The sequence below is a fragment of the Anser anser genome (genome assembly GCF_964211835.1).
Source record: "Anser anser genome assembly, chromosome: 1".
Taxonomy (NCBI): Eukaryota; Metazoa; Chordata; class Aves; order Anseriformes; family Anatidae; genus Anser; species Anser anser.
This window is the reverse complement of record NC_139720.1, coordinates 123,489,995-123,562,083: the sequence shown is the minus strand read 5'-3', so window position 1 is coordinate 123,562,083 and position 72,089 is coordinate 123,489,995. Positions and strand designations below refer to the sequence as shown.

Below are 72,089 nucleotides of genomic sequence, written 5' to 3'. Positions count from 1 at the left end.
CCTTTGCCAGCACAGCTGTGCTACCCACGGGTATAAGGATGCTTTGCTTGGTTGATATCTTAGCACCCACGCACATCAGACATAGTGGCAATGTTGTGCTTTTACTGGCAACACTAGTATTTTAGGTGGGGACTGATCTAAAATCTCTGTATTACCACAGCAAAATTGCTTTACTGTTATCTCATTTCTGCACATTAAGAAATCCTGCATTTGCAGTAATAGCTTTGGCATCTTGGGCTTGGACTAAACCAGACTCTTATCAGAACAGTTTTAATAGCTCAGTGCTCAGGCCAAGTCACAGAGTGCTTCTAATTTAAACACGGTAGAATAAATATAGTCTATTCAAAGTAATGTTTCTTCAGTGAAGACAAACTTTTAAAAAATATGAGAAAGAAGCTAATGTCAAGGGTTAAAAAAAATAGTAATCAAATTATAGTATCACTTTATTTGGATATGTGCATCAATTGGTTCCTTCAGTCCCCTTTGTGCCTTAGATTGACCTTTGCTCCTATCACATATGATTGAAGTTTTCCAAAACACAAAAAATAAATTTGTCACCACTGTCATTTTCCTACCAGAGCAGATGATAAGGAAATGTGGTCCTAATTTTAAAACTAAAGCTGTATGATCAGCTGGGTAACTAGACATTGCTGGCCATGCATGGGACTCTTACTAAGTAAGGCATGTTTTGCACTCAAAAGCCATTTACACAGGTGCAATATTTAATATGTTCATTTTCAACAAACATACATTTGTTCTCCTTCTTTGCCATTTTCATCATTTGCTAGCACTGCCTACATTAGCATTAAGTTAATGCCACGAGTGACTTGAGAGAGAATTGGAAATGATTGGTTAGTTTATAAACAGTGGTAATACAAAAAGCTTCCATATGGTTATGATAAGTTCTGCTTCAAATTTGAAGTTTTTGATTGATTAGGAGTTTAAAGTATAAATTGTATTTTCTGAACAAAGGAGCAGAGAATTGGTTTAGCTTTCTTAATCACAGCCTTAGCTTTCTTAATTCAGCCTTTGCTGAAAAGTACCACCTGTTTATAATTAAAAACAAGGCATGTTGTCTGCATTAATTTCTCAGGAAAGCTCAGTTCATTTGTAATTAGAGGTGCCCAGGTGACGGTATGACAAGCAGAAGCCCTTTGCATAGTCACAAAGCAAGCCGTGCACGGGCAGCAGACAAAGTCCTTCTCTCTTACCCTTATGCACCACGTACACAGGTAGATTCTTAAATCCAGCTGAATCTGGACTGTCTCTTTTGGTATCAGGGTGCCGCTGAGATAATGCCATATCCCTGGGTAGCTACCCGTCTGCTCGATACCAAAAGAGTTCCCAACCCCACTGTCAGTTGTTGGGCAACCAACATCCAGGGACACCAGTCCTCTATCAGCAGCCTGCAGCTGGATCAGCTGTCTGATAGCCAGGCATGCTGGATCCCCTCCAGACACCTTCTTTCCTTTATTTTCCCTCCTCTCTCCTCTCCTCTCCTCTCCTCTCCTCTCCTCTCCTCTCCTCTCCTCTCCTCTCCTCTCCTCTCCTCTCCTCTCCTCTCCTCTCCTCTCCTCTCCTCTCCTCTCCTCTCCTCTCCTCTCCTCTCCTCTCCTCTCCTCTCCTCTCCTCTCCTCTCCCTCTCCGCACCATTCTTAGAATAAGCTTAAGGAATTCACCCAAGGTCACACCACGGGGCTGTGATGCTTTCATTCAAGGCGTCCATCCCAAGCACCAGAACCGGGACAGATACAAGCAGTTTGGTCAAAGAATGAGTGTTTAATCAATGTGGCAGCCAACGACAACTCACACTCAGCCATTCAGGTCACGTCACCTTTGCCCAGGTGACATTTGCCCTCGTTAGGGTTCCTGACAAAAATAAAAACAATTTAAAAACCCAGAGTAATATAGTTGTACGTATTTGTCAAATTTATCAAGTAGTTTGTGTAAAGTAAGTTGACTTAAGGAACTACAAAGGTTTTAATTAAAATTTATTTCAATACATAAAATGAATCAACCAGGCTTTATAATTAAACCTTGGGAAAAAAAAAAAAAAAAAAAAGGATTTTAGTGGAAAATGCCAGGGCTTAAATTGCATTAATTATGTAAGTCTATTCAACACGGCTAACTCTGCTGCTTTTCTGATGGAGTAGGAATGAAAAGAATAAAAATACCATGCTGAAATGTCTTTGCATGAGTGGATATTAGTCACTTCAAACTCCTTCCTGATTAATAAAATGCATTACCATAACTTTCAGAGGGAGGAAAGTGATATGCTCAGTGGGGAAGAACAGCTGGATATCATTAGCAGCTGGGAAGGGGCGGTGGTGCTTTCATTGCTCCACTTTCCAGGAACATATTCCTTTTCCTCCCCAGTCCCTTCTGCATCTGGGTCAGAGCCATAGTTTCGTTTTCTTGTTCTACATGAACAGACTCCAAATTACAGCTTTCTTGCAAAAAGAAACTTTATTTTCAGATTTTTCCCTCTATATTTTGTCAAGCAAGACAGTGGTGGGTAACATTCAGCAACTTTTCCTTCAGAGCACATCCCCTTCCTCTGCATGAGCCACCTGAGCAAAAAACAAGAGCTAGAAATACCCCATGAAGTCCCACAGCTCCCCCACAGGTGGAGCTGTAGCTTGTGCCTCGGAAGGGGTTACATCTGCTGTTGCATTCCCTTCTTTATCCATACCCAAAACCTGGCTCTTCAACCCAGGTTGCAGACCTTGGTGCATTCAGCTCTGGAGCCTCCCTCCTCCCCGCTGACGTGCCGCAAAGCTGCACAAGTTGCAAAACAGTCTGAGTGTCGGGGCAGGCTGGAGAGGTGGTGTCGGCCCAGCACACTGAAATTTCACAGGAGGCTTGCTTTTCAGCAAGCCCTCTCAGATTCTGGCTCAGGCTACAGCTCAGTGACGGCTCCACAGAGGTTCAGTCACCGCGTGCATCCTTCCGCATGGCATGACAGAGGTTCATGCAAGCAGAACGGTTTGGGTTGGAAGGGACCTTAAAGACAGTCTAGTTCAATCTTTTATATCTCTCTCAAGCTCAAGAAGAAGAAGAAAAAATATATTTCTCAAATCAAACAGTATTTGAGTTGTTGGGCTTGGCGGCGTATTTCTCTCCTCTGACTGAACTCTGGAAGACAGCTCTTAGGAGGTCTGTTGGGCCCCCTAGAGCTTTTCTTCTCTTCATTTCCATGTACCTTTCCTTGGTCTCTCTGTAGAGTACTATGAGTACATCAGGATTATTACGCTTGAGGTGAATTACTTTTCTGTTACTTCCATTTGTGAAGGGTTAAAAGAGGAACTTACACAATAGTGCTTCATACAGTAGTAATATATCAAATAGCTGGAGTTTATTTTACTGACTCCCCATTTTTAATGAAATCATATTCTCTGCATTTTAGGATTTAATCTGTAAAGTGATGAATAATTACCTTAATTGTGGTTTTAATTTTTAATTTTTTTTTCTGACATGGAGCGAGGAGGAACAGTGAATAAAGGTTTTTTAATTAGAATGCAAGACATTACAGACTACTCTAAAACCAAAATGTGAGTAGGTGGATAAGTACGTAAAATCCTCGTAATTATTGTCTCCAGACTGCACGGTGGGACATGGATTATTCATATTGCATTGGTGATATACTGCATATTAACTGTGATGACCCATCAGCCTGAGATGAAGTGTTGAGCCCAAGTGTTTGTTTTCTTGCATGCTCATTTTAGTTTTAAAATAACCTTCATTCTGTTTCTGCTGTTCCTGATGGAGCTAATGAGCAGTGCTTATGTAAAGTACCCCAAAGGCAGTTAAAAACACAGTACTTAATTGCTGGTAAGAAGCAATTTTTGATGAGAATATTGCTATTCCAAGCCATGATTAGTCATTTAAAATCAGGCAAGCGCTGTTTATGTAGCTCCTCCAGGATAAATATTATGCAGTGGGCTGTTGACAGGATCTCTAAATATCAGTGGGGTCTGGATCAGGTCTTGTTTGCACATTAATAACATTCTCAAGTATTCAAACTTCTTCAGAGTGAGCAGGAATAAGTGGAGAAGATTTAGGGACCTGGGCACTTGTCCAAATGTTGACTGGATGGCAACTACTTCTAAAGGAATGGTTTCATCTTGCCATTACCAAGCTATGAACTGGGAAAAAGAGAAAAGGTGAATGCTTTCCTCTTGCTTACTTCAGTAGGAGTAGTAGTTTGCCAGTGCCCAAGCATATCTTTATTGTCCAACAATAGTTGAACAACAGACAATTGCGTGCATATAGAAGAAAAAAAAATAAAACAATAACAACAAGAACAACAACAAAAGTTCATTGGGTCTCTCATGGCTCAGGGGAAGCTGGAGAGACAGATATACATCTCTACAGCATTTTCCCAGTCATCCTAGGGACTTCAGTAGGATAAGGAGAGTGAGTTTTTGGAGACACCTGTGCATGTGCACCCTACGAGCATCCCATTTCCTCATTTGCTTTACTCGTGTTTGCGGGGTAGAGCTGAGGATTGCTGTGAGAGGACTATGACAACTCCACGACTGTGAAAGGAAGAAGCAGCAGCCCGTTCCCTGCTCCAGCCACCCTTTATGCCTGGCATAGACCTCTCCCAGCAGTGGTCCATGCATGACTTAGCCTGTTTCTCTTCAGGAGCAATTGTTACAAATTCTGTGCATATTGGGCTACACCTTTTACTAACTTGCACACTGAAAAATTTACCTACTTTTAGTACCCACCCATTTTAGAGCAACAGTTATTTCAACGTTTGCTGATATATTTACTTAACATGATGAGGAAGGATTTGACTACGCAAACTTTGTAATGCCTGCTGTAGTTTGATTTTTGAAAAAGGAAAGCTATTACCTTCTAATTCTAACAGACACATAAACGCTTTCCCAACATTTTACAAGTTCCTTCCATCCAGCACTGAAACATGGCTGCACCTACGGAAGGAAGACAGAGCTTAAACTAAATTCATCAATTTGCTGGTATCTGCTCTGGCAGGTCACCATGAACATGTGCAGGACATATAGCTTGGTGTGCTGGGGTAGGGGCTGAACACAGAAACTTGTTTGAAATTGGTACAGGTTTTGATACTGCCTTATATGATACCACAAGTGGATACATGCTGTCTAAAACATAGCCTGTGCTCTGAGGGCTTTTTTGTCTATTTCAATTGTATTTTGTATAAGTATTTAAAAGATGAAGTATAAAAATTAGGATAGATATCGTAATAAGTCCTTAATAGCGGTGAATACATGGCACCTCAGTTTTGCAACTGAACAAAACTGTCAGTGCATGTTGCTGGTTTTTATCTTAAAAGCTTCATTAATATATATATATATATCACTACTTTACTTATAATTTAAGCATGATTTAAGCTCAATAAATATTTCTATACTGAAAGATGTCTTCTTGGTCTGTGGGGCAGCATCCTCTCCGGTCATTAGTTTTGTTGTATTTCCTCTTGTGCTTTTTCCCATCTTTTACTTCTAGTTTGAAAGATAAGAACAGATTTTAGTTTCCACTGACTGTGCATTTCTTCTTCTTCTTTTCAGGATAGGCAAGTGCAGAAAGATAATGCTCAGAACAAAGTGCTGGATGCAATAGCTCTGATCCAGAGAAATGTCTCCAGTCGGGGGGGGGCGGGGGGGGGGGAGTTAATTTGTTTAACTCTATTTTAATGTTATCAGTTTCAAGAGGAAAGATGTAGGTGTGTGTTTTCAGACTAAGAAACCAACTTTGAGCAATTTGCATACTTAATCCCTCTTCCCCATAGAGGCAGAAGGTCTGGGTTCCCTGATGACTGAGAATGACAGATATGCAGAGCCTGTGTGGTATTTTTTTAAATGACTGACCTTTTAGAAGACTCAGTACAATATTTAGAACAAATTTAAGTAGGGAAAATATTGCTATGTACCTCATATCACAGACTCTTTGAAATATGGAGTGCCTTGAAGCAAAGTAAAATTAGTAACTGCAAAGACAGGACTGCAAAAAGGGAGACAAAAAAAAAATCAGGAAAAAGAAAGTTTGAAAAAGTAATAAATGTTTCATTGCCTTACATTCTAAAAAGAGTTTAATCAATAATGGGAAAGGTACCAGAAAATTTCTGTAACTCAGTATTGATTTTTATGTCTCCTTTGAAAGGCACTTGCAGGTCATTACTGAATTAGATAGAGCAACCCTGAAAAGTTAAGGACTTTTGCCATCCTCAAAAGCTACATATTTGTTACTCAAGGTCATAGTGACTGTTTATTTTTGGAAAACTATTATTTCCACATTGTATGTGAGGAGAGTTTCAGCTGCCCGACAACAAATCTGAAGTTTCTACTACTGCCTATGAGAGTTCATGCATAACCCTTTCTTTTTGTTTTTTTTTTTTTTTCTACCATAGAATGGTCATTTATTATGTTCTGTTATTTTAGCTTTTCAGTTATCATTAACCAAAATCCCACTGTTGGCAGATTTATGACCAGCCTCTTTACAATTTTATTTTGAACCCGTGGCGTTTATATGTAGGACTCTGGCACAAATAAATTCTAAACTAACCAGAGACACCACAAAAGAAAACACGCTGATCAAATGCAGGCCTGAGGCTACAAGCTTCCCCTTTCCCTGAGGAAATGTCACAGCCTGTGCATTTGTGTGCCTTCTCCCAGGAGGTGAACAACTCACTCCAACGTGGGCCGAGTCCTCCTGACTAAAACGTTCTGAGAGTCCTCCGGGTTAGGCTGCGGGCGGCATTTCGGCGTTCTGAAGGTTCAGGGCCTCTGAAGTTCCAAAGCTGTCACTGCACTGCCCTGGGCCCCGTCCCGTGCAGCAGAGAAGTCCCCGCTGGAGAGCAGCTAGGACCTTTGTGATCTGGGCTATCAGCCCGGCGTGGTCCCGTTCCCTGCAGGGTGGGAAAGGGCTGGTTGGCAGGGGGTTGGACCACAGGGATGCTTACTCACATGGACGCCAAAGTGCCTCAAGTGAGGTGAAATTAACGAGCACATGCTTGAAATTTTCTTTCTTTTTTTTTTTTTCTTATTTTCATCTTTTTTCTCTCCTTTTTATTTTATTATTATTATTATTATTATTTGGCTGGCTTTTTACTTTATTTGAGTTTCTTGCCTTGAGGCATTGAAATATTTAAGAGTATTTATTTGAGCTGAGGACAACCTAAGCAGTAGTGTAATGTAATATCAAACCATTAGCTAGGAAGTAACTTGTTAGTTGGTTAGTCCAGCCCCTAGAAGACAAAATGTACAGTATCTGATTTATTCCTGGTTGTTCTGGCAGTTCTAATGTATCTCTATTTTTTGGGACTGTATTTGGGACACACCGTCTTCATTTCATCCATCAACTTGGCTAAGCCCAACCACTTCACCATTGTGCATTATTTATTTGACTTTTTAATCTATATTAGATTGCCAACCAGCCTTCTGTTTAATTACACTTTACATTTAAGAGTTTTTTCATTTGTTCAGATTTTTTTTTTTTAGAATACATATATTATTTTCTCTCTTTCTGTTAGCAGCTCATATTCATTTTGGTGCCAATTTTTCATTTCCCTCTCTGTTTCAGGACTAAACTTTTTTTTTAATGTACTTTTTTATTATTATTTTTCTCTTACATTGTCTCCATGGGGAAGAAGGTATCTTCTCTCAGTATTAAATATACAATAGGATATAAAGAGCAAGTAAATCCTCAAATTAATCCTTCTATATAATTCTGCTTTCTAACTTCATTTCCTGACAGTTTTTCCTTTAATAGCCTCCCAGCATTGTGATAAATTGCTCCAGATAACACTTTTTTTCTCAATATGGATTAAATGTCTGTACTGGGGAAAAAATAATTGTTCAGGGAATTTGAAGTGTAAGCCTTCACTCACATTTCATGCTATACTTGCTAGAAATTCTGGCTGTGTGAATGAGACTAATTGGAACATGCTATGAAAGGCTGTCCAGGATTGCAGTGCGCCAGACCCCTGACAGTGCCTGGGTGTACCTGGGAAGGTGGCATTAAATAGCTCCAGCTGGATCCTGGCACTAAAGCAAGCCTAAATTGGCTAAATTAATTGTCTGTTATTTTGGGGAGCCGTGGAGATTAAACAACAACAACCAAAAAAAATCCTGCCACCACTGTTTTAGTCCATGTTTCTTCTTTTTTACAGGTAAAAAATGATCAGAATTTTAAAAATAGTACAGTATCTATAATTTCTTCTTTTGTTTTTATTTCAATTTTATCTAGGTTAATAGAAATGGAATGTAGCGTAGAGGCTTCAGGTGAGGAAAAATAAATTAATTACATTTGAACTTTCTCTCTACATAGGAAATTTTTAAATGGCTTCATGCTGAATATCTGCTTTAGTAATTCTATAAACAGCAGTAAAAGAAATAGAGCTACAGTGGACTTGGAAGACAACCAAAGCTTCTTTTTTGTTCTTCTGGCATCTATTCTCTTTATTTTATATAGAACCTGCTGTGGAGTTTTTTCTACTTTCTCATTAGAGAAAAAAAAAAAAATATATATATATATATATATAAATTCTTTTCCTCTAATTAGAAAATAGTTTACTATATCTTATATGATTGCTTTTTTTTTTTCCCCAGAGAAAATGGAGAAATTTTAATTTGTATGGGTTGATTTCCTACAATTTTTGAAGGATACTGTTTATCTGTTTATCTTTTTTAGAAATAATAGATTTTCAGATAGGCCTCTTTAAAATGATATTATTTCAGATAGGAAGAAAAGGAAAATAAATAGACTGCTAAGTATTTGCTATTTACTTTGATGATATTCAGCCTTATTTTAAATGCTTTGTCATCATGTTTATACTAGATAAAGTCATCTCCATGTTTCAGCATAGGATTTTGCTGTTCATACTCTGTTGTGCTAAGACTTGTGTATACAGTACCTTTCTCAAAGTTTACAGTCTCAGTTGTCAAAACAAATAAGAGATTTTAAAGGATGCATTGGAATCTGTGGAAGATGTAGACATGAAAATGTTTTTTTTTCTTACTGAAAGGCATGTTGTATACATGAACTCTAACGAGATCTTTCCTTTAATACTCTTCAGTGAGTTTCCATTATTTGAAAGCATCTTAGTGTTGGAAATAAGAAATTGCACTAATGTTACAGATGGTTTTTTATATACGTTACTATAAAATAAAATTAACTTCTCAACATAAAACTACTTGTTTCTATTGAATACCATTTCCCTCTGCAAAGAAATCTTTTTAAGTACTGTAATTTACATGTTTCAAGAGTGCATATTGAACCTATGCTGAACACCACAGTTAATGGGTGCTCATAAGTTTTCCTGTAAAGTGTGTTAAGGATTGTCATCAGCAATAAATAGCTCTCGATAAAAGTTTCAAATCCATTACATTGATCTATATTGTTTTGTGCAATTACAATAATAGGGCATATTCAGATATCATCAGATGACTTTAAAAAATAGCAAGAGATTGTCTCCAGCACCAGATACCCTCCCAAGCTTGTCTTCTGCTTCTCAAACATATCAGACAACCCCAGGTTAATTCCTTATTGCTATGGCTACCTATGCAGTTGCTCACATGTGGTTGCTAAAGCCTCGGCTAGCTGTAGGTTCAGCCATCTAGCTGGCCTAAAGCCTGCTAGTGGGCATCCACCGAAGCTGTGGCTTTACCTTCTTGTGCAGTGGACGTGCCCATGTAGGTGCATGCTCAGCTGGACGACAGAATCAAGGCTGAAATGAGGATGACGACAGTAACTTCCTCTGCTTCCTTGCCTCCTTACACTAGGAACGGCCCAAGAGCAACCCTGTACTCTGGAGCTGCCTTCTCTGTTGGCACATCATGCACAGAGCTCAATGCTACATCTAGGTTTGTTACACTTTTCAATACAGATCTTATTGCAGACATTGCTTTTAAAATGGGTGGAAGGAAAACATAGGCTATAACATTTGAGGCCCATTTTAGTTATGAAGTCATGATCTAGACCTCATAGTTTCATAAATAGATGAAATAAGATTGCTGTTCATTTTCTTAGATGTTCTAATTTAGGGCAGTAGCACAGATGTTATATTTGTGTACGCATACACACACACACCACTATGCCATGACAAACAGCCTGCTTAATGAGCAGGTAAGCATCAGGTAAGACTATCTAGATGTTCCTATTAGATGAAAACAAAACAGCTATGATTATCTAGCCTGTGGATTGTATCATGAATACTTCATTTATAGGTAGCTTCTCTTTGTTAAATTCACTGATTTAACTGCACTTTAATAACACAATTTCAAAAATCCATATGTTGGAAGGCAAGAAACAATAGCAAAACATTACATGTGACATCACAGTGGCTCACGCCTGTATCATTTCAGATTAATTTGTATGTTGTTGCTTTCAAAAATCTGTCATGATGATAAAGATGAGTGTGTATTAGCTTATAATTTCTTCCATATCCATAGTTGTTGTTCTCTTGGATCCTTCTCCCCCTCTTTCTCCTGCTCCTCCTGGAAGGCAAGGGCCAGCATTTCAGCACATGATAATACAGCTGCTTTGTAGGACATGGTGGAAATCTTTGGAAAGGAATTTGTGACGAACCTGTAAGAAATTTTGTACTATCGCAATGTGGGAATAAATGTAACTTGACCACTAAGAGTTACATGTTAAAGGACTACCTGGGCTTTCATCAGCATGCTAGCCCACTCAAAGTTGAGAGGTAAAACTGAAAGATGTACGTTCGGTGCTATTACTGCACCTTTCAGTAGTGATAACAATTAGTGCTGCACATTTGACCACCTTACACATTTTTTTTACATGAATCAAACAGAGCTGTGCCAGCTCCCCACAGGGTGCGAATGGCTCCAAAAGAAGGTAGAGCAGAATGTATTTCTGACAGGCTCCTTTCTGAGTCTCCGGTGTACAACAGGCCTGGGGTAAAACAAGAGGCAATGAAAAATGGTCTTTCTGCAACACTGTTTTTAAATGGGCAGAACTTGAAAATGAGAGGCAGGCAGACAACTAGCTTGTAGGCTGTTTTTGTTGTTGTTTTCCCGAAGAGGTAACAAAACAAATATAGCTGTTTCTGATCTTACTTTCCCCATTTTTCACAGTGGATCTGTGACCGAACTGAAATCAGAAAAAAATATCCTGCCTGGGGTGACTGTTTATACACAAAGACAGATGCAAGTAAAGGAGTTTGGTATTATTATGCTGTTATTATTTCTTTGACATGACACATTCAGGGAAAAATGATTTATTGTTACCATGTGCATAATAAGCAAGCAGTTGCACTTTGGACTTTGGTAACTGCAAACACAGACCCAGCAGACAGAAGTTATCCAAATGCCCCCACTACTTCTACCTCACTCTGTTCCCCGTTTGCAGCCACTGCAAGTGAGTGCACTTCACACCTATGACCCTTGAAGAAGCAGCTTACAATAACAGGAATATAATTTAGTCTTGAGGTAGGATTCAACTGATAGGAAGTGGGTGGCTTGTTTTTCTACTTGCAAAGGGAAAGAGGTAATTTTAGGGTGAAATATGTGTCATTTTACAAGAGACCACTAACACAGGCTAGGTGAATGCTGCTCCTGTGTCTGCTCTCCATTTTAAGAGAGGACCCAAAACGAGTAGCGCGGATATAGACATCACCGGGTGATGCCTATCCGGGTGATGCACCTGGGACGGGGAAACCCTGGCTGCACGTACAGACTGGGCGATGAGACGCTAGAGAGCAGCCTAGAAGAGAGGGATCTGGGGGTCGTGGTAGACAGAAAGTTGAATATGAGCCAGCAGTCTGCCCTGGCGGCCAGGAGGGCCAACCGTGTCCTGGGGTGCATCAAGCATGGCATCACTAGTCGGTCGAGGGAAGTGATTGTCCCACTCTACTCTGCGCTGGTGCGGCCTCACCTCGAGTACTGTGTGCAGTTCTGGGCACCACAGTACAAAAAGGACATGAAACTGTTGGAGAGTGTACAGAGGAGGGCTACGAAGATGGTGAAAGGCCTGGAGGGGAAGACGTACGAGGAACGGCTGAGGTCACTGGGCCTGTTCAGCCTGGAGAAGAGGAGGCTGAGGGGAGACCTCATCACAGTCTACAACTTCCTCGTACGGGGGTGTCGAGAGGCAGGAGACCTTTTCTCCATTAACACCAGTGACAGGACCCGCGGGAACGGGGTTAAGCTGAGGCAGGGGAAATTTAGGCTCGACATCAGGAGGGGGTTCTTCACAGAGAGGGTGGTCACACACTGGAACAGGCTCCCCAGGGAAGTGGTCACTGCACCGAGCCTGTCTGAATTTAAGAAGAGATTGGACTGTGCGCTTAGTCACATGGTCTGAACTTTTGGGCAGACCTGTGCGGTATCAAGAGTTGGACTTGATGATCCTTAAGGGTCCCTTCCAACTCAGGATATTCTATGATTCTATGATTCTATGATCACCTGCATGGCCATCTAAGCTTAGGTGAGATAAATATCACCTTTAATGTCACTAAATTTGTTTAATCTACTTAAATAAACCAAGTAAGCCCACCCCAGCTCTTTAGCTGCATGTTCCCTTGTTACCTGTGGCTCTCCATTTCTCAGTCCTCCCTTTGCTGACTCTGTGAGAAAGAGCACAACGCCTTCTGCAGAGCCCAGCGCAGTCTCCTGCCTCTCACTGACCTGGGGAATGGGTTATTGCCTGATCACACACTCCTGTGACCAAAGTGTACTCAAGTGACCATTTCAGAAATGACAGGAACTGGTAAAGATGCTGCCATATACCAGCACTTTGTTTCTTCAGCAGTTGGCTGATCTTTGCTGGCTTCCCAATCAGTTATGGAGGCAGTAACCTCAGATACACCTAGCAGTGAAAACTGGTACAGCCATCTTGCAGCACCTGTCCAAACACTATTGTTTTCTGCTGCAGTTGTCCATAGATCTGATCCAGTAAATAAGCCTTTATACATGAACTAGTATGCTCGTGAACATGGATCCTGTGTAGTCTGGAAGGTATGCATTGCATCTTCATCATCACTTTTTATGAGAATATGTCCAAACTCTGTTTTATTGTTCACATTGGATCATGTCTGAGAAACATAACCCCCTTGACTATCAGAAAATAAATTCAATTGCAGTGTGCACCCAATCAGATAGGAAAAATAAATAAATAAATAAATAAATAAACAATTAAATAAATAAATAAGAAACTGAGGTCAAGGTGATGAAAGAGAGAAAAATAAGGCTATTTAATCATAATTTATTGCAAAATAATATTAAAAGCAGATGAAAAAATCTGTTGTTATATGCAGCAACAGTCAACTTGTTCTTTCAGCTGATCTCTCCTTCCCTGTATATTTGTTTGGTAAGTAGTCTGTCAACTTTGATCAGAGAGGGGATTAGTTAGTGCTGAGGTAATGAACAGCCATGCAGCTAACAGCCCCATGGGGAGAGCAGTGGCAAGCTGCCAGAGCCCAGTACTCTCTGACCAGGCTCTTTCAGATAGCCCACAGTAGGAGGGCTTAATATTTTAATACCTAATTCACTTACTTGGAGATAATTGATGTTACGTGGGATCTTGATGTAGCAGAGTGATGAGATCACAACACGAGCACAATATAGCAATAGCAATATGGCTAAATGACAGTACAAACGTGATTCTCGTTACCAGTCTCTATATGCTTGCTGTCAGGATGCTGGGCATTCCTAATGCCAGGACAGAGTATGTGGCTTGAAGCCAGCACAAGCCCGTTGCTCTCTTCCAAGTTAGTTTTGTTGATTGCTCAGTGTTTGCACTCAGTGTTGGGCTGAGCCACTTAAGACACTTCCCCCATGCTGGCCTGGCTGGCTCAGGAAGACATTCATGCTCTTCTGGTGAACTCAAGTAAGACCATTTATGCAACCCATGACCCACTCAACTCACACAGATATTTATTTACTGAAAAAGCCCTCTTCCAGTCTCCCTGGTTTTGAGGTAAGTTCTTCCTTTACAACATCTGTGTTCACTCTGTTCTTCCTTGGGCTTCAAGAGCCATCTTGCCTATCTCCTCTGAAGATTCTGCCATTGTAGGGATATGTTGGCCAGTCAACAAACCTAGGAGAGTGCAGAAAAACATTTCAGGTGCAGGTGTTCTGAGTTCTTCACTTGACAGATAACAATGTTAGGAAATCATGAGATAGAAATACTCTTTATCTATCAAGCTAAAGTTAGCACTGAGCATGGTCTATGGTACAAACACCAGGAACAGCCATGCAGTCCTATTAGACGACATGAAAAAGTAAGAAGGAAACAAGAAACCCCAAAAAAATTATAAAATACTATTTCCTTAATAATAAATCACATAATGTTCATAGAATCATAGAGTGGCTTGGGTTGGAAGGAACCTTAAGGATCATCCAATTCCAACCTCCCCGCCACAGGCAGCCCAGGTTGCATGTTGCTCAAAGCCCCATCCAGCCTGGCCTTGAACACTTCCAGGATGGAGCATCCACAGCTTCCCTGGGCAACCTCTGCCAGTGCCTCACCAACCTCACAGTGAAGATTTTCTTCCTTATATCTAATCTAAATCTGCCCTCTTTTAGTTTAAAGCCATTACTCCTTGTCCTGTCACTACAATCCCTGACCAAGAGTCCCTCCCCAGCTTTCCTGTAGGCCCTCTTTAGGCACTGGAAGGCCACAATGGGGTCTCCCCAGAGCCTTCTCTTCTCCAGGCTGAACAACTCCAGTTCCCTCAGCCTGTCTTTGTAGGAGAGGTGCTCCAGCTCTCTGATCACCTTTGTGGCCCTCCTCTGAACTTATTCTAATAGGGTAATATGTCCATGTCCTTCTTGTGCTGGGGGCCCCAGAGCTGAACGCAGTGCTCCAGATGGAGTCTCATTAAAGCAGAGGAGGAGAATCACCTCCCTCAACCTGCTGATCATACTTCTTTTTACCGCACATTCTCATTTTTAGGGAGCAAGTACCAATGAGGAGAGCTTCTGGTCACGTCTTTGTTGACAGAAGTTCATCTTTAGTACTAAGGCAGCAAATTGAGAGGAAGTGATGATTTTATAGGCATTTGCTTGCTCTTTTATACAGCGGGACACATTGAGGACTGTTCTTTTTATTGAGACAAATTTAACTGACAAACAGAAGATAGGGAAAAGAAAAAAAAAAAAAAAAAAGAAGAAAGAAACCTGAGAGACTTTTCTGTCACAAGACACAGCAAAACAGCAACATAAAATACAAGTGTTACTTGTCTTTGATGTTCATTCCCCACCCCCACTATCTTACTGTGAGGTTTGTAGGAGAACATCAAAGGGGAGGAAACAGAATTTTGCGCAGGCCCTGTGCTGGTGGATTGGGTGTGACCCACACAAGGGGGCTGCAGGGAGCACGCAGGAGAGGAGCCCAGCACTCGCGGGCTCCTGCACAGCCCTGGGCGGCCAGCCTGGGGTGGTGGCCTTGGGACGTGCTGCTCGCCTCGCTTCTCCTTCCTCCGTGCCTCGGTCTCCAGGAGCAAGGCACGCAGCACTTCTGAGATAGGCCTCCCTCAGCCGCTGGAACCATACCTGGCCTTCCTCGTTGCCTTTGGGGGTCAGAGATGTGAATACCGGCACTGCCGCTGCTGTGACAACAAGGGACGACCACTCATCACAGAACTTGCTGTGGCAACAGGGGAAGGCCCAGCTTTATTGAGATTCCTGCACACTTCCCAAATGCAGATTTTTCAGTGCAACTGCTGACAGAAGGATGTGCTCCCATTCACTAATATCGAGGTTTCTCAACACAAGTAGAAGACAGATTAGTATAATTTGAGAAACCTAGAAAGCTAAAAACTGAACGAGGTTCAGTTTGTAAAAAAATCTCATTTAGGCCATCCAAATCGTAGAATCATAGATTCATTTAGGCTGGAAAAGTCCTCTAAGCCAATTAAGTCCAACCTCTAACCTAGCAGTGCCAAGTCTGCCACTAAACCGTGTTCCTAAGCACCACATCTGCACGTCTTTTAAATACCTTCAGGGATGATGACTGGAGGGTCATAAATAAGTGGGTAAGGATCTATTTCTAGCTGTGGTCTCAGATAACTACTGTGCATTATTAGCATCACATCTCTCTATTGATTTCAGGTTAAGAGGAAAATGTTCTTCTTCTCAAATTTCCCCCTCTTCTTTGTGAGATAGGTGTTTTTTGTTGTTGTTGTTGTTGTTGTTGTTGTTTTTTTAACAGTGAAGGAAAGGACAACCTCTACTAATAAAAAGTTAAGCACAAAATCCCTACCTTAAAGAAGGAAAAACAAACAAAAAAACAAACTCAGTAAGATGTAATATTAAAGGCATGATGAGCTTTGAGGTTACTGAATTTATATCTGATTCCCAGGAGATCCGGGCACATCAACCAGCATGTACAAAGGCCTGGAGAGCCCTACTTTGGCCCTTTCTCCCTGCCACCCCTGCACCCTGCAGAACCCCTCTCTGCCCAGCACTGCTGCATCCCCTGGTCTGAGCAGATCACCGACGAATTTGGACATCCACCTATCGACTCCCAGAGTTAGGGAAAATAATGAAGAAAAGATCATTTTAATGAATTTACATGAAATGTTCAGCTTGTTACTTGCTGTTATAATTATAAAGTTAGGATTTTGCTTTTCATATTCCTTTAGATGTACTTATGCTGAAAATATTTTTTTGTATTTTTTCTTTTGCATTGTCATATAAAACATTCCAGGTGAATTAGAATGGAGAAAACTTCCTCCCGTTACTACTGAATGGAGACATGTAAAAAAAATCTCAATAAACAGAGTATTAAGTGCTTATCTTTTTTCCTTGACGGTTGCCTTCCGGTAATAACTGCTCAAATACAATTTTCATATAAATAACTACATAAAAGAAACAAGATATAGTTTTTCTCTGGATGTTTTAACTCTCCTCTGATGTGAATATTGAATATAGTGAATAAAAATAGCAGATGGCTGTGGTTTCTCATGTTTTGTCACTAAAATCTTGATCTGCCAAAACATGCTTACAAAACCAGATGCAGGTAAAGGATTCTCTTTATTTCAGCAGGACACACACGCTTGGTTGTAGTGGGTCTAAAATATTGTCTTCTAGTCAGGCACAGAACAAAAGGCAAGTCACCTATAAGGGCTCTGTCAGATGTCTATACTGACAAAACGGTGAACGTTTCCAAAGAGGTAGTTTGGATGGGTCGCTCCCCAGTCCGAGAGCTGAGCAGGATGATGAGATGATTCAGTGCCCAAGGCAGTGTTGGAGACTCAGAGTCCTAACAGAACAGCCACAGTAGTGACCACTTCCCAAAATAAATTAATATGATCATTAATCCTATCTAGATTACACATGTGCCTAATTTTGTCACACAGCAAAGCTTCAGTATGGGATCAGCACTCTGCAGGAGGCTGGTGAAACGGCCACTGCCACTTGCACAGGCAGGTGAAAAATAAGATGTGATGTACATCTCAAGAGTGGAAGGATGATAAAGATCTGAATATCTGTAGGAGTTAGAAAAATCTGGATAAGAAAATAATGTTATGCAGGACACACTAAGTTATTTCCTCTGGGTAAGGCATAGGTCTCCAAACTGTCGAGACAGAGAATTTCTTTCAAAGTGGTTTCTCGTGTAGAACAAATTTGATGTCAGCAGAATTTCTGAGTCGGAAAAAGAGCAGCATGGTTATCTTTCACTTCCAGTTTCAAGGAACAGCTTTGAAAACTACAGGGAAACATTTACACACACTGCATTTATTGCTATAATAAACCTGCTTTCATTTTCAGACCAGGCAATACCATGTGGAAATTTCACACATGCAGTGATTTTTATAGCTCATGAAAACATTTATATTTTCTTCCTTGTTGGAAAGATAACTCATGTAGCAATCAGAATATACTTTAGTAATTTAGCCATATTTAGTGTAACATCCTGCTATTACTCTGTTGTCATTGTTATCGTTATGACTCTTTCCTCAGTTTTATATGCTACGCTCTCCTGAACTACTGCATCTCCCAAAGTGCATTTCTATTGCTATGCAATATCAGCTGTTCAGAGGTGCCACATCCTGCAGCCTGATGGAGACAAGGACACGGCAGCTCCATCGCCCAGGTCAGACCAGCAGCAGGGCTGAACACGCATTCACAGTACGTATATGCCCACACACGGGTGCAATACCTACACATGCATATGTATAGATGGGCACACACGTCCACAGAGATACACTCAGCATTTAAACGAACACAACCAGCACCAGCATTCTCTTTCCTTTCCCCTCTCCAGCTGGTTGGGATGAAGGCCTGTCACAGGGAGCACAGACAAGCACACATCCAAGTTGGGTCCCTCACAGCCGGACTCAGACATGACATAGCTCCAGGGGCTGCCCCGACCCCTCGCCCTGCCCAGCTGCCGGCACCTGGCCCACCAGAGTAGCTGCATACCCTCGTATTTTCAGTCAATGGCTTCTCAGTCTCCTTGCTGGAGATATACTGTATCCGCGCTGCCTGATATTCCCGAAGGACTGAATGCATGAGGCTTGGGCCCTGATAAACTGATTCTCCCTAACCCCAGTAGTGAGAACTAGCCTCTGACAACCTTGCAAAGGCTGTACTAAGGAATCTCTCGACCCTTTTGTTTGATCCACATCTCTTCTGTGGTGGTTTGCTTGTACCACTCGTTGCACCATACAACATTGACAAGTTTTCTCTAAGCGCGTAAGAAAAATTCCACGGCAGCAGGTTCCTGGAGGGAGAAATCTCCACTGGGCTCAGGTTTAACAGGTCTAAAATTTCCCAGTGCAGGCATGCAGGATACGACCATCCACCAAGACGCACTCATCTCTGACCCTCTCACACACAGGGTCTTTCAAAGTCTGTGCTACCACAGGCATGACAGAGCCATTTTGTGATGGGAATGATGGTGCTACTGTGAAGTTGCATGAGAAAAATAGTAAAGCACAAGACCACAACCACATTAAAAGAAAAAAAAAAAGGAAAAAAGGGAAAAAAAGGAAAAAATGAAAAAAAAAAGAGGGAGGGGGGAGCAGGGGGAAAAGTTCTATTCTGGAAGGCCCTTTTCTCAACTGGATCATACCCTGTGTAATGGTGGGCACAGTATCAACACAGTACACCAATTCCCTTTGCCTCCCAGTGAGGAAAATGTATTTGAAGAGTGCCCCTGGACACGGCCCTTCTGAGATTAGCAGTCCAGGTGACTGCAGGATTCTGAGCTTTGCAGTTGATCCAGACAGATCAAAAAGAGAAGAAGGGAAAAATAAATTCTGCTTCTTAATTGCAGATAGTGAAAGCACATATCTAGGATTCGAAACGGTCTCACAAACTTGGAATTTGTACTAAGGATTCATTAGAAAAACAGACACTGTAAAGAAACAAACGGTAGGGTTTTGCATCTCATTCTCACTAGAAGAAAAAACAAAACAAACAAACAAAAAAAAAACTTACCGAACTGAGGTATTAACTGGCCACCTAGGAAAGAACCAATCAAAAAAGCAGTGATGCAGCTAAGTTACTGTGCTTGTGTACAGGATTTAATTGGGAGCGGGAAACCACCCAGAAGTTCTAGATGAACAGCAGCTAATGCACCAGGATACAAGCTGCATCAGGCATTACCACTGCCGAAATAATGTCTCAGCATAACATTTCAATGATGAAGTGCATTCTTCGTGACAAGTCCAGTATGCATGCAGCTGTTAAGCACTCAAATGCAGAGTTAGCAGATAAAGGTCACAGAAGTTCATCGTAAATCTAGTCAGATTCTTTCACTTCTCACCATCTGCTTCAATTACAGACGTGTTGCTGGAGATACAGTGACACTCACAAGGTGACCATGTGCACCAGGAAGTGTTACAGACTTGGAAGGTGAAAATTTGGAAAATTTTTGCTATCCAGCAGCAGGCAAGATCAGTCAAGAAACAATCAAATACTTGGGTATGCTGCTTAGTCAAAGCAGGGTATGTTTTATCTTGGAGTAAAACTAGAATGTAACGAACCAGGAAAATATGATGGGTCATTTATGTGAACATTGAATCACATTTTATGTTTGCTATTGCTACGATTTAAAACAAAAAAGGATCTCGTTATCATGCCCTTAAAAAATCTGATGTTGTCTGTTTTAATACTGTAATTAACACATGCATTAATACGTGCACTACTAGATGAGAATATTTTGCAGGCCAATTACATAGCATTCCATTTAATTGTTATTCAACTCATTATTCAAACTCTTCCTCTAGTGTCATGAGGGGAAGTATTTGGTTCTGGTGTTTTTCAGTCATTCCCCAAAGGCCAATGATCTTTCCTGTTGTGGTAGTGCCTGCCTGCCAGGTGCCCAACATGAAGGTACACATCCCCCCACTTTTCCCAAAACCTTTAAAAAAAAAAAAAAAAGCTTTCAAAAATCTGTACTGTGTGTGTCTCATTCAAAGGGTTTTCACCTTTGTTTCCGAAAGCAGTAATATACTTTTTTCTTTTGTTTTTAAACAAACCTATCAACAGAACCTCTAATTTTGACAAGGTCTTCATGGTGTGGGAACAATGGATAACTAATCTGTCACAATCTTCAAAGCTGAACCTGTGAAATTATCAAATACCTGGGATGTTTTAAGTCCTTACTACCTGGAAATAAATTATCTGCAGAGTGGAGTTCTGATGGATGCATCTATTTTCTCTTCATCTTTTAAATCAACAACACTACTGTTTCCAAGAAAGAATGTTTTGTAAAATAAGTGTCACTTCTGCCAGAAGAGGCTTTTACTGGTCTGACCCTGTGTTTACTGTCAAACTAAAACAATCATAAAATCCTCAATCTAAAAATCAGTGTAGGCCCTTCTCCAACAACTTTACAGGGTTTCTACAAAACTTCAGGTAACCTATTTAATATATAATAATTTGAGTCCAGCTATTAGATGAAATTGGTTATCTACGTTTCCTCCTTCCAAAAAGTGTATTTGCAATCAGACAGCAAGCAATTAAGAACATACAGTACTTACCCAGCACCACGGATCCCCTCGAACAATTAGCAGCATTTAATTCCTGGAATACTTACCAGATCACAACAGAAATCATCTTTCTAAACACCACAGGTTCAAGACGCGATACAATATTGTCAAAACCAAGCAATTTGTATGAATAAAACAAATTGTAATGTAATTATGTCAGGCAGATCCTCCTCTGGAATTCACGAGGGAATAGTGGCTGCTTTCAAGTTGTTAGATTTTCTTTTGGTTTTGCATGTTCTCCATTAGTATAGCATGTTTTAAGGGTAGCTTAACATTTTAAAAAACTTTTTTCCCCCTAAAAATAATAAATAAATCTTTCAATTGCAGTGATTTCTGAAGTAAAAGGATCAAATGCTTAATTGATATACAAACCTAACCTGATTTTTTTTTAATAAAAATTAATTCAAATTTAGCAAAAGGAATGCAGAACTACATTCTTATATTTGCTGACAAAAAAGTCAAAACCAATATTGCAGTAGGATTGTTAGACCAGAATGTTTAATGACTGCAATTGTATATTAACAAAAAAATACAGCTGTAATACAGCTACAGAGCTTTCAAGTTTTTTATTACAGTGAACTGATAAAATTAAGACAATTAAGAAAGCACATCCATAAAGAGAAATTGTCTGCATAGTGATTAATGCTATTCAAATTCTCCACCCTGGCCCAAAGTAGTGCCTTTCTCTAGAGGTTATAACAGAAGACAGACTTCTGTAATCAGATACTCAGTACTGCCTAGGATAAGCAGGAATGACTGCAATCAAAAATACAAAAAGGTGATCATCTGCTATAGCATAAAGCTATTCCTTTAATAACAATTTTCCATTCAAAAATAAGAAATTGTGATGAACTCTGCTTCTTCACACATTGAACATCCTATGTCCTGTTTCTACACTAGAAGATGCGCAGAATACCTACCCGCCATCTCAATGGGACTCATGCTTACACACCCTGAGCACCGTCACAGAAACAGGATTTGGACCCTGTCTGAATACTCAGCAATTGCCTAACGAGACTTATGTTGACCACCAAAATAAGAAAATCCCCTAAAAAAAAAAGTCACTGAAATAAGTTTGCTATAGCTGTGGGCTCAAACAGAAGACTAGAAGCAATCCGATTATGAAAGCAAAAAGGTTATATTTTTAAATGTTTCCTACTACATACAAGAACAAATGCAGAATGTGATGTTTGCTTAGTTTTATTAATTTATTTTGCAGGAATCTGCAACTCGGAGTATGCACTTTCTGGAGGTACCATGCATGCATAGCCTCTGAATGCCTTTGTACAATTTCATCTCTTAGTAGTAAGTTCATTCACAGCATACACAAATCTAGAATGTAGACACCATATATACAGGATTAAACAAGATCGTGTCTTCTTGTTTTAATGAAAAAATTTAACAGGGTTTCACACAGCAGGAAATATGGATTAGATACATTGGTGCCACCATAAATAAATAAATTTCAAGAACACAGTTTTTTAAAATCTTTTTCAAAGGTACTGAAAATCCAGGATTATAATATTGCATTAACTCCATTGACTTCTGATTATTCAAAACCAAGAAAAATAGTCGCATTAATATTTATGGACATAAACAGCAATGAAAGCCCCAAACTGAAGAAATCTGGCAAAACTCAGTCATGGCCAGCTTCAAAATAATGCTGACATTTCGAAATGAAACAAACGCAGCAGCACATAGAGACAGTACTGACTATGGGATGTGTTATTGTGCATGTCCTCTTTCTTTACGGGATGGAGAGTCACTGTAGTATAGAGCACACGAGTTCTGTTGTGCCAAAGAAGCTGATGAATTGTTTATGTCCAACTGTCCACTTCTTGCCAGGATAGTCATTTTCACATTCTAGGGTATATCACTGAATTTTAAAATACAATCCTGATGACAAGCTGGTTTTTAACATATTTAATCTTCTCACATTCTTTTTAAAATGTTCTTTTGTTTTCGTTTTGACTTGTCCCCATTTCAACTCAATTATTTTTATTTCAGTTTCAAGGGGGTTTACAATCAATATTAAATGTGAAAGTATTTAGAAATTGAAATGAGAGATGTATAACTGGGAGAGAGAAAGTAACTGAAAGAGAGGGTATTTTTAAAAATGTGATTTAGTAGCATATGATAATCAGAAAGTACTGAGACCAGCTCTTTTAAGAATTATTACACCTTTTCACCACACCTCCCAGTTTTCAAGAGAAACACACACATACCACAGACACACAGATACACAATTCAATCTGATCTAAGACTACATTTTACAAAGTAATTCCTTTTGCTTGACTTCCCAACCCTTTCCTCTTCACCCAAACAAGACTAATAATTACATCAAATTAAAAGTAGATCCAAAGTTCAGGATTTCTTTTGGTTTACTGTACTCTGAATCATCCTCCACAAGCCCCACTCTAAATAAACTTTTAAAGAACTACAGAAGTATTCTATAATTAAAGGGAATTTATCTTAATAGCATAGCAGATATAAAATAAGCTTTATAAAATTTCAATGAACAGTGAAATAATTTTGAATATTTGAGTGTCCAAGTCAGTTACAAATTCTACCAATCTAGTAGCATGGTTGAGGGAGAGCTCAATCATTAAGGAAAAAAGAAAACACAAGTAGTGCATTAACTCAACACAATGGCATCAGCATCCCACCATTCACACATACACACACAAAAGTTTTATACAATACAGTGCATTTTTATATGCCAGCTGACATTAGGGTTTTATGTGCATTCAATAAATATTACACAAACCAATCTTTTTTGGCATAATCTACAATTCAGTTGGGGTATGAACAGCGTCACCTGCTTTCAGAAGGAAAGTGAATCATCATTCAAAATACAATTTACATTCTAAGAAACTAAAAATATTCAAGCACCATGTAAAGTTTTTACTATTAATGTCTGTGCATGAGCATTTACAAATAAAGGAACACAATGGAAGGTTTTTCTGTGGCATTGTTGTTGCTTTGTTTTTTGTACAAACAACAAATGAGAGTAAGTGAGAAACTGGAGTAAAATTATTGGTACAAAGGAATTCATTTGCAATTTAATGGCACTCACTTGGTCTTTCAAAAAGTATCTTGGTGTCAAGGCAGCCTTCTTTTTCTTCTTCTGGTGAAGTTATGACTAAGACTAGCAGGTCTCCATAACCCCAGAAACCATGCACTTGTGGTTATTACAGTTCAGGGAATGATTGGACTGCATGCATTTTTATTTTTATTCAAAAGGAGCATCTATTCTGTCAGAAAGTGACACAACAGTAAAGACACACAACACACCTACTCTCATTTGCTGAGTGCCATGATAGTTTCTATCATTTTGGAATTCCAGCAAAAACAAATGCTTCTTTCCAGAACTTCTATGGAAGTACAAATGAATAGAAAACTGAAATACTACAAAGGCAAAGGCATCATGATAGAGAAGTCATTAAGTTACTGGTGTTGTTTTGAGTAATTCATAATACCAGTAAAAGCTATGGTACTGCTCATCCTAGGTAGAATGCTTCTGCTCATCTGTTTTCTAGTTATCGCAGTTTTGTTGATGTGTCCACTTACAAAAGTAAAATTATCATCTTATATAGACTGATTTTTTTCCCCTCTCCATATGTGATGAGCTCTTCGCATAATATGGAAGCGAGAAAAATTACCTCTGATGCCTTTGACTTTGTTTTGCTCATCTGTGGTATACACTGATTGCTGGAGATCTCTTAGCTTATTTAAAATTATGCTGAAGATTTAATTAGTGCAAAAACATATTGAAAAATGCCAGATCAAATACTGTTTCCTCATCTAAGATCACAGTTTATTTTTTACTGTTATCTTTATAAACTGCAGGGAGAGAAGACACCAGATTCAGCAATGCAGTCAAGATAAGTTTTCCTCCACCCACCCCTTAAAAATGCTGCTTGATTTTAAACAAGGATTCAGACACATGATTGTTCTACCACAGCTCAACAAGTTATCACGCATCAAGTGAATTGTGGTAATTGACCATATGGATGGGGTTGCCATGAGCTAAGAACAACTTACAATGAAATAGTTTGAATCTCTCCTGCTAAGGTTTCGGTAGCACGTTTTGCCTCACAGTTGTAAAGCCAATTACCACAACTCAGCTGACGTGCTTGGTTGCATCTGACTCCTGACGAAGTTGCACCATAAAAACTCAAATGCACTGTATCAGCTTCTGACCAGTACACAAAACATCCTATTCGGTCGCAGTTTTGTAACACAATCATTCAGCTGCCCAAACCCAAGTTCAATTTCACAAATAATGAGTGCTTTATTACAGCAACCTGAAGCATTCAAATTGAACATCACCTTTATAATACAGTATATCATATGCATAAAAGTACCAGTATGATTTCAGTTGCAAGTCTTGTGTTCTTCAACCTACGGCAAATATTTCCTGACCAAAATAAAAAGAATGCAGTGTATATTTTTTTCAAGATCTGCCATCTGCTATTTTATACAGGCTGGTTTATTAACAATGTGCAAATAAACCTTTACTGAAGAGCTAACTGATTAATTATTTTTCAGCTAACTTTGAACTGGGGCACAAAGTACCTTCTGTGCTGTAAACATCATGAATTCTCCACAAATTGGAAGCTGAAAAGGCCTAAGGAACTGAGTACAAACACTTCTCATACATAATCATGGCTGAACTCAAGTCTTCCAAACTGAATTTGTAGTAGTCTGCGTTTGGCATATGTCACTGTGCTGCTACAGCACAGTCTTAGAAAACTGGTGCATATAAAAGCATACTTTTAGCTTTAAAACACGATGGCCTAATGAAAGCATGCAGTAGTATTTTCATCCATAATATGGTAGAATTCATTCTTAGTTTATTACCAGTGTTGACACAGCCAGGTGAGCACTGTACAAGCAAAAGGGATTGTAAAAAAACTACCTCTGATTAAACTCTCTGTAACACTCATACAGTATCTCGTTTAGTCACCTTAGGTCACTATTTCAAACAGCAATTTTTTGTAGACATAAATTACCCTGAAAAAAGCAGCAATTACAAATACCCTTTTTTTTTTTTTTGTACACTTTGCAAATTTATGGTTGCATTTACCTGTCTTCCTTTTCAGTAGCTTACAATCTAGAAGCACAGGGAGCCTTTGTTTTCCAGCTAGCTGTGGCCAGGTTAAATCAGCTCTGGCTCTTCAGTTTTTCGGGTTAAGTGTAACATTTCACACCATTACTAAGAGTCCTATAACTTCAAAAAAAAAATTTTTTTTAAAGAGCCACTAAGCAGTAACTATAACCACAGGACTAAACACCAGTAGTTATTTGCTTTCCTGCATACATTCTTCCTGAAATTAATCCTTTTACATTTTCAGCTTTTGTTTTCTGCTTTGTTCACTGCAATAGGATAAGAAAGAATTTCACCCTTATTTCTTTTTACTGTGGTACAAGCAGAAACATCTTAACACGTTTCTCCCACCCCTTGCATTATGAAGATTGTAGACTGGCAAAGGCCGGGCAGATGGACTGAAAGGTTCCCCATGTTTCCTTCTCCTACAGCTGTCGGCTTGAGAGCCTGTTTTCAACCCAATGCAGCCCCTTCCTGATTTTCAGGTGTATCGTGGCATTTCACACTGCTCACAGCGATTTAGTGCTGGGTGATTTAGAAAGGTGCAGCTATCACAATTCCATGGAGCCCCTTCAAAGTCTTCATCTCTTGGCTGAGTCCGTGAAGCCTGTTTGGAATTGTTTGGATGCTCTAAAAAAAAAAAAAAAGTTTCTTATACATAAAGGTAGAAACATTTCTACATAGATAACACAAAAGGTTTTTTTTCCTAAAGCACTTCTAATTCAGTTTGTGAGATCTAATTATTTAAAGGATTTCATTTCTGTAAAGAGTCACTTAACCATACTGCATTCAAAACAAGGAGTCACTAATGTCAGGTCACTGATACTGCTAAAGGTTTAAATATCTTAAAACAAAGTTTGTTAAGAAACATTCCTGTTAAGAATGACCTGATAAATTTATATACGGCAGTCTCTTACCCTCTTTTAAATTCCAATAACCCTACTTTTATCTGAAGTGAAAGACAACTTCTAAATCAGTTCCTTCAATATTTTCTACATCTTTGCTAGCATTCATCCAGGCAGAAGAAAACATCAAATATCAAATCAAATGATAGGCCTGCTTCAAAACCAGGATGATTGTTTTTTCTCCACAATCATGACATGGTTGGCACTGGAAGGGACCTCTAGAGATCATCTGGTCCAACCCCCCTGCTCAAGCAGGGCTACCTACAGCGGGTTGCCCAGGACCACATCCTGGTAGCTCTTGAAAATCTCCAAAGAGGGAGACTCCACAACCTCTGGGCAATCTGTGCCAGTTCCCGGTCACCCTCACAATGTTTCCTAATGTTGAGACAGAACACTGCCTCTTGTCCTGGTACTGGGCACCACCGAGCCTGGCTCCATCTTCTTTGCATCCTCCCTTTGGGTATATATAAACATTTATAAGATATCCCTCTGAGCCTCCTTTTCTCCAGACTGACCAGTCTGAGCTCTCTCAGCCCTTCCTCATAAGGAGAGATGCTCCAATCCCTTGATCATCTTGGTGACCCTATGCCAGACTCCTTCTAGTATATCTAGATCTCTCTTGTACTGGAGAGCCCAGAACTGGACACAGCACTCTAGATGCAGCCTCTCCAGTGCTGAGTAGAGAAGGATCACTTCTCTTGACCTGCTGGTGATGCTCTGCCTAACACAATGAGAAGTACTGTTAGCTTTCTTATAGGCACAGGCACATTGCTGACTCATGTTCATCTTTGTGTCCCTTACAGGCCCCCTAGGTCCTTTTCTGCAAAGCTGCTTTCCTGCTGGATGGCCCCTAGCATGTACAGCTGCATGGGATTGTTCTTCCCCAGGTGGAGGACTTTACACTTCTTGTTGGACTTCATGAAGTTCTTGTCAGCCCATTTCTCCAGCCTGTCACTACCCCTCAGGATGCTGCAATGGCCCTCTGCTGAATTAGCCACCCTCCTCAGGTTTGTGTCATCCACAAATATACTTGCTGAGAGTACACTCCACACCATCACCTAGACCACCAGCGAAGATGATAAGCAGGACAGGACCTAGGATTGACCTCAGAGGGTACTCCACTTGTTACTGGCCTCCAACTAGACTTTTGCACCACTGATCACCACCCTCTTGGCCTAGCCATTCAGCCAGTTTTCAATCTACCCCACTGTCTCCTTATCCAACCCATACTTTATCACCTACTCTATGAAGGTCTTATGGGCGACAGCATCAAAGGCCATAATGAAGTCTAGGAAGACAACATCCATGGCTCTCCCCTTGTCCACCAGGCTGGTCACTTCTTCGTAGAAGCTTATCAGGTTGGACAGGCATGACCTTCCCCTCAGCAAAGCCATGCTGACTACTCCTGATGACCTTGTCTTTCACAGGCCTGAAAAAGACAGCAGTGACATTTGCTTTCCTCCAGTCTTTGTGCACTTCTTCCAGTTGCCACAATTGACCAAAGATCGTAGAGTGGCCTCCCAATCACATCTGCCAGCTCCCTCAGCACTCATGGGTGCCTCCTCTCAGGGTCCACGGACTTATCAATGTCCAGTTTGCTTAAGTATTCCCTGACCTGGTCCTCTTCCTCCAAGGGTAGGTATTCCTTGTTCTAGCCCTTCCCCCTGGTCTCTAGGACCTGGGATCCTAGAAGGCCGCTCCTGCTGGTAAAGACTGAGGCAAAGAAGGCATTCAGCACTTCAGCCTTTTCCCTTCCTGTGGAACCAGGTCTCTCACGTGGTTCAGCAATGGGCCCACATTTTCCATACTCTTCCTTTTGTCAGTGATGTAGTCCTTTTCAAGGCCAGGCTGGATGAGGCTTTGAGTAACCTGGTGTAGTAGAATGTGTCCCTGCCCATGGCAGGGGGGTTGTAACTGGATGACCTTTCAGGTCCCTTCCAACCCAAACTGTTCTGTGTTTCACTGAACTTGTAGAAGCCATTCTTGTTGTCCTTGACAGCCCTGGCCAGATTCAATTTCATTTGGGCTTTAGCTTTCCCAGCTCCATCCCTGGATGCTCTGACAATTTCTGGGTATACCTCCCAGGCTACCTGTCCTTGCTTCCACCCTCTGTAGACTTCCTTTTTGTGTTTGAGCTTGGCCATGAGTTCCTTGTTTCATGTCCATGTCCCTGCAGGCCTCCTTGCAATTTTACCTGATTTTGTTGGGAGGCATTGCTCTTGAGCATGGGGAAGGTGGTCCTTAAATACTAATCAGCATTCTTGGGCTGTTCTTCTCTGCCACAGGATTCTACCAAGTAGATCCTTGGAAAAGGCCAAATGACTTTCTCATGGCTTTGCAGCAGGGATGTACGTGTGTTAAGTAGTACTTAAGTCTGTTCTCATTCATATAATCAGTACGTATGTATGAATATACATTAGGTATTAACCCACATAAAGAACCAAAAAAGGTTTTCTGATGTCTCCAATCAACACTTCAAGACCTCAGGCTATCTATTAAAAGTGAAAAAAAACTCTTAAGATGTAGAAACACAACATTTCACATAACGCTAATATTCCAAGCAATATTAGCACAAATACCTAGAAGATAAGGTTAAGATTTCCACCTGCTAAACAGACATCTGTAAAACAGCTTAATTAAAATAAAACTTATGTTGTAAAAAAGGACTGCAATTTGTAATTCAAAAGTTCACATATTACTTTGCTGAGTATCATCTACTCAGAAATCTAACAGGAGGCCGATGACAAAGTCAGTGCAAATAGTACCTACGTTTGTCTTCAAAGACATACTTAAAAAGTGAAAAAAATGGCCTCCTTGCTTAGATGTAAACCCTCTCCAATCCAGATGCTGCACAATCACATTAGCAGTGTGTGGCCTAAACAGATTTCTGCTAAGCAGGCAAGCCATGTAAGCACAAAGACCTCATTCATGTTCACTAGCCAGCTTGAAGCAAAGAGCAGACCCTTGTCTGCCTATACCTGCCTTTCTGCCCACATCTTCAGCAACTGAATATTAAGGATATTGAATATTAATTAATATAATTGAACATTAACTTAATTTTCCAGGAAAAAATGAACTAGATGGATCCGTGTTAAAAGCCGAGCTCAAAATACAATATACCAACCCTAACACAGGTCACTATTAAATTGTCAGACAAAACCCAGAAACTAGTCTTAAGTCATACAAATCCTCACAAGACAGTTTCCGATTGCCAATAAAATCACTTATTTCATACAAGTCTTGCACATTATTTTGCTTTGAAATAATAAATTGACTTGTGTAATCAAGAGAATGTCTTCAAACATCACTAAATACCTTGGATCAACCAAATGACCACTGCAATTTAACACGAATCCAGGTAGCTGCCTTTGTGCCACTGCCCACCTGATGATACTGTCTTTACTGCGCAGTAGCACTTGTGCAGGGAACACACAACAATTTTTTATTGCTGTTGTGTGTTTTTTTTTTTTTAACTGGTATATGGATGAGCAGGAGTTCTGGGCCTTTACTTTTAAATTTCCACATGCTAGGCATTTTAGAACATTGAAGAGAAAAAATTTTTTTTTTCAGAAGGGGGAAAAAGGTTTCCTTATATAAATTCAAAATTAAACTGCAAAAGCCTTTGAAGTGCTTACTAACAAATAGATTTTTATTTTAAATAAAATTTGCATTTTCAAGCAAACTATATAGTTACATTTCTGATACAGCAGTTTTTTCACTAGCAATTTCAGTACACACTATTTACGGTGAGAGGAGACAGTAGTATACATCTTATCACATAAGATTTTCAGAGAAAAGACCACTGTTTTCTCTATATCAGGGCACAGGATCCTGGACTGACTATTTTAGAGGAACATAGTACATAGAACTAAGTATTTAAGAACATTCACTAACATTTGAAAGCAATTCTTTCAACAGATTTCAAGAGCTAATTGAAAAAAAAATACTTGGGCAAAAAATACCTGAGACAAGAGGCAGGATTCTACTCCAAAATGACCCGTGTACTGAAGTTCAGAGTGCTACTGAGCTATGCAGCCACTAGGTGTCTACTTAGGGTGACCAGCAATTCACTCTGGAATGTACTGATCGATTCTCCACTGAACAAGAAGACTAAATACATAGCTCCTGCGTGCACATGTATCTGAAGTCCTAAGCTGGATAGGAATGCTAGATACTACACAATTAGCACAGAAAATTTCAGAAATCAGTAATGAACTTATAACAGGTGGGACCCTGGAATAACTGCAGACCCATGTGAGAAAACATACTCCATCATAGTCCTTCAGACATCTGAGGCTCTTGCTACACTAAAACAAACTTTAGGGTTACTACTGTGAAACTCCTACTCTGCACACAAAATGAAAGCATGACCAGGCAAGTTAAATTAAAAATATAAATGCAAATTTTAAAAAGCTGATCTTGCCAATTAAATTTACATAAAAGATCTCAAACTATAAAATCCCAACAACATATTAGAAGACAGCTAAAAAAATCCTGATGTAGACCTCTTAGGTTAAAAGTATTTCAAAAAAACATAATTAGGAAGCTTTAAAGTGTTAAGAGCTTGTATACTTTAAACTCTTTTTCTAATAGTGGATAACAGTATTTACAAACAAGACAGTACCAGAACACTGGTTGGAAACAACCTGTCTGAGGAAAACAAGCTGCAGCCAGGATTACTGCAGTTACATAAACATGTTATGGTTTGGCTTATACAGAGAAAAAAAAAGAAAAAAATATTCTCAGTACAGTTAAAACAAGTTGAGGCTTGCTTTTTAACCTACCCTTTTTATATGGCTTTGGTGGCACAACAGGACCAGGCTCTATGTTATCGTAGAAGTTACATGTGGCTTTCGGATCAAAGTTCCCTGTCAGAAGAGATAAATAAGAAAGCAAAATTCAAATGTTATTTACAAGCCTATACCAGTGACATGAACATCTAGAAACTTCGTATTTTATACATGTTATTACTATTACACTCTATTTTAGCTTTTTCCTGACAGTCTTTTATCAGGTATTTCCACCTTTATATTGATTCTAGTAATTTTTAGCAGTCTAATCCCATACTGAACAATCAACTCCAGTTCAATGTTCTGTATTGTTTTAAAAATATAGGAAAATTCAAATCACTCTGTAGGACATGGTCTTGGTTAAAAAGAATGAAAAAAGAGGAAGACTGAATTTTTACACCTATTTGACTGTATTTATGTCAGGTTTCTGTCACAGAAAGGATTTTAAATACCTAGACAGATTTATATTTGCCAACTTATTGGCTGCAACCAGTGTTTCTGGTTTGTATCACTTTATTAGAGGTAAATTAAAAATTTAAGAACCTTCACTAGAAAGTATTATTTTTAGATTTACTCGATAAAGTTACTTTTAAGTAACTATTTTCTCAGTATTGTAATTTACCTTGGCCAAGTCAAGTTTAACAATTTGCAACTGAAAAATACATCTTTTTAGTTAAAAAAAAAAAAAAGAGATTGATAAAGTTCAATTTTAATTAAAGAGTCCAAGAAGAATATGCACATTTAAGCATACACTGTATTTAAATTGTTTTTTTCAAAACCTGTCAGTTCTATACCTCTAGACTGAAGGAGGTCAACTTCTTTCAGTGTACAGTCAACATTTATCTGGAGCTGTCTGTTGAGGCTTCTTAATTTGGTCATTTCCTCAGGCTGGGGAGAAACAACCCAAGATAGCAACTGTAGGAGAGTCAGCATCTTATCCGACATATAAATAACATTGTTTATCTATGTTAACAGCTTTATTAGAAACTAAGTATAACCAAGGCACTGAATAGAGCATCCAAGATTCCACTGCCTCTCCCTCCCTGCCACCCAATTTTTCCTCAAAAAACACTTTTCTACTGTCATTTGAGGAAGTTTAAGAAAAAAAAGGAAGAAAAACACAAGTTAATACTAAAATTCATTTGTAAAAAGGCATAGTTCTTCATAACTGTATAAAATCACATACCTTATAAAAATCTGTATGAACTGACGACTTGATACATCAGTTTACATCACAATGATCAGAAAATAAAATACGAGCTGCAGTTCATATAAGCTTCTGACCTTATTTGATTACTATCAAATAATAGTCAATTTACATCATCCAAAGGAGCTCCAACATGCCAAACCTTCTAGCCTAGTATATTTAAATCATTCAGTACTGCATGACAATAATTACTCATAATGGAAGAATGAATAGAGTCAAGTCTATATATATGCATATAATAAAGAAACCCCATTTAGGTTACTGAAATGCTAGTGCTCCTAATGCTAGCAGCAATGATTAACAACACAGATGCAGGCGTAACTCTAAGGATCCCATTTTAGGGTATACTTGATCATCACAGAATTTTTGAGGTTGAAAGGAACCTCTGGAGGTCACCTGCTCAACCCCTGCTCAAGCAGGGACACCCAGAGTAGGTTGCCCAGAACCACACCCAGGCAGCTTATAGAGATCTCCAAGGAGAGAAACTCCACCTTTCTGGGCATCTTGTGCCAGTGCTCGCCACCTGCAGAGTAACAGTGTGTTTCCTGATGTTTGGATTGAACTTACGGGTGACAGCATCAAAGGCCACAATGAAGTCTAGGAAGACAATATCCATGGCTCTCCCCTTGTCCACCAGGCTGGTCACTTCTTCGTAGAAGCTTATCAGGTTGGACAGGCATGACTTCCCCTCAGCGAAGCCATGCTGACTACTTCTGATGACCTTGTCTTTCACAGGCCTGAAAATGGTCTCTGGCATTAGCTGTTCCACCACCTTCCCAGGGAATGAGGTGAGGCTGGACAGCCTGTAGTTCCCTGGGTCCTCCTTCTTGCCCTCCCTGAAGACAGCAGTGACATTTGCTTTCCTCCAGTCTTTGGGCACTTCTTCCAGTTGCCACAATTGAACAAAGATCATAGAGTGGCCTCCCAATCACATCTGCCAGCTCCCTCAGCACTCATGGGTGCCTCCTCTCAGGGTCCACGGACTTATCAATGTCCAGTTTGCTTAAGTATTCCCTGACCTGGTCCTCTTCCTCCAAGGGTAGGTATTCCTTGTTCTAGCCCTTCCCCCTGGTCTCTAGGACCTGGGATCCTAGAAGGCCGCTCTTGCTGGTAAAGACTGAGGCAAAGAAGTCATTCAGTACCTCAGCCTTGTCCCTTCCTGTGGAACCAGGTCTCTCACATGGTTCAGCAATGGGCCCACATTTTCCATACTCTTCCTTCTGTCACCAATGTGCTTACAGAAGCCCTTGTGTTTGATACCCCTGGCCAGATTCAAATCCATTTGGGTTTTGGCTTTCATAACCTCATCCCTGGATGCTCATACATGCCGAATACCTCAGACAGATGAGACGTACAGCAGATGTACTTACTACTTCAGCAGTTAACGGCATATATGCTGTTACTAAAGCATGGTATGCTTTCCTGCCTACATCTGTCTGTATTGTTTATGTAAGCACAGTGAACAAGACTGAACTGATTTGGCTAACAACTGCACAAACTGAAAGCTATTTTTCAGTCAGATGAGTTCTCTTATCAGAGCCATACAGATTTCTGGGCTAGAGTCACTAGTGGTTAGAAGTCAGAGATAGGAAGAAGTAACGGGACAAGAGGCGAGAGAGATGCCAGCTACTTGAGCCAACACTGCCAGTGAAAAGTTACTTGGCACATCGTGCACATACCAAATGGGAAGTGGAATGTCTAAGAGATGCAACTACTCATTGTATCAAGGTATTTTGGTGTTTGAAATACCTTTTCAAAAAACTTGAAGCCCAGCTGTATCAACAACTGAGCTGGATATGGCTCAGACACTACACACAGACTTGGACATACACTTCTATAGGTTGTTTTGTAGGAAATTACTTGTAGGAAAGTAATTATCTATTCGGTTCTGTGGCCCAGAGAAACACACATATACAAGTCTCACTAGGTCTGTTGTGAATCCTAAGAAAACTGGACACACACGCTTCTTAAATGTTAAGAACTGGCTTACTACAGGCCAAGAACTTACAGAAAATCATTTCCAAATACTGAAGATTTTATAAGGCAAAATATATGGGAGTATATTATACTTTATTTTATGAAAGTATAAGAAATAAATTTGTATCTTGAATTAAAATACTAACAAATTGCTTACTGTTGGAATTGCAGTTGTACAGCTAACTCTTCGAAGCCGCCTCTGCATTAGATCGTGCTCCATGCCATTGACTTCAGCTTTCAGGCGTTCAAGTTCTTCTTTCTCAAGCTTCAGTTCCTTTGCTAATCTCTCCATCCTTGCTCGTTGATGTAAAAGCAAGGCTAACATTTCACATGGAAGAAATAGTTACTAACAAAAAAAAAAAGCTGGAAAACTGAATTCTTAGCTTATATGTAAGATTCATGAGTGACCTTTCTGGAAAAGAATGTGATCATAAACATGCAGCCAAATACCAGTGTGAAGATGCTTTCATGCCAAATGAACTACTATTTAGGACAAAGTTCTTCCAGAATAAATAAAAAAAATAGTAACTTGAAGTTGATATTACCATTTTGGTCAATGCTTCTTTTTTTTTTTTTTGTCATTTGGTCTTTCTCATCTCAAAAATACAAAGGCACCTGTACAAGCAGACAGCTTCTCAGGATGGAACAGCAATCTAGTTATGTTAATACTGTACTGACAAAAAAAATAAATACCAGAGGTAAGATCAGAAGATAACACTTCATAGCTACTGTTCAACAGTTCAACACGCTAGCCTTCAGACTCCTGAATTGTTTTTTCAGTGAATATTTAAGTATTCCTTGCTTTTCATAGAATCATAAAATGGCTTGGTTTGGAAGGGACCTTCACGATCATCCAGTTCCAACCCCCTTGCCATGGGCAGGGATGCCACCCACTAGATCAGGTTTCTCAAGGCCTCTTCTAACACCTGATCTTGAAATCCTTTAGAGATGGGGCATCCACAGCTTCTTTGGGCAACCTGTTCCACTGCCTCACTACCCTCACAGTGAAGAATTTCCTCCTTATATCTAATCAAAGTCTCCCCTCTTTTAGTTTAAAACCATTCCTCATAGCCCTGTCATTGTCTGCCTGAGTAAAAAGTCACTCTCCATCTTTTTTATAATCCCCCTTTAAGTACTGAAAAGTCTCCTCAGAGCTCTCTCTTCTTGAGGCTGAACATCCCCAACTCTCTCTGCTTTTCTTCATAGGTGAGTTGCTCCAGCCCTCTGATCATCTTTGTGGCCTCCTCTGCACCAGCTCTAACAGCCCTACACCTGGATGCAGCACTCCAAGCAGGGCCTCACAAGGGCAGAGTAGGGGGGGACAATCACATTTTCAGGGAGTGCTTTAATTATCAATACTACAAATTCAGCATTGCTCAAAGTCAGAACTAAAGAACTTCAATAAAATAGCCTAGACATGAGAATCCTGAAGGGGTGTGGGGAGGTAAATGACAGAGCTGGGCGGGAAAGGGAAGCTCAGGTCTTTCATAGTCATTAATTCTACAATAGAACTAAATTGCTGCCCTCTCACCTGTCCCTGCTGTTAATCAACCATTTTCTCATACTTCTGTCATGACAGTGAAATTTATGACTCCTAGTTGCAAGCTGATGTTGGGCGCTCTGAGCAGCCACTCAGCTAAAGAAATTTGCCTAGCTAGAAAATGATATTAGTTTTTTGCAGGAAGTGTCCTCAGTATTTCATCATGATGCAAAATTGGCCAAGTTTGTTAGTGTGATGCTTAGCACTTTTTGACCTAGCTGTTTTACCTGATGAAAGTCTACCAGGACAGAAAAACAGGAGAAATTTGTTGCTAGTATTCAGACAAGCATGCTGCCCATGTAACAATCTTTCAGCAAACTGTTTGAATACATGAAGACACTGTAGAAAACTTAGAAAAAAATGATATTTCATACAAAGTACCTGCCACCACCTGCCCCTTTTCTTCACCTCTATCCAATACAGGCAAAGTAAAAAAAAAAAAAAAAAAGTCTCACACATACTTGCATTCTTGCTGGAAAAAAAAACAGAAAAGTAAGCAACAATGTGAGGTAGCTTACTGGGGGAAGATAAAAATGCAGGGGCATAAAGTGACTTTTTATCAGATGTCAGTATTCTGTGCAAAACAACAGCACTATACTTTGGTTTTTGCATGGATCCACCAATTCTTGGTCAAAGAATAAACATTATTAAATCCTATCCAAAGAATAACATCAGATGTTTTTACAATATAGGTTCCAATGTTACTGATCAAAACCGTTCTCTACTTTTTGAAGTAAATGCAAGTCATTCGAGTACATTTCAAGAGATCACAGAATGAATTCAAAAAAAGAAAGTACTGGTACTAGGGTGTATGATTTGCCACCATTACAGTCAAATCCTGTCTTCGCATGACTCCTCCAACTTAACATGGGGTATGGCTTCATTACATAGCTTGGTATTATACCTCAGGTACAACTAATCAAATTTGACTCATGCTACAAAGAAACATTAGAAGTACAGACACCAGAAGGGATTTTTGGTAACAGTTTTCACAATGGTTCATATTCAGAAGAAAATTAAGTGATCCCTCACATTCCCTACATTAAGCTTTTAAGTATACTCCTCTTTAGGCCTCTGCAGTGGTAGCAGAGTGTAACATTTATTCTTCCACAATTTATTTCTATTAAGAGTTCACAGTGCGGCAACACCAAAGGCTAACGAAGCCCCAGATGTGGTATTACCACAAAAGCAGATAGCCCAAACAGCATATTCTAGCTGATTTTATTGTTTTCCAAACACAGAAATCTAGACACAGATTCAGAAGTCAAACAGATTTCTACATTTCAGAACATGTTTTCTTCATTTATGTGAAACATAAATGACTACCTTTTGTGAAGTTGTAAAACAAACACTACCAAAGAAAGCATATGACCTGAGTTACAGATCTACTAGCGTTCTCTCAAAATAACATTTCTAATTGGGTTTACCAGGTATAAAATAGCTCTGTTGATGAATTAAAATAGCTCAATAAACAGAAAGCAAAATAACAAATCAAGAACAGAATTATAACCATTATTTCAGCTGTCTCAAGTTGAAAGGAAACCTAGAAGGAGCAATGCAGGAATAGAGACTCTTCTTTCCAAACGCAAATTTAGAAACAAAGTACATTCTTTAAATATCTGCTGCTGATTATCATTCCATCATTACCCCAACTGATTGGTTTGAATACTTGCAGAGTGATTCATTTATTCCATTTAAAATGTTTCAAATCTAGAAAACTGGTTACCCTGAGAAAAGCAGTTTTCATCTAAAGTTTAGGTGTCACCACTTTGTGTTTTTCTTGAGTAAATTATTTAACTATATTTACACATAGCATTAAGACTAACTATAATCTGTCCCCATGTAGCAGAATACAGATCCTAAAATCTCTCTACCAAGCTTTTCCTCCTCTTCGAAAACTCTAAGTGCAACAAGTGAGCTTTTGATCAAGTTCTTCAGAATAATTATTTTAATACCCTTCAAAACAAAACACGATTTGTATTGACATGAGAAGCAATTTTAGCTGCAATCCTCTCTCCTCTTTCACTTAATATTCTTCAATCTAAACCAAATAAGAATAAAATTCCTTGCAGAAGTTAGCGTTTCAGGTTTCATAAAGCACCCAGTACTGAACAAATAAATGTACTGCAAAGTTCTTCAAACAAAAAATAATAAAATTCACATGTAAATTTATGACATGGTTCACAGAATTTACCAACCAGATACATGGCATACGTTCATTAGTTGTAGTGTTCTCTTAAGAAATTCCCTTTTGTCAAAAGCACAGCAATTTTATGAGCCTCAGAAATCCTTAATGTATTCGACTAAATTTTAGTGCAATTTTAAAAAACAGAACACAAACTAGTTGGATGATCTTTGGTATGATTTGTCTTCTCTGTACAAGTTCGATATTTCCTTCTTAACAAGTAGCAAAATCAAGCTAAAAATGCCTTTTACAATAATACAATTTGCAAGGGTAAAGCATTTACCTTGAGTGTAAGCATAGTCATCTGATCCAGAACTAGAACTTCTCTGATATTTATGGCTTCCTTTTTCTCCTCCAGATCCTGGGATTACAGAAATAGGCTGAATAGGTTCTGGTGCTGCAGTACGCTCTTCTTGGTCCACTAAATTTAAAAGATTCTCAGTCGGTGCTCGACCTACTGTGATTTTAAAAATAGTTGGGTTTGGCTGAGATACCATTACCCGAGGAGACTGTGTTGGTGCACCTGTAGGCCCAGTTGGTTGAGTGTAGGTAATATATACTGGATTAACACTAAATGGAGGTTTGGGTTGACCCGACATACCTCTTGATGGAGAGCTTGTAGGAGGAGTAGTGGCTGCATACAGCGGGTGCTGGTTTCGTTGAGATGGTTGATTACTTATTGGTGAAGGACTTCTGTTCATTGCAGTCCCAGGCCTTTGCGGTGGCTCAACTGTAATTTCTATTTTGTTCATGGAACCTTTGGATAAACTAGGTCCAGCAAAAGGAGGAAGATACGACACGGAGTGACCGCTTTGTTTTTGAAAAGTCTGGGATGCTTGCTGATATGGATGAGGTGGGACAGTTGAAGGACTAGGAGGCATGAAGACATGGGAACTCTGATGACCCAGCTGAGGAGGCTGAACTTGGTGCTGAGGAGAGCCAAAGGGAGAGGGACACTGGGATGCCGGTGGTGATCGAAAAGCCGTCTGAGGGATCTGGGGTTGTTTAGGAGAATACTGAGAAGGTTGGTAGTTCTGTTGATGTGGATACACAGGTAGAGGACGGGGAGTATAATGTGGAACTGGGCCCTGTGGTGACGAATGCCACTGCGTATTCTGAGGAGTCTGTCGTCCTGAAGAACTTTGAGATGTTTGTCTAATATAAATAGAGCCATGAGTCCCATAAAGATTGCTTGGAATCTGTGGAAGAATTTGTAGAGCTCTGGGTACACTCTGTCCAGATGGGAGGTTTTGTGATACTGTAACAGTAATGGGATTTGTACTGTACCGAGGTATGTGCATATACGTGGGAGGAGGGCCTTGCATAGCAGACGTGTTCATTCCTGGTTGTATGGAAGATGGCTGTGGAGGTGGCTGTGGAGGAGGAGTAGCTGCATTTCTATTCTGGTCATTCATGAAAAATGGATTGTAATTAGGAGAAGCTGCCACAACAGCGGGAGCAGAATGTGGTTCTTGAACTAAGCATATCAGTTGTTTACCTGCTGTGCGTTGTGGATCAATATGTCCATCACTTGAACTATGTACCAGTGTACGACCACCATTAAGTTGAGCTCCATCCCCTGCATGATAGCTGGTATGAGGATGAATACCCAGATTAATGTGCAAAAGGCTATTTCTATTCATTCTGGTGTCATCGGGACTATGGTACTCCATATATAAGTATTTGTTGCTCTCCTGTGCGAGGGCTCGACAACAGGCATCTAGATTGTTGTTGTTCTAGGAATAAGAAGGGACACCTATTTTGTTAAACTGCAAAAGAAAAAGCCACTGCTCAAAGTTCAACAAGCATTCAAATGAAGCTGCGATCAAGCCTTAATAGGCATACCTCATAAGTAGTTGACACAGATACGAATTTTGAAATAAAGATCATACCTACCAGGTCACAGTCTGCAAGTAGTACAGAGCTCACGCTGCATCTAGCAAAATACAATGGTAATGCTAGCTACAGTATGACATAAAAATCAAGTCAAGTCTGGATTTGGGGAAAGCAAAGAACAGGAATGCACAATTAATTATTTCTAATAACACAAATAAAATTAAACTAGATCAAAACTGCAAGTTCTGGAGAGTCCAAACAAAGATGCAGGTAACACTTTAGTGTTTACCCATGCGTTTATTGTTTTACCTTTATTTTACAGTTTAGCTGAGTACTTTTCTACCTGAAATTCTAAAACCACAGCATTTTAAGTCAGCTACTCTAGGTAGAAATTAGCACCTTAAAATTAAATAAATGAAATCAAAATAAGTGTTGCTTGAAAGTTTACTGGCAATTCCCTAAGGCCCCTTATAATTATGACATAATTTTAACTGTCTTAAAGAATTTCAGGCTCAAGGCTTTAAAAAAAAGAAAAGGCTTATTCATACATCAAAGGGAAAACCAAATAACCCCTGTAAGGGTTTGATTTGTTCTGCAATGCCAGCAGTTGAATATACAGACATTAAATTATGAATCAAATCAAATGTAAAATTGGGAACTCCTCCCTTCTTCATCCATTTTAGCTTCATTTCTTAATACTAAAGTGAAGACGACTTCGTCAAAACTTCACCTCATTTCACTACCAGACTAACATGGACATTCAGCATCCTGTCAGATGAAGACACTATTGAACATGACAAAAAAAAAAAAAGAGAACAGTCCAGCGCTTAAGTTTATACGGCTCTCACTCCGTGGGTACTTCTACCTGCTTACTTCCCCCTCACGCCAAGCTCCCCTGCTAGAGTCCGATGGTCAGTGGGAATACCCAAATGTCTCACACAAATCTAAAAACAGAACACCTGGGAGACAGATCTTATAATAATAACCAGAACCACAGTCCCAAGACATCAGCCTCAAAAAAGCTAAATGCCACTATCAGTCACTTGCCTTCATAAGACAAGGCTTCATAAGGACAGTCCTTAGCATCCATGCCCCGAAGACAGAAAAACTTTAAGTTTTTAGGTAAAGCCAGTTCCTTATTTTGGAGGAAGGAGTTGTACTAAAACCTCCTCCAGTGTACCTATGTTCTTGATGAAGCCATCATTAATAACCATCCTGTTAGCCACTCTCCTTAATCCTGTGTGCATACAGTCACACATGCAAGGATGAATAACCAGCAAGAAAAACATAAAACAACAGCAACAAAACACAAATGCAAGTGAGGAATGGTAACATCTCGTCTGTAGAAGACAGAACAAAAAAAGCAAACAGCAGAGTCTTCCACTCCTTCAAAATAAAACCAGAAGAACGAGAATTTATGTTTCAAGTAGACTACTAAAAAGTTTTCATACTACAACAATAAAAGTACACAAGCTCCTTTAAACTCTTCACCATACCTGAAGCATGCACTGAGATACCACCCCTTCAGGTATCTCAGGGAAACGTTGTCGGAGATCATGGAGTACCTGCACATCGAGTTGTTGACTGCCCTGCGCCATGCCAGACTGATGTTGTTCCAGATTATCAAAAAACGGAAGTCAACAGGCCTTCCAATGATTATGATCTTCTGAGGCTTCTGGCATTTTCTGTAAGAAAAAGAAACCAATTATTTTTAAGCTATCACAACCATTCTTTTTCCTTTCCCCAACTGCAATGACAAGTACATTTTTAGATCCAGATATAAAGAGCCAATGACTTAAGCATGAGAGTCAGAATCATAATTTCTCAAATTCTAATCCAAAAACACTTAACATAGCACAGGTATATCTACACAACATTTTACTGGAATGTGCTAGCTCAGTTCTTTACCTGGTCCCATTGTGGTACCATATATGCATGACTTTAATTAACCTGGCCTGTATAAAACAGAACTGTAACAGATTACTTATATATTATTCCCAGTGAGAATCTGAACAGTTTCTAGAAACATCTGAGGTCATGGAGCATGCGTGTCTTTATTATTCACATTATGCCAGAAATAACAGGCTAGAAGTAGCACAATTATTTAAAAATAATTCTCTAGTAATGGGGCTTAACTCTTTACATTGTTGTAAATTCAAAGAGTTGGAAGGAATTTTTGTGAAACACAACAGGATTAAAACATACTTTAGTAAGTCCTTTTTAGGCCTATGATAATAATCTATTTCAGATTGTTGTAAAGTACCTATTATTTTAATTATTAGCATTATTAGTTACAAAAAAAAATTCAGGATTCTTGCATTCAACAGCAAAAATACACGATTTGAACTACAATACCAAAGGAATGCTAGACATCAAATACAATCTGAGTCAATAAATGCTTTCCTCACTTGTGGCTCATAATCATAGGAGTAATCATCCAAGAGCTAAAGTCTAAGTAAAAATTCACATGGACATTGCATGAAGGTGGTACATGAAAGAGCCTCTGTCTTTCCAACAGTAATATTCAGCCGAATTTTTAACAGGGGAGAATGTAAAGGTGTTTTCAAAAATGAAAATGAAAGATACCAGCAGAGTGGGTGTTCAAGTAATACATTAGCTAGTCTAAGGCCAAAGTTTTCTCTCCATTTAAAACATTCACATCTCAGCCTTGGTGGCATTTTGAATGGTACATAACGTACATACTCCAGAGCTGGCTTTTCAGTAGTTAGCTCAGCTCCTAATAGAAAACTAGAAAAGTACAACAGAACAGCCCAGACATACGCACACCTTCAAGTGATAATAATCTCCTACAGTTTCCTGTATCTTTCCTAAGAAAGCCTCTTAGTTTGCTTAAGCAAGAAAATAAAACATGTTTTCAAAGAAATAAAAAACATCAGGTTTAGGGTTAAAAAAAAAGGTTTGGTGGGGAATGGGGGGGGGATTTGTATTGTTTTAAATATTCAATACTCAGGCCTTTGTTTTTATTACCTCTTCCTAAATATTACTTCCTTTCACTGAAAAGTGGCAAAACAGCAACAACACGAAACAGAAGTCTGCTTCACTATCTGGCTACTACATATGTGGACAGCCCTCAAATGACATTATCAATCATGAAATGACACGTGCTCGCAGGAAGGATTGCTCTGTTTTATCTGATACATTCTAGTATCCAGTACTACACCTGTCACGTCACACTCTTCCAAAATAAATGAGAAAAATTTTAAAAAGATAAAAACAGCGAGATCTTAATTATCCTGCTGTGATTTCAGATATACTGCAAGAAATATAACTTGTATAATCACAGTGTATTATTTCTCTCTTCAAACATTAATTCAAATGTAACACAAGAAAGCAGACTGGGAATTTGTAATCATTTCATATAATGTTTTTCTATGCTTTAATACTAGTCTAAATCCAACATTTCTTTTGACATTTTTTCCAATACTTCCTGAATACTTGAGATGAGCAGAAGTGTAACCCTTAAAGTTATTGGCAGTTATTAGCCAACTAGGAATTTTATCAGAGTTCTCTAACCACAAATAATGGATAAGAGAAATTTCCATTCTCATTTTAGAGTTAAATCCTCTAGTCTTGAAAAGTCTACAAGAAACCTGAAATAGAAGAGAAGAACAAACACACAAACACTCAGAACTCCACGGATTCGACGGCTGCACAACTACAGATTTATTTATTTATGCATTTATTTTCCAGTCAACTCCACAAAGTTCACTTTGGCCATATGTAGGCCATATACAGGCACACATCTGCCTATTCTGTCTGACCTTCCTACACCCAAATCAGCATTTTCCGGGCTAAGTGGCTTCCAGGCTCAGTGGCCCAAACCACTGGGAACAAAAGGCTCACATCCCATATCACTGCACAGCACCAGGCAAGCAGAGCAGTGAGACAACAGCAGATGAGTGCAGACGAGGGAGCTGCAACAGACACGAGCAGACAGGACAGGAGCTCCTGCTGAGCCGCAAGAGACTAGGAAAGCAACTCTCCGATTCTCTTTCATGGCATGCACGTGCTGAGGGACACGCTGAGGCACGCTACATTTAAGGTGCCTTATCATTACTGAAAGTTCACAGTGCAGTTCACATCAAAAAAAAAAACAACCCAAAATTGCAGTGAAAGCAAAAGTCACTTCATCTGCAACTTTCAAAAGTGAGCAGAGGTTACCCAAATCCTAGCCGAAAAGTAACTCACAAGGATGAAATAAATTAACATTGCTATGCACACTGAAGCTGTAGTAACAAAGGCATTAAAGGATATTGTTGCAGAATTGGTCCTGCTGTGATAAGACACAGAAATGACCTTGGCAGCCATTAGTGAAACATGGGCATTATGTACAGCATTACTCCAGTCCTACACAATTCCACCAGTCATTTTTTCACACCTTTTACATGACTAAATTGTATGGACGGGAAAACAGTATCTGTATCTTCCTCCCTAAAAGTCACTTATGAACTTTGTAAGTTAAGAAAATAAACTGGAGTCCACACTTCCACCAAACAACTGATATCTCTCACCAAAAAGAATGAATATAACCCAGAATTACTATAATCTTGTTACTCCCCCACAGTGTGTTCAGAAGGAAATCTATTTTACTACTGTTATTTTTAAACACTAAGTCACTTAAAATAAAGATAAATGAATCATCAAAAATAAGAACCAATTGAAAAACAAATGAGGTAAATACATACAATGTGAAAGTTTATAAGTTATGTAATGGTGTGTGCTTGCAATGCAATTGCACCATGCAATTACAATATATGCAACAACTGAAACGATTCCTGAGTAAATTCCCACAAAAGGCTATCCAGGAGACAGCTTCTCACAAAGCCTCATCAATTTAAAATGAATTATGAGTTGTGTAACAGTAGTTGTGCCTTGAAGGATAAGAGGAAAACCCCACCCAAACCAAACCACAACAGTAAGCAAATCAGTTTATAGAAAAATCAACTCTTCAAAAGACACCCTGCTATTGTACCTTTTAAGCAAATTCCTTCATCTTAAAAGGTTATTTTAATATTTAGATTAGAAGGATGAGAAAACAGATGGATTAAGTACAGACAGGTAAAGAGCCTCAATTTTTCCTCAGCATACTACACAAATGTAATTCTTACATTTTATTGTCCTGACTTCTAATCTAATGCATGCTGACACTTACAGACAAGAAATGGATTTATTGAATGACATATAGATGAACTCAACCCAACCTTTGTAAATTAATGTTCTTTTCCTCTTTTGTTCACTTGTTCACCATTGCTGTTCAAAGTGTTGAGGAAAAAATTCAGATTCATGAATGCAGCACGTGTGTGTGAGAGAGACTTTTTTTCCCCTTTCAGTGCTCATTGGGCGCTTCCTTCAAACACCTGCACTGGATACTCTGTCTAAACACCGCTGGAACTTCAGTGTGGATGTACCATGAAATTTCGCTGGACAAAACAGTAGAGCATGACCAACATCTTACTTATAGAAACTTCAGAATAAAACCAAATAATATTAGATACAAATCAGGGAGCAAAAATGAAGTGAGCATACATAACATCTTCGCCAAGAAAAAGCGACTTGGATTTTAGTGACATTTAAACTCATTTCCAGTAGCAAAGTAGCAAATCCAATAAACAGTTATACAATCCAAATTTGTGACAGTAATTTCTAATCGTGATCTACCAAAATATCATTTGCCCATACCAACAAGTCATACCTCTTCATATTCGCTTCTGGCATTTAGGTGTAAGACTTCTAAGTAACAGTGATGCCAGCATTTTAAGACCTTTATTCCTGTTCTGGGCCACACAGAAGAGCAAAAACAGTCTCAGTACTCTCCCCGAAAAGGAATTTTACTTGTTTCTCATGTAGTGGATTGAGGGAGAACTGAGGAGTGAAGCCAGGAATTGATGTAGCAGAAAAATGTGAAATTCTAAAATACAATTTCATTAATCTGGATTAAGTACATAAATATATTTTCACCAAAAAAATGGCAGTGTAAATAAAAACGAGATCATACTGAAAAGAAAAATATGGTGTTTTCTTTAAACAAAAGAACAAAGTTTAACACTCATTTGTAATCACTTTACCAAAACATGCATTTTGTTTTCAAAGCTATGCTAAACTAACTTTATACTGGCTGCACAGTATAAGTTCTATTACTTTGAATTATAAGATTCTAAACGTATCTCGGTCTTATGTGCTAAATTTATTTATGTATTGGGTTTACACGGCAAGGTTTTGGTAGCAGGGGGACTGCAGGGGTGGCCTCTGTGAGAAGAGCCCAGCAGCTGCCCCATGTTAGATAAGGGCCAGCTCCAGCTGGCTCCAAAGGGACCTGCCGCTGGCCAGAACTGAGCCAATAAGCAATGTTTGCGCCTCTGGGAGAGCAGATTTAAGGAAGGGGAAAAAAACCTTCTGCACAACAGCAGCTGGGAGAGTGAGGAGTGAGAAGCAGCCCTGCAGCCCCCCAGGTGAGTGCAGCAGGAGGGCAGGAGGTGCTCCAGGCAGGCAGCAGCAGTTCCCCTGCGGCCTGTGCAGGGAGAGGCCCCCGGTGGAGCAGGCTGTCCCCCTGCAGCCCATGGGTCCCACACGGAGCAGATCTCCACGCTGCAGCCCGGGGAGGAGCCCACGTGGAGCAGGTGGATGTGGCCTGGAGGAGGCTGCGGCCCATGGAGAGCCCCCGCAGGAGCAGGCCCCGGGCCGGAGCTGCAGCCCGTGGAGAGGAGCCCACGCAGGAGCAGGGGGTCTGGGGGGAGCTGCCGCCCGCCCGTGGGGGACCCGTGCTGGAGCAGTTTGCTCCTGGGGGATGGATGGACCCCGTGGTACGGAGCCGTGTGGGAGCAGTGCTGGAAGAGCTGCTGCCTGTGGGCAGCCCCCGCAGGCTCAGTTCGGGAAGGACGGCATCCCGTGGGAGGGACCCCGCGTGGAGCAGGGGCAGGGAGGGACCGTGAAAGAGTGGCAGAGAGATGAAGTGTCAGGGACTGACTGCAGCCCCCAGTCCCTATTCCCCTGCACTACTCGGGGGGAGGATGTAGAAGCAGATGACTGGGGGGAAGGGCTTTTCAGTGGTTTTTTAAGTTTGCACTGCTCACTATTGTTATTATTGAAATAAATAACTGAAATAAATTAATCTTCCCCAAGCCAAGTCTGTTTTGCCCATGACAGTAATCGTTGAGTGATCTCGCTGTCCTTATCTCAGCCCAGGAGCTGCTTTGTATTTTCAGCCCCTCTCTAGCTGAGGAAAGGGAATGAGAACGCAGCATGGTGGGCACCTGGCATCTTGGCAAACTCAACCCCCCACAATTTATTAAATGAAAGAAGTTGGTAACATGTGCTATGAATCATTCTCTCTCTGAGAGACAATTACAAACTGTGTTTCTCTGGTCATGATAACAGAGTAAGAGTTCTTCAAGTTACCTTTGTTATTGCATTTCTCCTACTTACTTTCACTTATTTTGTTGAAAGAAGTTACTCCATTTAAAAAAAAACTTCTAATCTGAAAAGCTGTTTAGAAGAACACAGTACACGGAGTGCTTAAGAACTAAAAAATATTTTATAAAAGAAATGCCTTTATCTATATAATTGAAAACCGTAACTGCTTGTTAAAAACAACTACATTCATGTTTCATGACTACTTCCTTCCAGATTGCTAAATTCAAGATATCAGATAGTATGGAAATAATCCTACAAAAAAGTCATCCACATTCTGAACTATGTGCTGCCCCTGTGGAAGTGGAACACCACGTAACACCTTTTCCAAGTAATCTATTATCTTCCCAACAGCAGAAGCGATTTCATTGTGCTACGTTAGCATAAACAAAGATATTCAAGGTGCATTGAAGAGATTAGCCTACTTAGTAGAAGTTTCTTTATTAAAAACCATGGCAAAAGAAAGAGTGAAAAACTACCCACCTCTCCCAATGGCAAAGTATCACCTGTTCCACCTTCAGCACTCAAATGCAACATCTACTCCAAAACATTTATTACTATTAGAGAACTAAAAAATGGGCAAGTTAGGTCCCTGGAAACTATGTTACTGGTAAAGAATTGGTAACACATTCAGTACAGTTTCTTGCAATAAATTACTCTATTTACAAGGAGTGCTTAGGGGTAAAGCCACTTGAGCTCCTAGAATAGTGGTGAGCAAACCAGTTACCCCCAAGTCCTCCAGAGCTTTGGCTACAGTCCCCCAGGGATGCCAAACTTCCAAATGCTAGGATACTCCACACACACTGCATGCCAGTAGTAAAACATGAGAAAACAAGAAAGGAATTAGCTCAGCCAACAGATTTAGGAAGCACTGACTTTGAATTAGACATGGTAAATATATATATAGATATAACTAACATTGTGGTGTTAACAAATAAATGTGGTTTTGGCCAGGGAAGTCTACAATGCTATGTGATCACATCCCAATTCCACTTCTGTATTTCAATACTCAAGAAGATGTTGAGATGTGTAATTACTGTGGTGCTTCTAACAATGGCTGCAAACACACCACAGCTAAGGTGTCAAAAAGCACTTTTTTAAAAGTAACATTTTGCATAAGACCTTAAAATTTTAAGATGATTCAAACTGCGTTTCTTTGCACTGAGGATCAACTGAGCAAAAAGTTGGGTTTTTAACATCCCATCCCACACATACCTACTGTTTAATAGGCATCTGCACCCAATTATAGCCTTGTAAACACGCCTGGCATGTGACCTGGCTGCAGATGCAATCACATAATCACACCTCTAATCCTTGAGTAGCCTCTGGAACCACTGTTGGCTTCAATTCAAAGGTGCCTGCAGAAGAATATTCAACTGGCTGTAAATGGTTTAAAGTCACACTATAATGATACAAGGAATAATAAAACAAACAGTTTTGTACATTTAAGTTTCCATTTATTGAACCATTCAAATAAATAAAACCAAATAACCAATCCATCCCACAGGTGTCAGAACACTCGCCAATCCAGCTACAACTTTGGATTGCTCTTGCAGCAGAGGAAAGCAAACACTTTCACTGCCATGTGACAACTTTATAAAGCTTTGTAGCTGAAACATCTTTAAAAAAAATCTCAAATACAAGAAGCTAAGCTATTACAGCATTTCCAAGACAACAGTTTTTCCTCACACCTGTTTTTAGGCCCACAATCACACTATTTAAACATGTTGTATCACAAAAAACAGGAATTACTTTTCTCTGCAACAGTCCAGGTAATTTTTAGGATTATATATAGCTAAAAACTTCTCTCACACCACATATATCACAATGACCATTTGCTACAGAAGCCTTTTTATTTACAGGGTGACATATCCCATAGCTTTTGGAGTACATTGCTTCACAGCCTGGAAACGGAGCTAGAAAGGAATACAAAATTGAACTTATCTTGTCAGTTCATACAGACATAGTAAGTTCCACAGAGCAAAAAAAGAAAAGCAGTCAATGTTTAAAGCCGAGCTCAGCTTGCTGCTGTCACTTGCTCTGAAGTGAATGACTGGCTAAGTCACTAAAAACCACAACTGAGTGGTTTGGCAAGCTGTTTTATGATGAACATTCATTCATTTGTATGAAAGAAGGCCAACAGCTTCAAAAAGCTCCTGGATGGCAGGAAGGCAAAGGGAAACATAGTAAAGAAGTATATGGCAAAATAAAACTAAAAATAAAGCTGACAAATCGCTGACCAATTGGTCTCTTAAATTTTGGTAAAGTTACACAATCTCACTTGCCAATTCTTGACGCAATTTCCCTGTACATATGGCATACAACAGCTTCACAGGTGCGTCACCTGATGGCCTAGAACAGCTCAGAGTACCAAAATGGAGCATAATTCATCAAAGCGAGCACAACAACAATACCATTAGCTCACACTGATAAAACGGGAGTGTCAAACAATGAAGACATTCCTTCTCTTGTTTTTATTCATTTATGCAATGATCAATTTTGTCCATGTTTGAAAACTATTTTGACAAATTCAATAAATGAGGAATGGGGAAATACAATGTGGTTTGTCTTCATCACACAAAAGGCAACATGTAATTCCAAGGCAAGAGAAACCTGGAAGAAGGAAATCCATTTTTCGCACAACAGGGACACTGCCTGGGGATGGGACTAAAGCATAATTAGGTTTCTTCTGTGGTCTGTGGGCAAGAATTTCAGTGACAGCTGTTGCTAGGAAAAAAATCAGAAGTTATAGTCAATCACTGTTCCCTCTTAGGAACCTATTTTGTGTTGCTTTGTGTGCTTTAGTATTTGCTTTGCTTTTCTCCCTTTCATTATAGTCTGTCACCCTTGTAAGCTGTCAGCATCTAAATGGACTAGAATTATCTATCTACTGTTCCTCCTCTTCCATCTATGATAAAAGACATCAAAAATGTCACAGTGTTGACACCAATTAAACAAAAACATCAGGCACCGAGACAGCATGTTACCAGGTGGAAAAGGATTTAGTATGTAGAGTACAAAGATCTTGTTTCCCAAACAAGTCATACATTATTCTATGGCCTTGGTCTTGATTAAATTTCTGTCCTTTAAGGTAGCATCTATATGTGGCACTAAGAAAACTTATTTATTCCACTGCTTTGGAAACAAAAGGAAAGGAGTCAAAATCATCTTAACCCTAAATACAGTCAAATCTTCATAAAATAAAGAGTACTTTTAATTACTTCACAGTAAGAACTGAAGGATAATGAGAAGGCTACTTAACTGGAAAAATAATAATCCTTTTAGCAAGTGGCTAAGAAGTACTTGGCTAGTAATTCCACTACCAAGAAGATACTAGTAACCTTCTCGTGTTTATAATGAAATGCTTCATTAGAAATGTATGGTTCTCTCACTCCCCCAAGCAACTAGAAGCAGCTCTTGCTACACAACAGTTACAACCCAGTAGGTTTACGAGGCACTGAGACAGTTCTGGAATAATGCTACTAAACAGCAAGTAATAGTTTCCACAACAGTTCTGCAGAGTACCAGGTCAAACAAAGTTGTAAGAACAACTGAGTTTGTATGTCACAGAGATAATCATGAGATTATATCACAAGTATCACGTTCATACCAAAATTTATAAGGACGATGAATTGTCCTGCTTGCCAGGACATACAATTGCTGACTGAATAGCTGTGAACTACAGGCTGCGGCTGGAAAAAATCCTGCAGTAAACCAGCTCGCTCTCAGATTTCCCAATTCACAAACTCCAAATGTTGGCCCTACTAAATGCAGTGTAAAAATTATATGGGGTGGGGGGGTGGGGAAGTGGCTGTTACATCCTATTTTAGGAGTCAAAGTGAGCCAGAAAGGATACATATTCCCTTCCAAGAATATATAAAACTAAACATGTACTAACAGTATCAGAAAACGTCTACTGCATATCCATGGTACAGCCCATCTGTATTTCCATGTTTAACAGTTACTAAAAGCCAAGGCCCAACAAACTGCAAAGCCACTGGAACACTGTTTAATACATAACTGCTCCAGAAAGTAAGCTTCCTTCTCAAAAGTGACATTAAATTTCCTCGTAGGATACCTGTCTCTGAGCATTGCTACGGAGGCAGAGGTGTCTGCAGGTCACCAGCTTGAGTCCCTACCAGGAATTTAACGCTGTCCCAGCCAAGGAGACGTCTGGCAGCTCCTACACAATGTAAGTGATCCTCAGCATCAGCTCTTGCTCCTAGATCACAAATTCACTGCCACACTCGGCATTCACTTGCAAGACATTCAGAACAGGCTCTGTTGTAAGATGCATTTACACTGGTCAGAATACAGCGAGTCCTCCCACAAGAGACTTCCACAAATTGAAACACTGAACTCCTGCAAAAGTAGGTACGGACTAGTTACTATTCACTCAAGCCAGAGGTTTCAGGAAGACTGAAGGCAACAGTCATGATCTAAGAATATAAATGTGTCACTTGGCTTGTCATATAAAAGTAATAAAATATTAGAGTTAACTACACTCACAAATCCACTGTTACACATGCATGTTGCTATTCACATAATTAGCTTCAACATCTCCCTCACTTCTGTTCACCTTCACCCTTTGATTCAGGCTTCTCCCTGTTAAAATGTTTGCTCTAAATAAATGGGTTGCTAGCAATAAAACTGAAAGAAACTGTTGTCCATTTGCAGGGCAGAAGCAGCATAATCAGGTTAGTCATCTGAGACGGCTGATATTTCCGTACAGGCACACAGCTGCACTTCATGCATTCAGTGGTATACCATCCCAATTTTGAACCAGCTATTTGATTTACTTGGGTGGCTCAGAGCAAACAATTTCACAATGAAATAAGAGTTCGGCCATCTCTCTGAGTCAGCTGAAGCTACAAGAACTACAAGATGTAAATTCACTCTTTTGAGTTAACCATGCTATGAATAAGCAATAGGATGGGTAATTAATGGCAACAGAAACTTTCCAAAATAAAGTTTCATTGTTAAATAAGCTTGAATTAAACTATTTTTAAATTAAAGTAGGTAGAAAGAAGAGAAAGAGTTCTAAGCCAATCATTTCAAATAAATGATCGGGTTTCCTGCTTCTGAAATACCTCCAACAATTTTATGATGGCTAATAGCAATAATGTCATAAATGAAAGTTAAAAATAACAATACAAGTAGGATTCCTGATATGTATCCCATGAGTTTTCATATGACAAACCTTGAAAATATTCTGCGGTAAGTACGCTGGCTGAACCCAAAGATTTCTGTTTTGTTGAAAACTGCATATGTAGAAGAGCACTACAGGATATGATGCAGACAATTTCTGTAACAGCACCTGTCTCAAACTTTCAAATTTTGCTGCACCACAAAGAAAGCAATTGCATAACATATTTCTACTTGTAAAGAAGCATTCCTTTTAATGCAGAGATAAAAAGGAGAAACTAACTAGAATTAGTTTCAATTTAAATGATTTATGTAAATTTATTAGCAGCCCATGTAACTGACAGTAGTGCCAAAAGCAACATCTATTGTAAAGGCTGCCCCTGCACTGCATGTGCTGGAACACTTACACCCAAAACAACAAGCTGAGAGATTACAAAGCAGAAAGAATAAAGGGGTCCTGGGAAGCACAGGCACCTACACAACTGTTTCTGGCCTGAGCGCTACCAGCCTCTCCTCACTATGGCCACCTTAAACTAAAAGAAAAACACTAGACTAGAAAAACAAGGAGCTGAGCGACGAGAAAACCCGCTTTCAGGATCCACAGCAAACACACACTAATGGAGGATATGACTACACAGAGGAAACAGAGGAGGGAAGTGGAGAGGCACATAAACAGGAACAAAAAAATACGACAGAAATAGGGAGGAGGCCAACACAGAAAAAACACGGAAGAGACAGGAGTCAATACAGAGCAGTGCAAAGATTACAAAGTGCAGAGAAATATGAACCAAATGCTCTCTAATCACCAGAAAACACTAATTTCCATTTTTGATGTTTTGAATTATGTTTTCATATACCAACTGCCTACATTTCGCTGATATGACTAATTGCTATAAAATATGGTAGACAAGTGACGCAGCACGCCCATCTCTTGTGTCAGGCCAGGAGAATTTATTACCAAACTGTAACATGGACTTTGCCTATTCTGTGATATATTCCAACAACTCTTTGCATGAATAACCATAAGACTGTCACAAGGAGAGACCACAACAAGAGGTGACATACAGCATTAATTATATTATCTATATATGTTTACTTTCATATAATATATTAAGATATATAAATAATATGTGTATATATTATTTATACACAAATATAGAAACATAGATGCTTGAGGGCACGTTGCACATGAGGAACTCCTGTACCCAATTTCCTAGTGAAACAGAAAAGATACGTTAAAATAAGGTTAATCTGCCACCATATATATATGTCTATATAGATATAACCAGGCATCATATATGTATGTGACATAAACTCTAGATCAAACTTTATTTCGCTTTAGGCAAGGGGGGGAAGAATACCTTAAAATTAGATCTTTGTTTATTCAATACAATTTTTGTTTTTGACAGTTAAGTCCAGTGGAAGGAAAGCTGTGACTTTTCCTAAGCAGCTTCCATAATCAAGTTCTATGCTACAGCTGATGGAGAGAACCCTGGGTGGTGTAGGGTAATGGTTAAATAATCAACACTCAGATAAAGCTGTAGCTGTCCTGTCTGTGGCATTGCTTCAATGGCAAATCTCCATGAGGAAGTCTAGATATTTCGGACCCACTTGTTCCATAATCTTAGGCCAGAAATAGGACAGCCAAAATAGATAATGGAAAGACCAGAATACGAATACAATTGTTCATCCTAAGATGCACTGATGCATTCCTGCCAAAATTCCTGCACAGCTTCAGAGGACTTGAGCAGTAACCAGCAGCTTTACCTGATATAAGCTTCAGAGTGTTCTCTTCCTTACAGAGAATCTGGCACTAAATCAGGTATTTTAATACCAAAGTGAGCACGCTGAGAGACCACAGATAGCAGCAGTAAAAGCACAGCTACCAACACTGAGCTTTTCCACAATAATATTGACTTCCACTTCACACTGCAGGTAACTTTCATGCTTTTCCATGAGCCCTGGACAGATGACAGGATCGAAAACTGATTTTTCTGACATTTTATTAATCTCCAAATTAGAAGCTTTATGAGTTTCAATCACTTTGCTATATACCAGCACGAATTGATGCTAAAGACCATGCTTTACCTGTCTTTAAAGACCTTTAAGTCATGACTTCAGTAGGTTAAGGAAAACTGTACTTACAGTCCCGACACCTTGATTACTCCCTAACATTGTATGTATGCAAAGGAAAGTTACAGTAGTCAAGTCACATTTGTTTATTTTTGTTGGTCTGGTACCAGGCCAGAAAGTTTCAGAGCCAGATGATGAGATTGACACAATTCATGGTGCATGACTTTTTAATGTAGAATGGAGTATAAAAAGACCAATTTTCTGAAGATGGAGCTATAGCCCTCCTTGCCTGCAATCACAAGTTTTAGCAGGAACATGTTAAAACAAGTCTGTGGCTCCATAAAACTGGGTTACAGGAGAAAAAAATAAAGGTAAAGAGACCTTTTGCTAGTAGCTAATCTTTCCACAGTTGACTTTGCATGGCTGTTTGATGCTAAAAAGTTACGAGCAGGTTTCACTTCCATCAGATCCAGTTATAGGAAAAAAAAATGGTATAAATCTGACCACACTGCAAATGAACAAGGCACATTTTCTGAAACTTGCAAGAATAATAAGTATGACTTTAAGGCATTTCATCCCAAACAGTCTAGATCCACAATTTCAGCTTTTAAAACATTATTTTTATGCTGTATCAAGAATATCCTTCCAAACACAAGTTAAACATGCATGTTAAAAACTTAAAGCAATCAGTATCTCTCTAAAGCCAGATCATTTCCACACTGATCTGCCCTACTGTATTCCATTAAGCCTGGTAGGATAAACTGCTTTCATTTCATTTCCCTTTTAGGAAGCTACCCACATAATCCTGCTTTAGAGGAAAAAAAAAAGGCTCAAAGACAGCCCAAACTTAAAATAGTTACTAACTCACTCTACTCTTCAAGACATTTGGATTATTTCACATGCCTAAAACAAGATGCTGTCCAGCAGCTCAAGGTAGGTGCATCCTCCACAAGCGAAGCCCTTTTTAGTAGACTTCTCCACTGCCTTATCTAGGGTCCTGTGGATAACTTGGTAATACAGTAGCAAAAGAACTGCCTGAAATGTTCTTTACACTACTCTAAAATTACCCTGGTATTTGTGCTGTACTCAATGCTATTCACCTTCACAAAAATGAAAGGGTGCAACAGATACCCAATAATCTGAGTGGCTGCAGATGCAAGCTACAAGAGCTTTTGTCTTTCACCTAGTAAGAGTACCACATTTTTTTTTTTGCTTAGATGCTGCAGCAAAGAAGCACAACAGTGTTCAGCTAGTTCTTTAATGAATCTCCAATTTCTTTACTGTTCAGCTTTGGCAGTATGCATATGGTTTGTAGAGCAAAACAACATGGAACACATCCAGCTCTCCACTTAGACACAACGAATTTGAATCTGAAACACAGGTCTCTTGGTCTAACTCCCAGGAGTCTTAGAAAAACATCATCTGCTGAGAACACAAAGGGGAAAAAAACAAAGGTCATACCATCCCACAAATCAAATGTAGTCCTGTATACAAAAGGTTACATAGCAGAAAAATCTAAGGTTTAAAATAAATTGCAGTCACCCCCCATCAGTCGAACACACTGCCACCTGAGTATTCCCCTGCAGCCAATGACCAACAGACAACATCTGCCCTACACACATGAAGGACACGAATCAGCATGAATCACAGAATGGTTTGGGTTGAAAGACCACCTGGTTCCAACCCCCCTGTCATGGGCAGGGATGCCACACACTAAACCAGGTTGCCAAGGGCCTTGTTTGACCTGGCCTCGAACACTTCCGGGGATGGGGCATCCACAGCTTCTCTGGGCAGCCTGTGCCAGTGCCTCACCGCCCTCACAGGGAAGAATTTCCTCCTGATATCTCATCTTAAATTTAGTTTAGCCATTACACCTCTTTTAGTTTAGCCATTACCCCTTGTCCTATCACTTACAGATGTGTAGATTTCAGAAGCCCAGATACATTAAAATAACACTGTAATCTGATGCTTTGAATCCGCAGTCACAGTGTGAGTAGTCACACCCTCTGCTTAGCCAAACAGCCCCAGTGACTTCTTCAGACTTTGGTTACCAGACCTTGGGCTCTCAGGGCCCACTAATTCTCCACTGCTGTGTGAACAACTCAACCTATGGGGTTACCGTCAATTCATCTATCTTCTCACTACTGATTTTGTCTGATTTTCAAGTTAATTAAAAACAAAAATCACAGAAATTTGAACACTTATAAGTGTTCTCCTATAAAAAAAAAGGCATACTGAGCTCCTGGTACATACATGCTCCGATACCAATTACTTTGCCTGATAATTTGTCATGTTTCCACACCCAGCCATTCACTTCGATCAGAAGAGCAACTTCCTACATACTTAAAAAGTAAGTTAACTGGAGACACAGATAAAATACCCTAATGAGTCACTGCCTTAATCAACAAATTTCCAAGTATGTAGAAGAGTAAAGACATTCTTTATGTAGTTATACATTCCCAGATTAACTGAACATGTTCCAGAAAACAGACTGCACATGAAAAAAAAGGCTGCAAGTTCAAACACTGTAGTATCGACTACACAGCAAAGTATTTAGTACATACATCACAGCTGCCAATAACTGAACACCATCATGAAAGAATTGTAACATGCATGTTTAAACTACATGCAGGGTGAGAATTTGTAATCACGTATTACAACAAACAGCTTATTAAATTCATATGATTACCTTTTACTTTCAAATGAGAGCCAAAGAATTAAAGGAAATCTCACTACAAGAATTCTAAATGATGCATCCCAATCTATAGAATTGTTCATATAACTGCTCTTAAATTTGAAAATTCAATTTTATTACTTTATATTTTAAGTTATTTTATCAATTAGTGGTGTTAACAAATATGTCTCTACAGAGAACGTTATATAACAGAATAGATATAATCTGGACAAATCTGGGAGTCTTAAAAACTTAACTTACTAGCAATATCTGTAATATTAGAACTTCCAACTATGAATGCTATTTCCAGAAAGAAAGGAGAAGAAAGAATTGCTCAAATGTCAGAAGTGCAAAATAATTAACAGCAGGGAAAAAAAATTTAACCTAACTACACTCAAATATCAAGCTTCTTACAAACTTTCTTGAACAGGGAGCTTAAGATTGCCTCTGCTTATTTGAGAGCTGCAGTCTACTTCCCTTCCATGAAGAGAGAGAGAAATAGGCAGCTATAAGGGAAAAGGAATACTGAACATCCAAATGCTGTAACTTTCTCTGCAGCATAGGGTGTCAGTCACAGCTGAGAACACTGAAACAAACAACAAAAACCACAACAGAACAATCCCCAAAAAGGAGATGGGCTTTTCCTGTTGTTGAACTCTGAAAACATTTAAAATTGAAACAAGTGAGCATTAGCTACAAAACAACCTCTAACTTGAGGAATTAAGTTCTGGAGGAACAAAAAAACCTTTGTCCTAGGAAATATTTATCAACATAAAATGATACGGTGCAAACCATCAGCTGTATTGGGTGTTTCCACAAGAGCAAACTATCACATAGGCAGTCTGGTCTGTTTCATAATCACTTTAATCCAACAAAAATACAGCAATTTGCTTCTCCTTTTCCTAGTCTGCTTGCTCCTCCCGAGGGCACTAGAACAAATGCTTAGGGACCAAACAGCGAATGGATTATTAAAGCTGAACTCTTATTTACAACCACCAAATACTAGCTCAACCCTGATCACTTCTCTGATTCACCTCAAAACCACGTGAAGCCTTGTGCCAGGATAAATGAAAGACACTGGGCCAGAAGCAGGCAGCCAAGGGGGAGAGCAGCATCAGACCAAAATGATCACGAGATCTCACCAGGAGTATCTCTGGAGCAGACTCTTCCTTTAGGTAAAGACAAAAAATTGCTACAAATTAGACTGTTTTGTTATTAGTCTAACCCATACACCTGTGCGCACTTTTAGCAGCTTTCTGCCTGTCTGGGATAGTAGAGCCACCTCATAGCTGCAGCCTGCTTTCAAGAGACCAATGTATCTGGAAGTCTCAAATGCTCAGTATGACCACTGGAGAAAATGGGAAACTAGAAATCTTGTTTACAAGGTTAAGTGATATGGCAATCAGTTCAGTACAGTACCCTGTAACATCCAAATGACCTACATTAAAGCAAGCCAGGAACCCAAGCCTTGGAGAGGGTGGTGGCTGTTTCAGCATCCCTGAAATCCCTCCTGAGTCATCTTTTTTTGTTTGTTTGTCTGTTTGTTTGCAAGAATCAGGAAAAGTTCTTAGCCAGGACCACAGAAAAAAAAACAAAGCTATCCTATCCATCCAGATGAGCTGTGAAGGAATTTCAGCAAGCAAGAATCACTGAACAGAGAAAACTTAAACAGGGGGCAAGCGATGCATACCTGTATGATGCTGGAAAAAAAAATGTTAGTATTTCAATGAGATACATAGCAGTGATATGACTTTAATCTGGAGTCATGAAAGAATTAAGTCAAACACCTAAACCCAAGTTTGCAAGCCTCACAGATCCTTCCTGAAAAGTTAATCAACAGAAAATTTTAAAGTTATATGAGTAATTCCTCAGTATTTTAATCATCTTGGGTTTGTAACTTATTTAATAAAACTAACAAACTTAATGTACTCAAATATATCTTTAATAACAACTTATAATTCAATTTTGAGGTTTGTACCTTGGTAAACTCGTTTAATTTTTAAGCATTACTTTTTTTATAGCTAGCAATTTAAATAACGGTTAATGGAATCCCAGCTAAATACTAATACAATTGCCATACAACTATTTTACTGCTTTTCAGGAAGATGCTGCTGAAACCACCACCACCACTCCAAAAAATGTTCTGTGGAGTGCCTGACTGCAGGGCAGCCTTCTAGTGGCATTGTGTCATGCTGTACTCACCGTGGGGTAACCAGCAGCTAGGATCTTCATGCTACACAACACAGGACCCACTGAACAAATAAGGAAAACCATCATGTTTCTCTGACTGCTTGTGATTTCTTATAGTTTAATAAAAATTAAGACTATTTACGATTATATAACATGTTTACGTAATTCACATATTCTACTATACTCAGAAATAACTTGCCCTAAACATTTAAGCCTACCCCATACTTGCTGGGAAAAAGAAGAAAAAAGGAAAAAAATCAGTAAAAAACAACAACAAAACAAACAGGAAAACAGACAAAAAAAGGTCTTAGCAAGTCTAAGTGCATTCCCCCTAAGCATGTGGAGTTTTCATTTTCTGAACAGACTAAATAGCCTGTGCCATAAATAGTTTCAGTTAAAAATGAGTGCAGCTTATGTAAGCATGTGGCAGTCATCATAAGCATTCTTACTGACAGCAATACAACAAACGGTGGCAAATAAAGTATATAAACATGCTCTATTCAGAAAGTAGCATTTAGAAACTAATTTGAAATACCAGTAGGATTTACTATGAACTACTACTAACAAATCTTAACATCAAATGTTCATCCTCTGAATGAACAAGAGAATAGAACGATCACCAAAGAATATACCAATGTCCCTGCTCAAGCAAATTCATTCAGAGTAGCCCCAAAGAAATTTTTGACAGTCATGAGAGCACAGCTTTTACTGTAAGACACATCTGTACTCTCTCAAATCTGTATTCTATCACATAACGAAAAAACAAGAAAAAGAGAAACTAAAATGTTAATTTCATAACTTTTTTCCCTCCTTAATCAAAGACCATCATAAAAGCTTAGGCCTTTTTCTTCCCCTTGCCCTTCTTCTAGCACTCTGTATATTCTTACAAAAGCTTTACCTTTCAGACCTTTCAAAAACCATGAGATATTAGGACACTTCTTCAGACTTCTTTATAGAAAGAGGGACTAAAAGTATCACGTAGATTTTAACAGGAATCAATAGAGGGGAAAAAAGAAGAGAACTTTGGTGGGGTTTTTTGTTTATTTCAGTTTAAATTGAATTCATGCAAGAATAGCTGCAACTTCTTTTGGTCCTTTTCTGCCAGTTCCTTAACACTACCTCTCCCCCCCATCCAGTTCTTGCAATAATTAAGTCCATACAGAGTAATTTCCACAGGGATTGTTTCAATGCGTCCAAGACCGGCAATAAAAAGAAAGTTTTCTCCCTCTACCTTAAAAAGTATGCAGAATGTTCTCTGAGAATGTATGGACTCCTTAAAATATGAGAGAAGCAGAAGCTCTTCTGTCATCTTTTCCATTGTTTCCAAGAGGAGAATCCTCCACCAGACATCAGACACCTACCCAATAAAGCTTTCCTTTGACCTGCAGGCAGACATACATGAGAACAAACTGCACGATGGCTTCTGCAAACGAAAAGCCCAGGAGCTGCGTGGATACAAACGGAACAATGCAAGCTGCTGCCTCCCTGCCCCGATCACATCTTGGGTAACATATGCTCTTCGGAGACCCGTCATGCATTTTTGTTACAACTTTTACAGAAAGCAGTCTCCGTTCGGGAAAAGCAGCTTTCAAGTGACTGTGTGTTCCTCCAGAAATAGAAGTACTGCTTGTCACAGTACTAGCAGTGTCTGTGTTGTTGGTTCTGCTGCCTTGCTGCCTAACAACAGCAAAGATCAGTGAAGATCCCTCAATGTCCATGTCAGTACAGGGAGATGCCATCCACTTAAAACTAGACACCCAGGCTCGCTCTACAGAGTTGCTAGAAGAGCAGGTTTCTTTCCTGTATTTGGAAAACTTGACCAAGTTGTTCTTTACAGAAGCTGCTCATTCATCTCCCTGTCATAGACCCCTTCCTCCTAGATGAAGGAACTCTGTTTCAACACGTAACTTTGCTGACCCTTTATTTTTTTTCCTCTCTCTAAAATACCGTAGATGGTCTTTTCTAAAGACAGATAAAGAACCTGATCTGACTTAGGTCTCTTAGGCCTAATGCTCCCTTCAGCCTTGTTTACCTCAACTCCCAAGCCTGAAAAAGGACTGGCAGGTAGAACACTTAGCTGACTTGGAACTTTCTCTAAAGCAGAAGCAGCATTTACTGTATCTAGCAAGGGCTTCAAAAGCAAAGAGGCAGACTGCAGTTAAGAGGGTCTGTATTCTGACATTTTAAACTTCATTGCACTGTAACAGATACGGCAGAGACAGTTACACCCTATTCCTTTAAACTGTATATTCCAAGAAAAAAAAAAAGAACAGGTTTGTTACCAAAAAAAAGCTAAAATAAACACAAAAGGAAGCTGGACATGAACAGAGATATCTCACCACTGCTACCTGCTAGTGGCACAGGTACACACTGCAGACTAATGTCTTCAACACAGAAGCAAGAGAAAGTACAAAACCACATACATCACTCCAATGAATTACTCAGAAGCTTGCAACACACGACCCATTTGTAGACTGACGGAGAGACCTGTTTTGAAATACCTGCACAGAACACTGCTGCTCATATAGAAGGAACAGTAAGCAAACTTCTACAACTACATTTTTCAAAATGCTGCTCTAGCAGCAAGAAACAAAGCAGAGCTCCAGACTACAATAACTGTTGCCCTGCACTGTCCATTTGAAACTTAGTAGTGAGTTGCAAAACTCACGCCGACCTACAAAAGCATTAAAAGGTCTCTTTTTAAAAATCTAAGTCTCATACAAGCGTTCTGAGTTCAGTTACAATACTTACTCAGCAATTTCAGGGTTACTAAAGTCATATCTGTACACTATCAGACCACTTAGAAGCAACAACTTGATTTTGTACAAGTGGCACTCTTGTAGAATTACCCAGAAAATGAAGTGGTTTTTTTTTTGTCTTGTTTTGTTTTGTTTTTTTAAACCACCTTCAAGTCAGCAGGGGGAAGAAAAGGATAACATTTGATAGAGAAATGCTCGTTAGTATAAATTTATCCTATTAACATACTGTTTTGAACAAGTATGAAGGAACAGAGTAAAATTGTACCAAATGAACACTTTGCCTTATCTGGATATGTCACTTTTGACCTGATGTTAGCAGCATTACAGTGAGAGTCACTACTCCATCAACACAATCTTAACAGTTTCAGAAAAGCGAAGCAGGCACATTTCAACAGCAATGCTCCACAAGTGACCTAGCACACAGCCCACTGCTCCTGCAAGCTGATCTTCAAAGACATCAATGGGAAAGGCAAATTTTAAGTTCCTTTCAGAACTTGCACGAAGTCTGGGTAAACAGAGAACCCCTTACACCTTTCCGAACTATTGCTGATGGCATGCCCAATACCAAAACCCCAGGCAGAACACAAATCCCTGACTCTTCCAAGTGTTAGCAGTAAGTGTCCATGGCTTGAGTTAAGCCACAGTGTACAAGCTCCCCACAAAACAGAAAGAATTATACTTGAGGATTTATGTACTGCGTGACAAATGCAATCACATACAAAGAATAAAAGAAGCCTTTCATCAGCTATTTTCAATAGCCTATAACATTGTAAACCAGTAAAGATTTCTCAAACAGATGGGACTTTGGGCCAAAAAACTTTGAACACAACCAAGGATGGGAAAAAGGAAAGCTTAAAGCTACAACCAGATTAAAATGCTAGCAATGCTGCGGATCTCATGATCAAACTTGAACAGTCAACACTGAAAACAGTTTAGAAAAGTATCCATACTTTTTTCTGCCATGACATCTGAGACAAATGCTGATAGTGTTTGTTTGTTTGTTTTTTCCTAAAAGCATCCCTAACTCTACCATGATTTCACAGAAACTGACCCACTTTTCAAATTAATATACACTTTAGTGGACATACAATTTCATTGGAATGCGAGCATTTTATTAAGCACATCAAGTGCGGAACGTGACTGACTGCACGCAACCTGCTGAAAAGTGCGTTTTAAGAAAACATTCTTAACTATCCATCAGCAAGCCCACACGTAAGTAGCAAAACACCTATACTTAAGCTGTGATAGGCTACTGAACACTGCTACAGCACAATGACCTTTAACTCTAGTCTGTAGCTTCACTGTTCCCTTACAAAGCCATCCTGCTTTATACAACCTCTGAAAAGAGAAAAAGGAGAAGTAACTTTACTTATGATAGAGTTAGGTCATGGCAGAACCCAGTAATGCATTGAAGATGCTTTTAGAACACCACTGCTTTAAATTCAGGCCCTGAGAAAAAAAAGCCTACCTGGAATCCAAGAACTATGGCTTCTTAAGAACACAGAGCGGTATATAACCTTAACGGAGATGAAATTCTTCACTTTTGTACTATATTGCTATGCTGGCTGTAATGAAGCAGCACTTGGAGGAGAACAGACATTTGAAGTAGTAATCAAGGGGATGCACGGACACTGAAGTGTTAGATCCGCTCTGACATGAAACTGAGCAACTGCGTGTGATCTATCCTGTATAATTCATCTTTAAAAGGAGAAAAAGAACAAGAAAAAAAATGTTTCTTTCTATCTTGATCTGTATGGTTTATTAGCAACACTGTAATTTGTCTCACCATCTTATTGCATGCTGAATTTTGACAGATGTTTTCAGCTTCTCATGCCAATAAAAAGGCTTCAGTGATTCCTTTTCTGGTGGCTGTGCAGACGAGTCTCCTGGATACTAGTCCTACAGTGCCATCTCCGAAGCACTGACTGACACGGCACAGAAGTTGACAACAAACCCTCCACCTCATACAGAGTAGGAGGCCATAAAAGATACTCGGTACTACAGAACCTTCTGCAAGAACAGTATCAGGTCTAACATCTTTTGTCTTAAGCTGGAGACAAATTTGTGACATATTATTAACATATCCAGTTTGAAAGCCTTTCACAAGGATAACCGAGTGATACTTTAAGGTTTGCCAGGATACAAGAACCTATTCTGGAAATGTTTTGAACCAACACCTTTGACATTTGCATAGAAAATACTAAACAAGCATTTCTGAACTCTTATCTTCCCATGTGGAAGATTGCTTACATGTGCAAACTGCCGCCATGACATCACCACACACAAACTCAACAATATGAGTCTTGGTCTTTCACAGGACAGCTAATGTCACCCTTCAGACAATATTTTATTCTGTTATGCCTCTACAGAAATAAGTCTACAGAAAGTCTACCTTATTATAGATAACTGAATGAAACTCCAACTTGTAAAAAAAAAAAAAAAGACAGGTATCAGCAGAAAAGTTTGGCAGAGATTTGAAATTAATCCCGTAATATCAGTTTACAGTGCTAGACAGCACTACCAGTTTCAAGTTTAGGGGGTGTCGTCCCTCCTACGCCCCCAATTTGTGTAAAAACAGTAATAAGGACAGGAAAACACATTGCAAGAACACAAGTCACAGATATTTCTACCTTGTAACTCGAAACACATGAATTCAAAAGTAGTCCAAAAGTTGCTTATGAAGAAGTCTGAGGCTTTATACAAACCCTTAGTTTCACTCTCCCTCTGTCACCTGTCTTTACACGTGCCAAGTAACAAAAGTAAGTCTGTCACTGTAGATACCTTTACTTACATTTATGCGTGCACAGATACTTACGTACACCTGCTTCAGCTCACAGTTGTGGAAAGAGACACACCGAGGGCAAAACATGCCGTGCTGTCGTCAACTTGGATGACTAAGCAGGCATAATAGAAATATGCAACTCTGACCCCAAACAAGAACACTTTATACTTTTACAGACCATCCTTTGGGGCTACTTATGCTACTTAAAACTACATACAAAACAAATCATCACAGGATCAAAATGAGGAGAAAGCATCTACAGACTAGTACAACTGTATAAACATTCTTTAAGTGCCACCTGATTTCTGAGAGGGGACAGAGACAAGCTATTACCCGATAACACTGAGAATCGCGTTAATGTATTCACTTGGAACAATTCAAAGGAATCATTTACCATTAGAAACTGCTATTCCTCTGCAACTCAGCGGATAGGTATCAGTACAGGCATACCGCCAAAATCTGGTGGAAAAGGCAGCCCATTTTCACAACACCTATTCATTTTATCTACTTCAAGATGATGACTAACAGAAAGAAAAAGGAGCCTCCATGAGACACACAAAACAAGAAAGAATGGACACAGATCTCACCATATCCTCTTTACGTATATCTGCAGTCACCTACCTCAAAAGTTACAACACGAACCAGAATAAAATAGATCATAGAGTGCGCACCCGTCACCCTTACCCATCTCAATGTACCTAAACCAAAAGGCCTAAGACTAAGGGTAGACTTTGCTGATTTTAGATGCTGGTTTTATTACCCTCTACTAACGTGTGTAAAAATTGATACATTAACTGTCTTATGAGTGAACTGAGACAGTCCGAGTGTACACACTGATACAAGTTGTTAGATTATTCTTACAACTGCTACTCTCAACTGACACCATTGGCAGGTCAGGACAAAGGGCTGACTTTAACAAATGTTGTGAAATACTTTATTTTTAAGAATCCTGTTCCTCTCTCATTGCTAAGAGGAAATGAATTTAACATATTTTGTATAAAAAGAAGAATTGTTAACAGAAAATATACTTGACAAGGGGCAGGGGAAAGCAGTGCTCTTCCCACAAGTCTGAAGACCAAACTAAAGCTACCAGAACACGGACCTTGGCCCACACAGACTTTACCTGCAATTTTAAGAGTTCTTTTATGCTGTGCCTTCTGAAAACAGAACTGACCAACCATTCTGTGATTCTAAGAGGACCTCTTACAGAACACGAGCCTACAAACAATCAGTTCCCAATTTCAGTAACGGTGAACAGCAGCACTCAAGATACCAGACACCTCTCAGTGCACCACCAGGAACGGTCAGCCTATCCACTCGCAGTATTTATTTGGAATGGACAAAGAAGGGAAGAGGAAAACTGCTGTAGAACATCATGTTGACAAACTGTAATGTTCAGTAACTATAAAAGCAATGGAAAAAACATTAGGAATAGCCAACTTTCTAGCTAATTTTCAAAGTCAGAATCAATACAATAAATATTAATCATTACTAATGGCATCTTGAAACTAATTAAGCCTTCAAAGACAACTATGTCCATGCATATCTATCTGAGCAGAGCGCCTTGCTTTACAGTTTGCATCACCTTGCAGCGCAGCACACCTGGGCCATGCTATTTTTTGGTTGACAGGGTCTCTCCCTCAAGCTCCAAAGCGCAGTTGCTCCCAGACCATTTGAGAAACCGCCTTTCCTCGCCTTGTTTTCTCCTTGCTGAAGCAGGGGAAAGAACTGCCAATGCCAGATCACAAGTCACGTCTGAACAGGGGTGAAACGCACTAACCGCAGGGCCAAACACTCAGCAGGGGTATAACACCAAGGCAGAGGGTAGCATCTGCCTAGCATACCCTGATATAACGATAAAGCAGCCCCACACAAACCGGGCTGTTCTCCCCCCAGCAGCCCCCACAACCGGCAGGACCTGCCCTCAGGACAGGAGCCCGGGCAGAGCACACCTACAGCCTCGATACCTTTGGGGCCCTACCTTTGGGGCCCTCCCACCCCCAGCAGCACCACGGCGGCTGCTCCCCCTTCCCTTCCTTCCCTTCCCATGGCGGACCGGCCCCGCCAGGACCCCCGGGGAGGTCTCCAAGCCCCGAGTTTTGCCCCCCCCTTCCCTCACAGGCCGCGTTCCCCCCCTCCCCAAGGCCGGGGACGACCCCCCCTTACTCCCGGTGCGCCCCCCGGCCCCGCCGCCCCTCACCGTGCTGCGCTGGGGGCTCGGCTCCGCCGCCGCCGGCCGCATGCCCGGCCCCTGGGCGCCCCGCCGGGCCTCCGCCACGGCGGCCGTTGGAGGTGGGGGGGGGGCGGCACGCGCCGGCCGTTGGAGGCGGCTGGGGAGGGGGGGGCGCGCTCCGGGTCTCCGAGCGGGGAGGGGGGGGAGGGAGGGAAGGGAAGGGGGAAGGGGGGGGCCTGGAGCGCGGCCGCGAAGCGCTTCCGGGCTGCGGGCGGCGCCGCACGCTCAGTGCGCGGCGCTGAGGCCGCGCGACGAGGGGAGGGGCCCGGCCTGCGCCCGCCCGGCTCCGGCATGGCGCCCGGCATCGCGAGAGCGGGAGGGGCGGGGCGGGGCGGGGCGCGGGTAAAAAAAAAAACGGCTGTGGAGCTGGGGGCACTTCATCGGAAAGGAATGGTTAAAGGGAGGGACCTCCAAGGTCGTCTGGTCCAACCATCGCCTTACTGCCAATGCCACTCACTAAACCACGTCCCTAAGCAGCACGTCCAACCTTTCCTTGAACAGCCCCAGGGACGGTGACTCCACCACCTCCCTGGGAAACCCGTCCCAATGCCTGACCGCTCTTCCTGAGAAGAAATGTCTCCTCATTTCCAACCTGAACCTCCCCTGGAGCAACGTGAGGCCATTCCCTCTAGTCCCGTCACTAGTTACCTGTGAGAAGAGGCTGACCCCCAGCTCCCCACAGCTTCCTTTCAGGCAGTTGCAGAGAGCAATGAGGTCTCCCCTGAGCCTCCTCTTCTCCAGACCAAACAACCCCAGTTCCCTCAGCCGCTCTTCACAGAACTTGTGTTCCAGGCCCTTCACCAGCTTCGTAGCCCTTCTCTGGACATGTTCCAGGGCCTCGATGTCCTTCTTGTACTGAGGGGCCCAAAGCTGAACACAGTACTCGAGGCGCAGCCTCACCAGAGCAGAGTGCAGGGGAACGGCTTTCTCCTCAAAAAGAGGTTTTGGGAACCCGGTGCTGGTTCCTCACGTGGCTGGAGGCTTTGTGAGGGGCAGCCTTGGCGCCCTCCACTTTCCATTCTTAGAAACTTCCTCATGAGCGTGGTTAAAATCAGTGCCTGCTCCACGCGGTCACCAAAACATTGGGCATCGTTTTGTGAATACCACCAGCAATAAGCTGTGTGGACACAACAGCTGTATTACAGTTCTGAATACATTTCTTAATAATTCTTCCATGTAACAGGGGATAAATGTTAGTATAAAAATGCCCATGTCCTGTGCTCCTGCCCGAAACTCTTGTCATCCTCTGCTGTTGTGGGCAGCGGTTCTGCATCCCTCTGCTCCGAGGACAGGCTTCAGGCAGCTGTGACTGATGGATGGACTTTTCATTGACGTCAGTGGAGCCTGAAATCTCTGTTCAGGCAGAGCACTGCAGATGGTTTAGTGGGTGTACGCTTATTTTTTCATCCGTAAACTGGGCCTTAGTTTGAGATTATGTTCCGTTTGTGTGCCTGTGTAAGCTGGTCTAACATGCCTGCTTCTGAATGATAAAGATCAATAAATATAAAAACCATGATTTGCGCTTTTTTTTTTCTCCTTCAAATGTTTTTATTTAGTTAGTATCTCTCTTACATAGTCCTTTCTCTTACTTATCACCATTCATCAGAGCCACAGAACACCACTGCGCTGAAATTACTCAGAGCAGATGCAGAGCTCCTGTAACCACCTTCTACCTCGCTGGTAAAAATCTGGGGAGTGCACGGTGAAGCGGTGAAAGGAGGCGGCATGCATCTTGTATTGTCATTACCGACTGTTCACGTCATCTTCCTTAGGCTGAGGCCTTGGCTCCTGTGTCAGAGATTGTGTAAAGTTAATTAAGGAATTCCTGTATTCTAATCCCTACATCGGAAGCCAGCCAAGCCTGACTAGTGTTTTTGGAGAGATGAGATGCAAAACCAGAAGGAAGCAAGATCTCAGTGCAACAGTGCTGTTATCTAACAGAGATCAGTTCTTATCCTATGTTTGAAACTATTATCAAAGTCTTAAAGTGCACATTCCTCAGCAAAAATGCATAATTTCTAAGTATAAATTGGTGCTTTTGGACCTAATTAATAGCACTAGAAGGTCTATCCGGTCTCTTTCTTGATATGTAAGAAAAAACCCTGTGCATAACTGTTGATCCTTGATGAGAGTCTTTGTGCCCCTGCACTGACCCTTCTTTGTTCAGCGCTTTTTGTGTTGTCCAGCTCCTGCCTTAATTCGTCCTGTCTTCTGTTGCTTCCAGATCCTTCAGATCCACATCTGAATCAAACATTTTCGCTACTGTTCCTTACTGTCTGTCTGTAAGCTCCCTGTACTACAGCTCCTGGGGATCTTGTTTTGCCTAGCCACTGTATAATCATAAGACTAAGCTCCACAGCTCCCTTTCAGTTTAGCAGCCACCAGTCCTTTATAATTGTTAGGAAATGATGATTTTCCTCTGCAATGGACTGTAATGGAAGACATCCATTAGCAAGTGCTTTGTTTATGTTCACACATGTCACTTTCAAAACAGTTTTCCTACAGAATTGCAGAGACTTGGTATCGTGTTTTTAATCTGCCTTTAGCTGTTCATAGATTTGATGGTGGAATTGTACTTCCAGGAAATAAATCAGCTTTGAAAGTTCACAATTAATCATAATAATAGCCATAAGGATTTTTTCTTAAATTCTTGAGCAAAGCACTGGCTCTGCTTAAGGATTTAGGGAAAAATCCTTACGGCTATTAGGTACCTGGTAACCCAAGAAATCAAAGATTTTATGTGTTTTAGCTTTGCTGAACACACCTCTCAAAGTAGTTCATTTTGTTGCTGATCCATTTCTTCTGTTTCCTGTTATCCGTGTGACAACTGATTATATGAAAAAGTAATATTAGGAAAGTATTTAATGTATTTTTAGCTACTTCTAATGGGATTTAGCAGCTGGAAACAAGGAGAGCTGGCACTGAGTAATCAGGGCAGTTCTTAGACAGCTGTGTGGGAACCAGTGCACCAGTGCCCTGAAATACATCACCATCCAAAAAATGCAGTATATGAGGTGAAAATTTTGAAAAATAGACCTTGATTCTTGCTGCTAAAACAGTAACTCAAAGTAGAATTGAATTCATTGTTAAATCCAGTTCTATAATAACTTGTAGATGAAAATGCACCTGGGCTTTACGGTGTTTTTTGTTTGTTTGTTTTGTTTTTTAATTTAATGCTTGTGACATTTATTACTATAATCTTTGAAAAGCCTCAGGTTGGGATTTAAATTCTATGCTACATTCATTTTAAGCAGAACAAAAACATAGTTAGTTCTGCTCCCCTTTCCTTTTTATGAACAGAAATCTAAGAGATACCTTTTCCTATTTTGGAAGAAAGCAATTTTCTGCATGTTTGTGCCTAAGAATTGCAGCCAGAAAAATATCGTGATAAAATGTACCTGTAGTATTCCATATTTTTCTGTCTGAATAGTTCCTATGCTGAATTAGTTCCATTTACAAATCAAAAGAGTGATTTTTTAATGTAAGCGCTATAAACTGAGTCTTGGTTCTAAAAAGTCAAAGCAAGTTCTTTCTCCCTGTTAAACTGTGGTCAGTAACATACATGTTCTCACTGAAATATGCTGATATATAATGGTTTTATTTGCTGATGCATAAATAGAACGAACCTTAAATACATTTGTCATATTTTTAGTTACAAAAAGAAAAAACATTTTCTGTCTTTGTAGGTACAGAAGTAGACCTCACTATGGAAATGGGCAAGAAGGTGTGTAAGGAGTAAGAAGCTACTGTTTTTGGTATCGTTGGCTTGGGATCAAGTCTAAGCAGAGTAATCTGTAGGCCTGAAATAATACCTTGTATACTAGAAGTAATCCTGGTGACCCCTGGGACAGTTTACTTGCATGCATGCAGTTACAGACTTAAGGGACTAAACAAAATAATTTAGCTGGAAGCCTGTAGAAAGAGAGCTCAGAATGGAGGACATCCATTATATAATAATTCTAATTCAGCCTATGGAATTAAATAGACAATTATAGTCCTGATATGTCATTTAGTTCACAAACCATCTAGCTATTCAGTAATAAATCCCACATCGTAGGTTTGTAAGATCGCCTCACTTCTCCACCTTTCCTTATGTTTTAAGGAATGTATCCTCATCTAAAGGTGAATTCTATTCCCTGAAAACACATGTAGAACAAAATTCATCTGCTAGGTTTCAAATTGAATTAAAACTTTTTGGACCTATGCATCACCCTTTGTACTTTCCCTTTTGCAATAACACTGTTTTGACTTCACTAGGTACTCTGGTTGCTTTTCCATTTCAAATTTGTGTCAGCCATGTGA

The 72,089-nt window shown here is 40.0% G+C and overlaps 1 protein-coding gene across 10 annotated transcripts; it reads right to left on the bottom strand.

Moving 5' to 3' along the window:
- Window positions 1-22,150: 22,150 nt before the first annotated feature.
- On the bottom strand, window positions 22,151-68,016 carry TAB3 (TGF-beta activated kinase 1 (MAP3K7) binding protein 3). Of its 10 annotated transcripts, none has more exons than XM_083849485.1 (8): window positions 67,755-68,014; window positions 42,000-42,188; window positions 39,269-40,403; window positions 38,951-39,088; window positions 35,100-35,260; window positions 32,553-32,646; window positions 31,753-31,836; window positions 22,151-26,693 (listed from the first exon to the last, which is right to left on the bottom strand). In XM_083849485.1, exons 2-8 carry the CDS (start codon window positions 42,099-42,101, stop codon window positions 26,545-26,547), a joined length of 1,863 nt encoding a protein of 620 aa, XP_083705611.1. In that variant the 5' UTR covers window positions 42,102-42,188; window positions 67,755-68,014; the 3' UTR covers window positions 22,151-26,544. The 10 variants fall into 10 exon arrangements, 9 of the variants coding, with proteins under 9 accessions (XP_083705611.1, XP_083705609.1, XP_083705610.1 ...); XM_083849483.1 differs by having other exon boundaries at window positions 32,553-32,673; window positions 38,951-39,124; window positions 67,755-68,009; XM_083849484.1 differs by having other exon boundaries at window positions 32,553-32,673; window positions 67,755-68,009.
- Window positions 68,017-72,089: the final 4,073 nt, after the last annotated feature.

What these genes read in the sequence shown, in the direction of transcription:
- TAB3 (XM_083849478.1), bottom strand. Translation starts at nt 42,101, where the DNA reads ATGGCGCAGGGCAGTCAACAACTCGATGTGCAGGTACTCCATGATCTC. An exon ending in GTACAACTGCAATTCCAACA is followed by an intron (nt 32,674 to 35,099) that starts GTAAGCAATTTG and finishes ACTCTCCTACAG; the next exon opens with TTGCTATCTTGGGTTGTTTC. An exon ending in ACCAAAGCCATATAAAAAGG is followed by an intron (nt 26,694 to 31,752) that starts GTAGGTTAAAAA and finishes TTTTTTTTTTAG; the next exon opens with AGCATCCAAACAATTCCAAA.